Below are 53,127 nucleotides of genomic sequence, written 5' to 3'. Positions count from 1 at the left end.
GACGTCGTGGTATCAGGCGATTCAGTGCTGTTTCTAGATTTTCCAGTGTCATGCACTTCATTTCGTTATATAGTAATTCCATCTACGGAGACGATACTTTTACTGCTGACTATACTTACTATAGTATTATTTCAGCCTATGTTTACGATGTTAATTTATTGATGGTATAGTTGATTGCACAGCATATGTTTGTTATTCATAGGCCTGTATTTATATTTTAAATTAAGAATTGAAGAGGAGCATGGTTGGAATGAAACTTTATTGAATATTCTTTGTTATTGTTAATCAAACAGAAAAATAAATAAACCATTTAGTTGGACACAAGCAACATGGCTTTGTCAGTATACAGAGTAAATGCAATAACAAAGCACAATGTTAATCCATGGAGAAAGCATTTCGAAATTGTTAATGCGATTTAAATAAGTTAATAACAAATTGTAAAATCAAGTGGTGAACGTAATATAGGGGGCGGGGGAGAGTCTCATATTGGATCTACCTACGAGTAATTTCAATTGTGCAGCATTTTATAGTTATGTACCTTATTAACTGTCTACCTCCTAGACGGCGATTCTAAAGATAAACAGTTTGGCACACATGGCGTTTCATACATACAAATAATACTTCCAGCAGCTATGTGAATATTAAAAACTGGAACATTCAATTATCTTCTTTCTTTTCAAATTCATACTAAAGTTAAAACTGTTTAAATCATTAAAAACTTTCAATTTATACCCAACCAACAGGTAAAAAAAGACGTGTTGGCAATGCTCAATTTCCGACGACATAACAACATGCATTTACAGTTCTTGAATTTATGCCGGCAAACAAACGTTTTGAGCTTTGATTCTTATACAATTCGCTACTCTTTTCCGCTTACTTTCTTTATCAACGCACATCTTAAAACTTTGTTTTCTGCAACAAGAAACGTAAGTTAATAACGCCCTCTCTGGTTAAAGCGTGGTTCCCACTAGCGACGCAACACAAGGACGTAACGTAACGCAAATGAATTGACCAATCACAAGCGATGGCTTGTTCGCTTGTGATTGCTAACTGTCTATAACTTCGCTTGTCATTGGTTAAAACGCTTGCGTTGCGTTTACGTCCTTGCGTTACGTTCTAATGGGAACCAAGCTTTATAAATTCTTCTCGGCGTCACGTGAGTTTAAGAGTAATTCAAATTCTAATTTTCAAGACTTTTTTGGTGATAATATTTGAAAAGCTTGTGTTTTTTTAAGACTATCACAAGGTGCAACAAATATAGAATTCTTGGTGATACTATGGTCCAGGCACAAATCATGTTTTGAAGCTGATATCCTCTGACTCGCCTATAAGCAAAAAAGAAAAAAAAAATCATAAACTGTGGGAGCCGGACGCAGTTTTTAACTAGAGCCACACTCGACACAAAACGGAGGTCTATAGCCTTTAAGCCAGCAAAATAGTTCCATATTATTATAAAGGATTTCTTTTTATTTATTTGTTTGAAAAAGAAACGTCTGGGGCATCTAAAGAGGATACCCTCCCTCCTGCAATGACGTCAGACGATCACTAGCATTGGCGTAAAATGCTCTCAAATGTACTTGGTATTCATGTTCAAGTGTATTGTTTCGCACAAAGTGGATAGCTATTATGTGACATTAAAATGGCATATTCAACAAAAAAAGTTTTAAGAATTTTTTTCAGGGGGACAATACATCTTTAAACAAAATAAACTTACTGAATCGTATTTCCACGTCACAACGTATTTCCCGGTTGCACCTTTACACTTCACGGCTCGTATTTGTTTATAATTATCATAATATACACAAACATCATTAAACATTAGTGCTCCGTTTTCGGTAATTCTAAACAATTGATTTCCGCCCATTCCATGACAATGACCAATAGCAAACTGACCACCAGTATCCTGGTGACCCATTGTGTCCAAACATTTATCATAAAGTACCGCTCTAACCTGAAATAACAACCATAAATATTTTTAGAATGTATATTATTATATGCTATTTATGACGAGTATCTAATGTTGCGTATATTTTGGCCGAATTGGCTGCCCATAATCAGAAAAATCAAACAATGTGTGTTGTTCTTACCTCACCCCATGCAACGTTCCGCGGTGGCGGCGGAAATCGCTCCATAACGTCATACGCTATTTCCTCCATGAACCATTTAAAACTATGTGGACAATTGTCTTTGCGATATTTAACTTGAGCGCTGATATTTCCGTGTGGCTTACCAATCAATTCAGGTCTAATTGAGTAGAAATAGTCTTTATATTCATCTAACCATACCTCAGCCACTCTCATATAATTCTGAAGAAAACAAATATTATTATAAGAAATAGAAACTGCGAAGTAACTTTGTAATGTTTTGCCCTACTATGACGTCACTACACTCACGGTACATTTGAGAACATTTTGCGAAGGTATGAACGCCAGGCTATTTGATCTGAGGTCGTGGGATCGAGTCCCACCAAGGCAATTATTTGCGTGTTATAAATATAACAAGCACAATTACGTCAGAGTAGAAGCCTAACCAATGAAATACCAGACTATACTCAGAATATACTCAGTATTTCAAAATTAGTTATCTCTATTACTATGTATTAGAGTTTAGGAAAAGAACGCTGGGAGGAGGACTAAGGAGGTCGATTAGTTGTCGTATTGTTGATTATTATGATAATTATAATTATGACAATAATGATATTAATAACGATCTAGAAGATGTATATGTTGAAGAACGATTATGCTAATGATAACGGCGATGATGTTAAAAGGCTGATGGTTATGATTATGATAATAATGATGATTGCAACTCACGTGATGGACTACCGAGACACCTGTACCAAGGTCTTTGTACTCGTATGGAACACCTTTTCGGTAAACGTGACCAACGCGAGAACATGGTAAAAACAACAAGGTTCCCCCACACATCCATATCTGGAAGAAAAATAAAACAATCAGGAAACTTAAACCAAAATAAGTCACACACACTTTAACGCGCGCGTTTAAACAATGATGATTGGATGGTTTGAAAATTGTCTTTTGTGCCTCCTGAATCATATTATTTAGGCTATAATAAGAGAAATACAATCAACTCTCCCAATACCGGACCGGACTGGGCTGGCCTATATGTCTTTTTTCCAGATATTTCGAATGTATGTTAATGGTAAAAATGTGGGACTTTTGGACCTCAAGAAAAAATCACTGATGTTTTTCAGAAAATCCGATAGGGTTAGTGAGAGAGTTTACTGTACTGATCGTATCTGCAACAAAGAGAAAAGCAGTGCCATCTATAAAAATAGTCTCTACTTCTGAAGAAATGACAGCGTGTTGGCCTGCCATACTTGACGACACCAATGCTTCTATCGCAGCAATGCACTGCCTACCTTGAACGATAGTTCGAAGTTCTCAGCTCCCCAAATTTCTAAGCCAGGATCATAAGCACCAATTTGAAAGAAGTAGGATCGATCTATTGCAAACAGTCCGCCGGCCATTACGGGTGAGCTAAGAAGGCAGTTAAAGAAACAAAATGCACTTACTTCAGTTACTAATATATCATTAAACAATGAAGCACACATAATGTAATTAGAGGACCATGGTAGTAAAGGTGATGGTAAATGGTGATATAATCATTCCAACATAATTCTCACTCCTGAGGACGATCAAAGCATATTGATCGAAACGTCGAGAAACTCAACAGTTCTTTTCAGAACTAATATACGTGGTGTACCGCAAACTTTATATCAACATTCCAACATAAGTTTGATAAAACATCTGGTTGGATTAGAACCTGTGCCCTTTTGCAAATAGGACGAGCGCTTCAACCATTAGACCACAGAGACTTTAAATTATGCCACTTACTAGTATGGTTGTGATTTATATTTTCTGCGAGTATTTTCTTTGCTATACTCAACCGGGATACGTTTGTACCAAAACTCCCAGTCGAACGCTCCTCTACAAAGCCCGTCCCCCTGGGGGCCATATACAAATGTATCTGCGTCAACGGAATCCACTGTAGGGCAGACGACAGTCGTCCTGACAAATAACATAATTTAATTTTTATTGTACAATTAGTGACTGGAGTCATTTATATAATAGAATTAAGTAACTATTTTTAGTAAAAAAAATGTGGCAGCTGTTAAAATGAATAGAGGACATTACCTATCAGTATTAGATCATAATTATCGTATTTGTTTTTCTTTTTCTTCTTGGTTTCCATATATATTAGGCAAAAACGAACGCCAACAAAATTTAAATACAGTTTATATGATTATTATTATCAATCAATACATTTAGCATAGGCCAAGTAGGCTTTGTATTAAACGTTTCGCTAGGCCCTTAAGCCTAAGTTTTTCTGTCACTACTAGTCCCCATGAGATTCTTGTCAAGAGTGTCAAAGGTTCGTTAATCTATTCCCTTCCGTTGGACACTCAGGCCGAAGAATGACTACTTAATATCATTAAATAATAAATATCATTTAATACAACGCTTTTAGGTTCGCATAACAGAACATACCGTACGTGTTGTGACTCACGCACTCACATAGTTCCAGACATGGCATACTCTTTAAAAATGTAATATAGTCACGGGCTCAAACATTATCACAACATAGGCCCTATCAATATGCATCGCTTCTAACTAACGGTACGAATTAACACGGTATTTGACACGCGCGTAAAAATGTAAAACATTTTGTTGCAATGCGAAAATTACTATTACCTGTTAAGTGCAACTTCTGCTAGGAGGGGAGGAAGCCAGTTTTTCCCGCATTCGCAGTGTGCATCTAGAAATACGACAACTTCGGCATCTGAATTTTGAGCGCCAATAATTCGCCCTCTTATTAACCCTTCACGTTCTGTCGTGCGTACCAGTTTTATCTTGTTTTCGAACCGAGGTAGTTTAATATATTCTTCTAACTTCGCTTTCAAATGATCTGTAAAAAAATCGATAATAGGTTGGAATGGAAATGTAAGAATACGAAATACTATTAACAGGTCCGTCCATGCATGGAAATGGCTTATATCTTGCTACTTCGATGTTTTATTTTTAGTACGATTGAGAGATTGATTGTCACAGTTTATCATGGTTTCAACCGGGGGTTTTAAGCATGTTCCAGTCATTAGTGAACGTATTCAAGGGGCTCTGATACAACCCTCAGGGGCTTAACACAAAGCCAAATTTAAATTATGATATAGTCTAGACGAAGGGTGGGTGTATGACGTCATAAACGTTCTTAATACATATAATAGTCTTTCTTGCTACTACTCCCATCTCCATTGGCCTAATCAATATCAAGAGTAAAAGCATTTTATCTTCAGTCTCTCGTCATCATATCGATCGTCGTCGTCGTCATCAGTGTAACCCGACCCGGTACTCGTGTGTCTAAGACTATCCCTGGCAACAATTGCTGATTATTTATCATCACAGCTATTCTTTAAATGTATGGTCATCGTTGTTATTGTCACGCTGTCATCTTATCATCATCATCAACTTCAACATCATCACCATCATCAACAACATCATCATCATCAACAACAACATCATCATAATCATCATCATCAACATCATTATCATTATCATCATCACCACCATCATAAACATTATCATCAACATCAACATCAACATCACCATCATCTTCACTTCACCATCACCATCATCATTCATATCATCAACATCACCATCATCTTCCCTTCACCATCACCATCATCATTCATATCATCAACATCACCATCGTCATCATCATCATCATCATCATCATCATCATCATCACCATCATCTTCACTTCACCATCATCATTCATATCATCATCATCATCATCATCACCATCATCTTCACTTTAACATCATCACCACCATCATCTTCACTTCACCATCACCATCACCATTCATATCATCATCATCAACATCATCATTACCATCATCTTCACATCACCATCATCTGTATTTTACCTTTCGTACTAAAATCGTCCACCATAACGACTTGTTGTAGTAAGTGGGCTGGGGAGGCATTAAAAATGCTATGTATTGTGCGCATGAGGGTTGACCAACCCTCATTGTGGAAGACTACTGCAACACTTGCTCTAGGAAGGTTCTCTGGATAATGCCAATACCGACACCTGCGGATCAGAAGAAGAATAATCAAAACCTAAATCATAAGTAATTCAATATAACATCCACACTTTCATCTCCCGATGTAGGTCTTAACTTAATTGTTATTTGATTGAATTATGGGTAATGGGTAGGCCTATTAATATCTCTCAGTCGCTGCTATAGCTGGTTCTAAAACTAACAAGGACGTATAAAGCGTGGTTTCCACTAGAACGCAACGCAGCGACATATCGACGCAAAGTACTGTATTGCGTAATCACAAGTGGGAACCGACAATGCAATAGTGCTGCAAACATCGTAGGTTTGATTTCACACAGGCGGGGGAAAACACAATTATTGGAAGGGCATTTCCTTACGTTGCGTGGGTTGCGTTGCGTCGCTAGTGGGAACCACGCTCTAGAAGCGCAACGTAAAGCCTGGTTCCCACTAGAGGCGCAACATAAGGACGTAACGTAACATAAGTGATCTGACCAATGACAAGCGATGAACTGTCGATCGCTTATCATTGGTCAACTATTGCGTTGCGTCTACGTCCTTGCGCTGCGTATCTAGTGGGAACCAAGCTTTAGTAATTTGACCAATCGAAATGGTTCCAAACTTTTGCGTTGCGCTTACGTTCCAATGTTTTTATCAATTGATAGTTATTACTTATTAGCAGGGGAATAGTTTAAATTAGTTAAATTGAGCTGTGATAAAGGCCAATTTACACAGATGAGCGGTAACGGTAATACGAATATAGAATCTATATATTCCTTATGCTCATTTGCACAAAGCGCGGAGCGGACGGGCGGTGGCGGCTTCCGTTGAGGATCGATGGGCTCCACGTGATAAGATACGCGGTTTTCCGCTTACCGCTCGTCTTGGTGACTTGGCCTTACAACTTATATAGTCTGATTGCGCAGCGAATTCTTCATAATTGTAGAGTAAGTTACGAGTATATCATCCCAACGAGACAACATTATTCTACAAGTTGTGTATAAGACGAATGAATATCAACGGTTTTATGAGTGTCTATAACCAACATAAAAAAAATAATCTCTTCGATATTTTATATTCAAAATATTTAGTGATGAAAGATGATTAAATATATTACGCGAAAGATAATAAGAACCGGATTATGTGATTGAACACAGACATAAGTATGTTTATGTCATGTTAAGATAGTCAATACTCAGGAGAGAATGACGAAGCAGTGACATCACGATACGTGTGCCTTCAAAAGATGACTCAACTGCGAATTTACGATTTATACCAGGGGGTGATATTCCAACCGTCTGTTACCGTCAGGCGTAGAATTTTGTGTCCTCTTCTGAATTTGTCGCTTATAATACCGCCTGAACCGCCTGAACGAGTGTATGTATTCTCAGGGTGGTGGTGGTAGGCCTACATTTGGAGTCGACCGAGTGTTATTTAAAATGAACTGGACTAGATCGCTTGTCATCTGGATGCAGCGCGCTTCCCGGGGCTTCTGAGGCAATGTATCCTCAATGTGGTGGTACATTTGGAATCGACTGAGCGTTAGACTATTTAATATGAACTGGACTAAATGGCTAGTCAACTGGATGCAGAGCACTCCCCTGGGTAGGGAATTTTAACCAATTATTGGAGGAGAGGGTAAATCTTCTGGAACAATACAAGAAAAGACGAGATTAATAATGATATGTAGGCCTACTGTGATATTTGAAAGCGCCAATTGGGATTTGAATCGTCTGCTTGTACAGGCAATTTGATCGTCTGCCGTTGACTAGCAAACATCATTATGATGACTGCGCACGATAAATCTAATTATGAAGTGAGTCGAACATTAATATTCCACTCATTTCCTCGGCATTTTTGTGAACTTACAATTTCTGAGATTATTTATGCAGTCAATTATGTTTTCATATAGGCAGACTTGTTGTATTTGTGCCAACAAAAAAAAACAGACAATAGAAATAAAATACATAGTACTATGTAAAACCTGTTGCACATTTTATCTCACATATTTACGACGTAATTTTGAAAAATCGTAAAAACTTGACAGCTTACCGTTGCCATTTTACAACCGTCGTCGCGTCCATTGAACATGTTAAATTAGAAGTAAATTGATCATGAGCCAAATATTCAATAACAATTCGGATGTGGGTTTGTTGGCTGTTTGTTGGGTGTTAATTAATGGAAGGATAGCGGTAATGGTTAATGCCAGACACACATTTGTCATGCCATTTCAATAGTATTAATGTACAACAATTAGGTCATGTGATAAGTTGCCCTTACCGACATTCCAGACAAAAGCTTGGTTCCCACTAGAGAAACACAACGCAAGGACGATGTAAGCGCAACGTAAGTGATTTGACCAATCCGCCAAGCGCATTATTGGAACTACAACATAAAATAGTGGCGCTGTATCCTCGCGCTTAACATGCTTTCCTTCAATCCGAAGGTCCAGGGTTCACAGTGAGCTACTCTCAGTGCTGTAACCCAAGACTCATATAAAGCCTGTAGTCTAAAGTTTTGTTTTAAGTAGAATAATTTATAATTTATCCATCCTGTAATTGACGAGTTTTTAGCAGTTAAATGTATATAAAATAATATTTAAAGAAAATATATAAATCCATAAAAAAAAGCCTATACTCTTGTATCACGTGTCTGGTCTCGTGTTATATTCGTGCGATACGCGAGGACTCATCAATTAATTTAGTGACAGTATGCCTATACTGTACGTGATTTTGCGGCAATAACTCTGTGACCTACTTATTAAGCTCTGTCTACACTATCAAACTTGATGTGACAAAAACAGTGATGTGACCATATATATGATGTCATATCACTACCATATTTGGCCATATCTGAGCACATCACACTTGTTTGTCTTTACTTACTCAGAATCTCGAATATCTGGAATGGTTCGATCCAACGATATTCGATCACTTATCACCATGTTAAATCCGTAGTTTTTAAATGCTTTTTTGTATTCACTTTCTTCTTTTGGGTTCAACTTTACAGCGACGCCGTATTCGCCGAGTCCGTGTCTTAAAGGCGCGTCTTTTGGCTCGTAATTCCCTAAGACGCCATCTTGAAATACTACTAGTGAAACATGTCTAACTGGCGCTCCTATTGGTTGTTTGATTGATTGTAAATGTGAAAGTGATGCTTCATCTTTTAACTGAAATGAAGAAAAATATACAATTTTTGAGTTATTAAAAATCTCATCCGGGTTCCAAACCGAAAAGAGTCTACTGAGAGTCTCGTTTTTTTTCTATGATTCACCAAGGGAAACATTCAGCAGCTGGATTTGATTTAAAATGAACATATTATCTAATATTATAAACTTTTGTTTTCGAAATACCTTATTTTAATATGATAATAAACTTAGGCCTATGTGTAGAGTATCTTTATTGTAAAATCGAACTCACGGTAAAAGCTAAATTGCATTGATTTTAACATAGTATATATGCGAAATATTGATTTAATAATTGCAGTCAGTCAGCTGATGGTTCACTCAAAATAATGGTCATGCAAATTACGTTCATTGGATATAGTTTCAATTTTAAAGGATCTTTTGACTTTTTAAAGGCGTTGATTGAGGGTTCCCAGCAGTTTAACCTCGGTATTAACAAATAAGTAGGCCTAAATTGCAGTTTTAGTGCTCTAACTTCCTCAGGATGTATACAGTATTACATCAGTTCACTTACCTGTGATAACGACGCAATAGGTGCTTCATTCCTCTTGATCTCATCCACAACAAACGAATTGAATGATGGCCCTAGGCGATGCGCCGAAAGTAGTCCCAGGGAAAACATAAACGAGCCCGACGCTACCAACAGAATCACGATGAAAGAGTATCGTAAAAAACTCCGTTTGTTGCCGTGACTCCCCATGATTCAAATGGTTTCACATAGAGTTTCATTAATGCTTAAGTCCTAAGTGATAAAACATCATTTATAATGACGTCACGTCAAGTTCAGGCAGTTACCGATGTGCATAAGATCAAGTATGAATGTTTAGTAAGCAGATCGAACCAAGGAAGCACTCAGCCACGATACCATTCCTCATCTGTATCACTGCCTCTGTAATGAGAATCAATGCCCATCAAAATAACAACAAAGAGTGCGGCATAATGACATGATCTTCATCGCTGTATACACACAAAATAAAGACAATTATCTTACGTTTTGTTTTAGCAGACAATGCTTGCTGGTACAGCTTGAAGAAGCGGGTATCTCGACATAATGTACTCTTGTGGTTTCTCAAACCTATTAGTCTTATAAATATCCGGAAAAGACCACTAAACGCAATTAAAGTGTCAAGCAATCGGGTTAAAAGATTCCTTCCCGTCCAATCCTGCCCAACAAGTAGCTGCCTACATACAACGGTGGACGTCTAATAAATTGTATTCTCATATTAACTACATTCATTCTTGGCCTTTGATCATAGTCGAACCAATGACGCACATACGGCGTTCTTCGCTGTAAACCTGGATCAGATCGCTTCTATGTATACTACATTAGGTTTTTATAACACATTATTACACCCACAGAAATACATAAATGTCGTAATCAGAATGACTATACGGAACTATAAATCAAACAATCAAACAACCGGTCGCATAAATACTGTCCAAGGCAATCTAACAACATGATGCTGAACTCCGAAGATCAAAAGTATATCTGTGGCTGCGACACGATCAGTTCCACGCCCGCGCGACGCCGCTGAGGTATGTACATAGTACAGTACTGTTGGCATTTGTTTGTCGCAGCCAGACATAAGATCAAAGGACCGTTACGAGTTCCTATCTCGACAAGGCGAGCTCAGTGTCCTGTTTTTAGATTGTCTTGGTCTGATAAGTTGAACGAAGACAGAACGCACTTTTTTCTAGACGAGGCCCACCTTACCTTATAACCCAAACGCACTCCTACTACAGAGTAATACACCTGTTTAAGACATACACTCGACGTTCTATCGGCTTTAAGGCTTTTAATCACGGAATATAGTGTATTTGCAGAATACATAAATAATTTATTACACCAATCTACGCAATACAAGCAATTGAAATTTGATTTGAGTTTCATAGTCTGCAGGGAATACGGTATTGAATTATAATTGCGAGCGCGCGGCTTGTAATACAGTTTGGTTTATATAGGAAATGATTATTTTATGCAAGGTTTTTGAAACAGCAGTTTCCTGTTATACATAGAGACAAAAATGTTTCCTCGTGTTGGAAGGAGTAGGGCGAGGGGAGGGAGGGGGAGAGACAACTCACAGAACGAAATTGCTGTATAGTTTTGGCGTCGAAAAGGGAGGAATGTGGGTCTTGTCAACCGCCCCCATCCAACATGACCTAACTAGTGCATTCCGTAAAAACAGTGATTGTAGTATGCCTAGGCCCTACTATATATCAAATATTGTTACGTTAAACATACAACAAAACGCATTCAAAGACGACGCCCCCTGCAACAACAAATAGTAGCCTAACTTACGCAACTTATTGAAACGCACATGAGAGAGGAACTTGGTCAAGGAATATCGCCCTATCTATCTATTTAGAGCAATGTATAGCCAAGGGCAACAGGAAACCGACTACCGTACTTTACCAATAATATCAGCGTCATCCATCTGTAATATTGTCTAATAAAAGAAAACAATTATTGACATGACACAATAGTAACACTATAACATAGACAACAACAGACAACAATAAGTCGAAATCCGAAATGACGTAAACACTAAAAAGCCAATACATTATACAAAACACTAAACACGAAGAAAGCCAATATGCAACAATAGGAAAGTGCAATAAGTCGAAATCCGAATGAATTGATTATTATATGTTTATGCAAAGTCTGATCACAATGGCTTAGAAAGAGGTATAGCCGGAAGCTTTGTTCGAAAATAAAAATATGGTATATTATAATGTACTAAATTCAAGCTATTTATAGGCACCAAAATAAAAGTAACTATAGTATTGTTTAAGGCTGAGTAAATAAAATGTCAGAACTTTATATTTTTCTATTTTCGATTTTTCGTAATGTTTACTATCACTCGATACTTGGGCAGTGGGATTAAGGATAGGCAACTCTGATCTAATCTCTTCCTAAACTTTAAATAGTGCGGACTGTTATTCACAGAGCGGATACCAAATAGTAGGCAGGGAATTCCAGAAAGTATAATATTAAACAATTCTTCTAGAAGAATTATTTACACCAGTTCCCCAGCACTTAGTTAGGCCCAAACTTCATAAATTGGTAGGTAGAGTGCAAGCATATTATATGCCTACTACACACAATTAGCAGAAAGTGATAGTCTATTTAACAAAAATAATAATAGCAACACATACATTGCACCAATTTAACGTATTGATAGCAGCAAGATTGGAATATATGTGCCAATGTTCTCAACCTGTTTAGCCTACAAAATAGTAGTGGGGGGGGGGGGGGAGAGAAACGTTGGGGTCAGAAATACACAAATGTATTCTCCCTTTGAAACCTACTTCTACAATGTTTTCATCTATTAAAACTTGGTTCCCCAATAGGACGTAAGAAACATAAGCAATTGACGAATCAAAGGCGAAAGTTCGAATAATCCAACGCTTTTGATTGGTCAGTTCGCTTACGAACTTGAAATTCAGGCAACCACGGGTGGTATTTCTTTACAAACCGGAACTTTTAAGAAGATTGCGCTGCTGGATACAATATTGAGACGATCCCTAAAATATTTCAATTATGTTTTAGCACTGCGCATGGTCCACCAGACAGTGGTCTTGTGACGTGACTGAGGAGATCGTGCAGACAAAGAACTGCTGTATATAGGCACAACTTTATATATTCGTAGGATTATCGTTCCAAATACGGTAACAAATGATACGTAAATTAGTGCGAATCAGCTAAATCGTTGTCAACATTGTATTGTATACTGCAGTAATTGTATAGATTGTATTCAATTACTGTAGTATCACGGCTAGGCTTGACCTCTAGGCCTACTCTAAGGTAGGCTAAAACATCTTGATTTTCAGTGTATATATGACTAGGTTTTAAATGACTACAAGGGACAATTTATTTAACTATGTCATCTCTGAACTACCCTCCTCAAGTTTGGTTGCCATGTCCTGACGTATAACGTGTAACGCAAAATACTCTAAATATCGCACCCGAGAAGTTGATTCATTTGCTGTGTGTGGCGTGATGCTTACGTCATCGGTTCATGCAAATATAGGAATAAAGATTGTTCTTTCGGCACGTTGTGTCGATACGTTGCGTCTCTATTATATGTCTTTACGTTGCGTACTAGTGGGAACCAATTTAATTTTTATTATTATTTCCCTATCATATCCCTTTGTCTCTTGCGTAGTGTATGTACCGTCTGTAACCCCTGTTTGTCTCTGTCTATGAACATTGATCCAAATTTTTTTATATAACTTTTTTCCTGGTGGAACCTGTCGTAAAGCTCTTTGAGCTTATTTGTGTTTTCTCCAGATACAATGCATTTATATTAACTTGATTCATATTTTGTCAACATATTTTGAAATTTGCTTTGTATAAATAAAATGAATGAATGAATGAATGAATGAATATCTATTTTTTTTATTATTAAAATAATTCACAAAAAAATATTATATTGTGAATTATCATAGGCCTATATAATTATCATAAACAAAAATAAGAGATAAACACATGATGCCGCGGCGTGTGTGTGTTATAAAAAAGTGGGAAATTCCGGGATGCGCTGTACCTTGTTTGACGTTTGGCCGTTGAATCAGCGCTATTTTAAACACTCGAAACGAACGGTTAGGGTGCATTGGTGCCCAGAGGTCCATATATATATATACTTTCTCTCACACCCCTTACCACAAAATCCTGCCCTGCCCACGGCCTAAATACAATATGTTAGCGCTCTCAGTTCGAGGGAAAATGGCAAAATCAGCGCTGTGGTCATGTTACAAGAGTAGGAAACATTTTTCCCCTAACTGCTCTCCTCTCCGAAGAAGAACTTGGATCCGGTCGTCACAATCTCTATCACATTCAAAATTTCTAACGAAAGCGCCTCAACATTCATTCTTCATAATATGGGATAATTACGACCTTTCTTAAGCTCTGTCTACACTATCAAACTATTTTGACAAAAAAGTGTGATGTGTTCAAATAATGGTAGTGATATGCTCAAATATGTTAGTGATATGACATCATCATGTCCATATAGGCGCGCCTATGGGCACATCACATTTTTTTGTCACATACAGTTTGATAAGTGTAGACTGAGCTTTCTGGAGATACAAAAACCCCCTTTTTTTAAATGACACTACAGTATACCGCATGTAAAACCAGAAAATTAAACCCAAACTTCACTAGTTAGGAGACAATGTGTGCCTATACAGAAAGCGTTAGCCTAATTAATAGTGACACACATACACATCAGTAGCATCGATATTGTAAGATTGGATTCACATGTGTCGATATTCTCACGGGCCTGTTTAACCCACTAGTGGTAAACCAGGGTTAAAAGTTGGCATCAGAAATACGTAAATGCATGCCCCCTTTGAAACCTACCTTTGAACAAGTTAACTGTTTAATTCTTAATTCCTCTGTTGATAGTTTATCATTAGGCTGAGATTATTAGTTAGTATTAGTACAAAGTTCAGAACAGTCTAACAGATAATCACTGCACGGTTCCGAAAGACACTGCGCACGCGTATAAAACGAAGATCAATATCGTACGGTAGTGTGTACACGTTGAATAGTGTGGTAACTCAAATCGCCATATAAATCGATTTTTTTTAATTGACCATACTGATTAGATGATTAAATAAACATTAAAATATATTTTAGGCCATATTCTCAATTAGAAAGTTAGCATATTGCCTCTTTTACAGCGATAAAATGTATATATTTTCTGCGCATGTAAAATTAAACCGGTAGAGGTTCTTTTCGTGCTTGAAAAGAACATGTAGACGTACCTACGTTTGAAACCAAGGCAATCTAACGGGGTGCTGAGCTCTGGACCGGAGATCAAAGGGTTTATCTGTGGCTGCGACACGTACAGTTCCACCCTAACAGACATCGCGCGCCGCGGATAAGTGTATGGTACATGAGTACAGTACTGTTGGTAAATTTGTCGCAGCCAGACATAGGATAAAAGACTGTTACCGAGTTCCTATCATAACAAGGCGAGATCAGTGTCCTGTTGAAACATGCACACAGAAATAAACCCCTGCAGAAAATAGGGAAATGTCGGATCAATCATGTGATGGCGGTATACCTATATACATATAAATATGGATGAATAATATGTATTACACCGACGATATTTATTCATAAATAAACAGACAACTATATTATAAAAAACTCGTGATATTGTATCCGTATTCGATTCTGTCATGATTGTGAGATTTTAATTTCGATATAGGCGCCCTGCTTTTTAGAAAACGCCTTATGAATTAATCCGATCCTTTGCTTATACATTAGCGAAATCCATCATAAGCATTTTTAAAATAGAAATTTAATAGCACAAATGCATGTAACATGTTGTACAACTAATAATGAGAATGACATCACTTTCAATATACTGTAATCCGTTACCTTATAAAACCAAAGAGAAAATAAACGAACAGAAACTCGTTATTGACACCCACTGCGAATCACATGGTAAATAATAGCAAAAACCATGTGAATATAAATATGATAAAACGGATTTATTTTAACATTCAGTATCAATCAACGTCAAGAGTTGAAGTCATCGGTACGAGAAACCTGTTCACACGACGACAGAAGACGACATACGAAGATAACATACAGTCGTGCAAAATACGAAGAGGAACCAAATTCGGACGATAATCTGGAAACACCAAGGTAAAATTAATTTCCAATAAAATAATAATAAATAATTTCTTTTTAAATTATGTATTTTGAATTATTTGGCATATTAAAAATGACAACGATGTTTTTTTACGATTTCGCTCTGATGTTATACCTTCATGGTTGGTTATGTAACTTTGTATGTAGGTCTAACAAAGGCCCGTATGTAGCATTAACAATAAATAGGGAGAACATGAACAACACACGTGCTCTGATAAATAACCCACAATCTGGCCTTCTGATTGGCTGCTGAAACGTCACAATTATTTGATAATGGGTACAATGAGGTCGGCAAAAAATGGAGATACAAGATTTTGAAGAAGCGACGATATAGTCTGTCTAGTCATATGGGTTATTTTTACCCCTAACAAATACTCTATAAATCTTATCAGTGCAAGCCTAGAGTGAGTATAAACATTCGCAAAAATGCAAACTGATGTCATCTACTAGTTAACTTGGCTAGCCATATATTTTTAACATGCCAACCGATTGGGATCCGGGGATTTCCCTTTTCATGGATCATCTTCTTTCGATCGATGTTTGGCCTCCTTGCCATGACAAACACACGTTATCATCAATCGCTTGCGTATAATTAGATAGAGGTTAGGATGTTTTTATTTTCTAATGATTTATTTTCATACGGTTGTCGCTTGTTTCTTTCTACAAATTAAACAAGTGTATACTGGGATTTACTAGTGGAAAAAAAAACGTAATCAAACTGTATTTTAGTGATGTGCTGCTCATTATATACCCCGCAAGTAAAACATAGTTTTACAGGATACAGTAAAAATAACATGATTGGTCAGATGTTTTGCCCTACTCTGACGTAATTTGTTCATACTTAAGTACATTGAGAATACTTGCGAAAAAATACGCAAGTAATTCTCGGGTGGGACCCGAACCCACGACCTCCAGATCACTAGCCTGGCGTTCATACCTCTAGACCACCGAGCTTGCGCTGATGGCTACACGCGTGCTTGTAAAATGTTGTTTTTCCCCAGTAATTATTTGGTAATTTTTGTATACACGAGGCTGGATTTTTAAGGTTTATTATAAAAAGTTCGACTTTTTGTAGTTTTGGTGTAGAGAAGGCGATGGCGGCAATCGGATACGGGCCTGAATTGTTCATTCAAAAACATATTTATTAGATAAATAAATTGTTTTATTGGTATTACATTACAATTATTTTCTCTCTTTCTATTTTTATTTTATTTATTTTTATTATTATTTTCTCTCTTAATAGATACCAACAACCAAGGAATGATGGATGTACAAAATGTCAAAATCATTGCGTTGTTTGTGCTTCTCTTTGTGTGCTTAGTATGTGGTCTACTACCGTTGCTATGTCTTAAAAGACGCACTCACAGACAAACTACAATACTCAACTTCTGTAACTGCTTCGCCGCAGGAGTATTTTTGGGGACATTCTTACTTCATCTTTTCCCCGAATCGCAGGAAGAAATCAAAGAAGCATTTGATAGCGATTTTAAGATATGCGAGGTGATTGTCGCGGCTGGTTTTTTCTTGATATTACTCATCGAGTGTATAGCTATTCAGTGTCATGGAGAAACGAATGCGCAACGTAACGACGAAAGGCGTCCAATACTTAGCGAACAAGCCTCTAATCACGAAACGAGTTATGATGACGCGGAAGTCCATGATCATGGCAACATCTTCGAGAGCTCATCTACTCTACGATCGTTAATATTTCTTCTCGCGCTTAGTGTACATTCACTTTTTGAAGGTTTCGCTGTTGGTATACAGGAAACGGTATCGGAAACTCTGCAACTATTACTGGCAATCGGAATTCATAAATGTGTGTTAGCGTTCAGTTTTTCTACTAACCTAGCACAACAATACAACATGAGTATGCTAATGAAGGTATTGTTTTTAGTGATATTTAGCATATCCTCCCCGATTGGTGTCGCGATCGCTATTGCAATATCTGCGAACGACTCGAATCATGCTCTTAACGGCATTTTACAGAGTCTGGCATCTGGAACCTTTCTCTACATTATATTTATAGAAATAGTTCCGACGTTGCAATTACATAAGCATCGCGGGACATTAAAAGCATTGGTTATGATGGTTGGGTTTTGTGTTATGATAGGACTGCAGTTTGTTGGTGAGGAGGGCCATCATCATTAGTCATCTAATATGCTATCCAACCAATCTTCCAAATTACCTTCATCTTCATTTTTCTTTGAATTCACAATTTCTACAAAATGAAAGTTAAGGTTTTATAAATATGACGAAACAACAGAATGATGAATAGTTCCATCAACCACCATAACGCATCAAATGTACTATCAATTTGGCTTTAATTTGTATTCTCATTCAAAGATATTTCAAAAATATTATACAGCAAGTAAAAACAAATACGCAATTTCATTAATAATGATTATAATACTTAATTTTTTTTAAATGTATGTAAATAACAAATATTTTTATCAACTGTTATGATTTTGTATAAGATGAAATAAAACATTTTATTTGAAAATATGTATATCTTTACCAGTTTTCTTTGGTTTTGATAATATACTTTCTTCCTCTTTTTCTTTATTTACTGTAAAAACAGAAGTATTATTAAAGCATCAACTGTAGATAGCCAAAAAAACAGTACAAATAAGATTTGTTTAGTGTTTTGGCACACATGGCGTGTCATATCTATACTTACTGGATCTGGCTACCAAAAAAATTGAAACGTGTGTGGCATTCATAACTTATTTAAAGAGTTGAGGCAAGTCTAAAATCAAGTATGTTAATTTATTATTACAATAATGGATGACATAAAAAACTACTTAATTTGTCAACATTAAGAAGCGATACTTACATTCAGTTTCAGGTTCCTGGTTATTTTCATTCTGATGACGTGTTGTATTTATTGGGTTGTCTAGGCCTAATAGAAAATCAAGTTCATCGTCATTATCTTCTTCCTCTTTCTTTTGTTGTACTTTAGGCTTTGATATTGCCTTATTTGTACATTTAACTGGATTTTTCCAATTTATTCCAGTTTTATCCGGTTCAGCAATCATACTGACTACATTTTTCTCACTTATTCCAGTTCTATCTGGTTCTGACTGGTTTATTGTAGATTTGATAACTGATTGTTTTTTATTATATATTTCAGATTTATGTAAAGAAAAATCAAATGTCTCTTTTGATGCATCAACATTAAATATAACATCTGGTTTTCTTTTTTTCTCAACTTGATTGGGAACATTTGTTTCAAGACAGGGATCTGTTTTAATTTCTTTTTCCCTTGAATTTTGAATACCCAAATCCTTTTCATAAATCTACAATTAAAGAAAGATATAGATAATGTAAAAGTATAGATAATGTAAAACATAATAGGGAGAATAAATGATGATTGGGCAAATAAATACATGCAGTAGATCAACATTCAAATCGAAATGTATTTCCCACTACAATGTTGCATACATTTGTTGTCTATAATAATATCCTGGATTTATATAGCGCCTAATGTTGTGAAACCTCTAAGCGCTGAACATTATTACCCCAGTCATTTTTTTTTATCAAACACCTATGAAAACATACTCCCATAATAAAGCTAGTAATCAGCGCAAAGTTGTGTTTTGATCTAACCGGTTTCCCATTTATATATTGTCTAAGTAAATTTAAACACTTACAGTGAATACCTCTTCATCAATATTCAGTCTTTGTGAGATTGGAAGACACTGAAGCTGAGTGACCAATGACTGGACATTTAGACAAAGAAAGTCTGAATTATCCTGTAAAAAATGAGATAAATGTTATTATCATATGCATACTTGCCCTCCAATGAAATTTACTATATATAAAAGTAATAACACAATGTTCAATTCTGATCATGTATAGTGTGTTATAGATCTATGACAATCCTGATGCAAAACATTATATTAATTATTATACTTTAGTACCATATTTATTGATATGATTATAATAAGAAACTGGTATAAAGCGCTATTTACTGATGTCGTTAGAAGACCAATAAAAAGGTGAGATTTTAGAAGTGACTTGAATTACTTAAGGAAGTTACATTGATGGAGATGAAGTGGAAGCTGGTTCCAAACCGATGGTGCTTGTGCCAAAAACTCTGAAGATTTAAGGTATATTTTTGGAGTACAGTAGATAAATCAAGAGGGTCCATTTCAGAGCGAAATGTTACTTGCCATAAAATAACAAATAATAAATGCCCTTACTTCCTGATAAACATCATCTTGCCAGTATTGTTCATCTTTGAAACGAAACTGTGATGATGAATCTTCTACAGAAAATGAAACAAAAAAAGTATTTAAGTAGCTGCTTTTAAATTTAAAGTTTAAAATCATATCAAGCCATATTAGCCTAAAGCTCTGTTTACACTATCAAACTTTATGTGACAAAAAAAATGTGATGTGCCCATATATGGTAATGTCATCACTACCATATTATCTGGTTATATCACTACCATATTTGGGCACATAAAACTTTTTTTACAGTGGAGAACTTCGGACCTCTGCAATAGATCTTTCTTATTTACTTTAAAGCTCTGTCTACACTATCAAACTTTATGTGACAAAAAATGTGATGTGCCCATATATGGTGATGTCATCACTACAGTTACCATATTATTTGGGTATATCACTACCATACAGTATATGGGCACATCACACTTTTTTTGTCGAACTAGTTTGTAGACTTTTACAGTGGAGAACTTGGGACCTCTGCAATAGATCTTTCTTATTTACTTTTAAGCTCTGTCTACACTATCAAACTTTATGTGACAAAACAAATGTGATGTGCCCATATATGGACATGATGATGCTCTTACTAGCACCTGATTAACACCATCTTGTTATTGTTGTTCACTCACCTTCTTTAGCAAGTAGGACATTAAAATCAGCACCTCTCATTTCTACTTGGTCATCATCTTCTTCTATGTCACCATATCGGTTCCAGTTGCTCTCAATTTTACGCCTTGAAAAAGACTTTCTTTCCTGTAATATATTTAGGAAATACTGTAATTACCCTAGCTAGAGGCAAGTAGTACCCCTTGCTTGTAGTATAGTAGTATTAATAGTACATAATCTAATAACATTCTTCATTCATTCATTTATGAGGCCTAGATAGCAGTATTTGATTTAGATAGTAGTAAAAAAAAAGCAAAAAGATTCGAATCAAATCCCTTTCCTACAAAACATTTATTTTTGCCAAGTTTATTAATACTGTATTAAACATTAAATAATATAATTTTATAAAGATAATAGCAATTGATATTTGTGCATTATTCTCCGAGGCTAGGCCTGGCAGACATACCCCTGACTCAGATTTCAATCCTTCGCTACTGCTGCTGCTCGTGGAAGCGGACTGGTGGTGAGGCGAGTGACTATCATCACCGTAAGGCCTACGAATATTATTACTGTTATCAGGTTTCTGGTTGCTACTTTTGCTACCACTTTTTCCATCATCGTTTACAGACTTTTTCTTCGAACCACTAGACTGCCCCTGTCCACCTTTTCCGTGCTTATTTTTCTGGTGCTTCCTAATTTTTTGGTGTTTTTCAGGTCTCATGTTTTCGTATCGATCGAGTGTAAATATGAATTCCGCCCTCTAACGGTTACAAAATTATCCAACTAATTTAAATATGTATGAGCCGAATGTACAAAATATGATTATGAAATATAATAAATTATACATAATTAAATTATCTAGCCCTATAAACTACCATTATTTACTAATATATCTTATATATATTTGATTATACTTATATATTAATACGACTTCTGCGAATATGACATTATTATTGAATATGACACACATTTACAACGAAAAATAGTTAGTATATCACCATACAAATTGGCACTGAAAATTTAAGATCATACTTTTAGGGATCATTTCTATAGTTTGTTTCACGGAGAAACGAATAAAGTTGATCAAATCGCAAACCCACGAGGACGAGTGTAAGTATTCTCTTCTGAGCGCGAAGCGGGGCTTGAGAATTCCATCTGGAATGACCTTGCTCATTGATGACCGTTCCTCCAAGACTTCGGTCTTGGATGGAGGGAGAGAATACAATCTGAGTGGTTGCGACACCCCTTTTTAAAAAAAAAATATTAGAACAGTTAGCAGATACCTATTACATTGTTTGGAATTACTTATGAGTAAACCTACGAAGTTAAAAACATTCACACATTCAGCAAATGTCAATTTGTTTTACCTGAGGTGTTTTTCTTATATATTATTTTCAATTGATATAAAACATGAACCAATAAAACAACGTGATGAATAAAAATCACAAAACGAGGACGAAATTTGATTTATTCAATTCCAAACTTTCGCCCTCTATTTTGTATACAGCTGTTAATCTCATCGTATACAGTACGTCCTAAACTGGCGACTGATTTAATTATTCATACATTTATGAAATCTAAAGTTGTTTTAAAAACACTAAAGTTAAAAAGACTAAACTGTGATTCAGTCACACCATTATTTTATTCTTTTAATTTTACAACTTTTTATGAACTAATAAAGAAACCAAACGCGTGTGTCATGTCCTCGTATTTATGACACCATTAAGATTATTTGATAATGTATGCTAAAAACACTGGATAGTTCAGGTTTAACTTAAGATCATACTTTTAGGGATCATTTCTATAGTTTGTTTCACGGAGAAACGAATAAAGTTGATCAAATCGCAAACCCACGAGGACGAGTGTAAGTATTCTCTTCTGAGCGCGAAGCGGGGCTTGAGAATTCCATCTGGAATGACCTTGCTCATTGATGACCGTTCCTCCAAGACTTCGGTCTTGGATGGAGAGGGAGAGAATGCAATCTGAGTGGTCGATTGTTGAAAGCAAAGAAAAGAAAATTACTTCACAACAACATAGCGCGTAAATACGCAACGTTTACATACATACGCGTAGGCCATTTTCGTGCGTGACGCGTTCTAAAACATAGCAACTGTATTACTCTAGAAACGAAACAAACCAATTCATTTGCTTCTCTCACACACACATGAGAACAGAACTGTATGTAGTGGACCAAACTTAAGGTAAATGTAACAAGAAACTGAAATGTTATGAGACTAACATTTTAAATAGGAACGGTAATTAAACGGTTGTGCGATCCAGTCGCATCACATTACTTGCACCCATGTCCTCTCTCATTTTGCAAAGACCTCTGAGCTGCTGGCATTTACAAAGTTAAAACAATACCGCCGAGCCAGCGGTTTATCAATATGTTCATCTCTCCTTAATTAATTTACAAAAAAGTTACATTCGCACTTGTTCCGTTTCACGGAACGGAAGACGGCATCGTGTGCTTTGTTAAACAATGAAAAATCATACAATACAATTGACCGGCGCCGTTCCGTTCCCTGAAACGGAACAAGTCTGAATATAGCTTTACGATGGGACTTACGGTCATTTAGATTTAACAAGGTTTAGGCAAATATTATTTTAGGTTTAGCCTAAAATGTGACTTACGAACATTCATAACAAACAAAAGTTTTATCGTTTTGGTTATTTCAAATAGGCCTAAATATAAATCAAACAAACTGTCAAAAACAATTCACTTCGGAATTTCTAACAATCAGTAAATATTATTATGAGTTTAAAGATCAAATTTAAAGGTTAACGATCAAACGAAAATCATCGTCTATCTGTTTTGATACGAACGAAGCACAACACAGTATATCCGTATGTCTCGCCACGTTCTCATGAGACAACAGTAACATCAAAGAAATCATTTATTTTAATTTCAAATAATTTCTTTTCCATCCCTTAAGATTATCCTCTCTGTCAATCTAGCAGTTAACAATACATACAAATAGACATAATGTAAAAATAACGTTCATCTATGCACACTTAAACAAAGTCTTTACGTAAAGTAGGTCTCTTGGTCAAATAACTGACATAACTGTTAATAGCAACATGCAACAAAGCATAATATTTTTTTACAAAAAACGCCGCTCATCTGACAATAACTATACCCTCTCTACACGTATCTTAATATTTATCAGCAAATGTTTTCAAAGTCTCTCTTTTTCCAGGCGTGCTTTGGGGTGTGCGCATGCCCAGTCCGAGTTTCCAAATACTCATTTTTTTAGCCGTATAAACTATAAGGTACTGCATGGTATAGTTTCCTAATGATTCCGCTCTTGAATATATAAATTAACTGCCTAAAGGGAGCGGCGCGAAAAACGGTTATCTAAGTTTAGAAGTAAAGCGGGTCTCTTGGTCAATTTTTATAAACTTTTGAAAAATACTTATAATTTTAAGAGAATGGAAACTTCAGTAACATAACTGTTAATGTGACAGAGGTCACGACAAATAATTTAATACGTTTCGTAGTTCGTTTGTGCCCGCATCTATCGAACTGTTGCATACTTGGAAGTCAACAAATGAATTGTTTATATAACCACACCCCTCCTCTCCCTTCCCCCAATCAACTGAATCTTGTTGTTTTATTGATATGATACATACAGAATGTTGAACAATTAAAGAAAAACACATTTACCGTTTCTCAATTTTATTGCACTCAATCTGCTGAGGTGAACTTTTCTAAAAAATGATCTATAAAACTATTTCAACTCTCTGAAATTATATTAAAGATTTCGATGATTTGCGACACGACATGACGTGACGTCATACGCATAATAGAACGCAAGGCTAACAAGATTTCTAAAATGAATTGAGTATAAAACCATAATAAACTGCTCGGGGCGCTAATTTCCATTGCTTATACCATGGAGGAATGATCCCGTGCTTAGTGCCTTCTCAACGTTTATGTTGTAAAGCTAATTCCTGGCAGACTGTGTCGAGGAATCGAGTGAGGAAAACACGTCCCCATGTCCCCGCATGCGCACAATGAATTAACGTAATAATGACGTAACTAGGAGGGCGTGGACGTCGCAAATATAAAGCTGTCTATCGATAATAATATAGAAAATTACTTTATGAAATTTAAGACATTGATTAGACCATGGAATAATTTTAATTCCTCTGTATTAGACGGTACTGATTCTATAGAATGCTTTTTTTTGTATAGGCCTAAGGGTAAAAATGATGTGGTATCTTGTAGTATTTCTGAATAGTAATATGTACAGTAAAATACTATTCTATATTTTTGAATGCAATTTCCCATCTTATAGTGCAGTAGTAGTGTACCTATCCATTTTCGCTGAAAACAGAGGTATTAATTTAATTTGGCCCGTTTTCCTACTACATTTTTTATGATATCATATGTGTTTTGTCCATCTTCAGTTACTTACAACTTAAACGTCACACGCATATATTTTTCATTGGAGTAATTCTCAATATAAAAGTACTTTTGAGTAAAAACCAGTGTGTATGCTACTTCTACTTAAAATTAGTCAAAGCATGCATTCTTCATTCTATTTTCTGGTCCTAAACAATAATTTAGTAGATTAATCTAAAAATGGTCTTAGTCTCTTACTTACTTTTTTATTGAAAAAAAAATAAATATTAAAAGTAAATTCATTTATTGTCAATATTTTTATACTAAACTTATAAAAATATGCGCCTTGAGCACTTTGTGGATATGCGCGCTTTACAAATCTTATTGTCTTATCTTATAATTATTTGATATCACACACTGAGAACTGTAATAATTCTATATTACTGATTCTATGAAGTACTTAAAGCACTACAACAAACTCTATTCAAGAACATCTCTATAAGGGTAGGCTTTTTGTTGGGTCCTGAAGGTGGCCTTAAGCTTGGTTCTCACTAGGACGCAACACAAGGATTAAGTTAAATACAAGCTGAGTTGACCAATGAAAAGCAACAGTTTGGATAATCAATCATTTGTGTTGGTCAAATTATTCAAACTTATTTATAGAGGGTGACAAAGCGCCCTTACCATGATGACTGTCTGTGTGTGGCAGTGGCTGTGTGTATACTATTAACCCCCTACTCGTCTCGAAAGATGTACTAGGTTCTTTAAAGTGCACATGAGCCAGATGTGAAAACTGGACCTACGGTTTATAGATTATAGATACTTGCGTCCTGCATCCTAGTGGAAACCAAGCATTAATAGGGCTCCTTTTATATTATCTGACAATAATAGATGTAGCTGTATAAAGTGAAAGTGTTGTAGTTGACAGCATAACAACAATCAGGCTTCATTTTCTCTACTATAACAAATTTACAAATTAAGGCACTATTATCTATAAGTTGTTAATGATAAAGGGTGCTGGTTGACGTTGTCGGGGGTTGGGTTTGCCATCGAAAAGTTAGAGGACTCTAAAAGATCGATGTTGTTGGGAGGTGGGGGCAATGTCCAGTCATAGGAAGCTGCTTCTACCTTATACAGATGTATAGGGGGTTGGGTTAACAAGTTTGGGGGCCCTAAAAGAAATGTACCATCTCCCCCAGGATCTGCACACCGTAGTTCATGATCCAAAGCCGATTATCAAGATGGCTCTGTTGTCATCATTTTGTTTGGTCCTGACTTTGATGAATGCGCCGTATTTGCATCATCTTCATCATCATCATGCCTTCGTTTTACACCTGTATACAAATATAACCAGAATAGCTGTATCTTAATTTGCATAATAAAAAAAGAAGACTTTAACACCTGTAATTATATGCAAATAAAACCATAATAGATGTATCTTATTTGCATAATCAAAAGAAGAAGAATTTGACACCTGTAAATATATACAAATAAAGCCAGAATAGTGTTCTCTAAATTTGCATGAAGAAAACTTTGAGAACATGAAACATTATTAACTATACTTCCCTCTATTATCTACCTATTTATTTCCAATTCAACTTCTGCTATATGGAGTACTCATCAAACGCTTTTACTTAAGCTCTGTCCACACTATTAAACTTTGTGTGACAACAAAATGTGATGTGCCCATATATGGACATGATGATGTCATATCACACTACCATATTGGGCACATCACACATTTTTTTTGTCAAACTAGTTTGATAGTTTAGACAGATTGGTGGTAGTATATTATGATACTATTTTAAAAAACCACTACTCCTTATAACTTGGTCATTACAGTTGCAAATAAAAGACAAAATAAAACACAAAATTGAAGACTTCAACCTGTGATTTTACAGCCTTTAGTCGGTATTTTCCTGAAGAGATAATATTTGCCATTTTGAACCTTTGCCTCAAATCAGTAAAACTTTAATATGATAATTTTAATTCACCTAAGGCTCATACAATTGTCGGAATTATTGAAATAAAGTGAAAGGTGAAAGCAACAAATTAATTGATCAGGAATTGAGAGTTACAGTTCACATAGATAGCAATAAAGTTGTCACAAAATATTCCTATAATGACAATTTGATTGTCACGACATCAAGTCAACACCTCCATTGACACTTTTAAAATGGATTATTGCACTTTAAATTTATGTGAATGTCAACAAAGAGTAGAACTTAAAAGAGATCACCTCAGAACCCATTCATTTATCTACAATATACATTTATTCAAATGTCTGTTTCTGGTCTGTTTCTGCTGCATAGCACTGAATAAACCAATTATTTCAAAAATGTAATTTTTATATTGACTGCATTTCTGCTCAATGTTTGCTCCAACATAACCGTTTAAATCATTGGGTGGTTATTGGTAAAAATGACCTCTGAATAGTGGTTGGCCATAGTTTTAAAACATATTTTTCCCCTTTGTTCATTTCATGGGAAGGTGTCTATTTAGTAGGGGTGTCCCCTGGAAAGGGGTGTCCCCTGGAAAGGGGTGTTCCCTGGTTAGGGGTTCCTAAAGGAGTGGTTTTACCGTATGTTTCTGATATGACCGACTTTTTTACTCTACAACTGAACAAATGTGCTGACTTTTAAACTTTTTCACTGGTTTTATAAAATGTAACATTGGAAAAAAATAAAAATCAGTCATTCAATCATATTACTACAAGGTAAACTTTATTTGTGAAATGTCAGAGACTATCAATCAATCACAAGTCAAATCAATCGCTGAGTCAACACTGTTTATCGTCAGCTACAGTACAAAGAATAAGGGCCACTTGTGTCTGCGACTGTAATTTGGTTGTTTTCGAATTTTGAAATTTGACCCACACTGGAAAGGTAGATTAAAATGACAAACTTTTGCTTTGAGCTATCAGTCTACTTGTCACTCTGACAGTCTGCAAGTCACATTCATGATTTCGACGAGTGGACACACAGAAATGCAAGTCACATGGGTAATTCATAAATTGTTTCGGCACTTTTATCTCAAACGGATCACACACTTACCCCAGGGAGTGTTGACTTATGGCCAACACTTGAGCCTTATTTTAGGGGGAGAGAAAAACAGACAAAGATCACATTAAGAGATCAGAACATCTGCACTCTTTGGGACTAAATTGCTTTAAATTTGTTGAATTGATTCGTTTTTAAAAAGAACAGCACAAATCCCACGAGTAATACATTTGTCCTCAGGGGAGTTTGGATTAAACTTGAAAGAAATGAGCTCATTCTTACACGACAAAGATCCACCAATTCCTACTTAATCATACCAGACAGGAAAAATAAACCGGTTTCTGGTACATTTTTATAAAAGTACTAAGTAATTGTATTTCAGGTTCATTGCGCTATGAACTACAGGTTTTCAATTAATTACTGTAGCATATCAAAGGAACAATTTTAATATTTTTGACAAGCCATCACCAGTTACAATGTTTGTGAGGTTCTTCAACCCATCATGGTAGTTTTTAAATTACAAAGTTTAAAATTTAAATTTGCCTATGACTAAAAAGTCTTTTTTTCTGTTGGAGAGACGGTACAAAGATAGTGTAACAGGATATAAATTAGACTAAGTAAAAAAAAAGCATAGACACAATTTATATATCCGACAAACTGATGCAATGAAAATAGTTGGTGGGTTGAATGAAGGTGGGTTGAATGAATGAATGCTTATATTAGAATGTTTTGCTTGTATTCAAACACAGCACAAGCTCAAATCAATTTAACCTTAATGTAAGACACTGGAAAAATTGTATTGCTGTTGACTGTACACTACCTGCTGAACAGCAGGCTCTATAAATCATGTGTGTGACCAAGTTTAATCCCACTCTAGAATTTCGGCTACATCTAGACACAAAACTTAGGTAAACCCATTGTTAATGTAATCAAAGTACAATCATCACACCAAGTTGGAATGTAGGCCCCTGGGCTTATACTCAGTCACATTGATTGTGTAATTTTCTTACCTGTATCATGTGGTTGCTGGTTTGCTATGTCAGTTATTGCTTGCTGTGCTCTTGCTTTACATATTGGTTCATATTCCTGTAAGAAAAAAAATGAATGTATTTTTCTTATCTTTAGTAACTTTCAAATAAATATAAAAATATTAAACTGATGTATCTTTTAATCAAATAGTTTGATAAACCTGTTAATAACAGTTTGACTTTCTGTGACCTCTACAAATCCAGACTACCGATCACACGCAAAACGAGTTGTGTGCACTCATGCATGACACCTATACAGTAACAGCGTATCCATGTTCCAGTGAGTAGCATGTTACGTTCAAGTTTGAATTGATGTCGAAATAAATTAAGATTGGTATCCTGTGAGTCAAACGTTTCATTGTGACAGTCGTCTCTGGCTGTTTAATTAAAACAAGGTTTATGTGGCATTCTGCAGTCTCATTACCATATTAAATATCGATAAATTGTGAAACTGACTGACTGTACTATTTCTTTTTGTAGACTTACCATTTTTGATATAAAAGTTTACCTTATTTTGCCAGCAGTACCTACTTAGGGCCAATGTCAAAATGACTCTACTGCAGGTACTGCAGTAACCACATATTGTTTACAATTTAACCTGCTTATGCAATTATAAAGAGTCTCTCTCTCTGACATTCACAGGGTTTTACAGATTGAAAGATGGTTCAATTATGAAATCTGTTATTAATTAATAATTTCTTAAGATTATTATTTAGTTTGTTCAATTCTGGGGCATATTGTCAGGTGACAAGAACTCAACGTAATGAAAGCCGTCAACTAAGGACATGAATTGACACAATTAGTTAACAATACTGAAACATAATTAATCTGAATAGAAGTAAACACAGTAAAAGCGAAAGACACCAGTCTGGATGTCTCTCGTTTTGACCACCGTAAGGCGACACAAACGGTATTGACCCTGTTAAAAGCTCAATTGAAATTGGCATGGAATTGCTGGTAGAAATTGTATTTTGAACAATAAGGAGTGAAAATGGGTCCCTATTTTCACATCAACCACATTGCAGTTTCTTGAGTATTAATCTACATAATTTAAAATTGGTCAATAAATATTGCCTATTTAAGCATTTTTTATGAATATTTATTTTTTCATGTTTTTTTTACTTCAAATTATTGAAATTTCTTCAGAGTGGAAAACAACAACTTTTAAAACAATACTTTTTATATACAAATATTAAGAACCTATTTTTAGACATAACTTGTTCATTTAAAAACTTTATCGTTATATTCCATGTATGCTGGCAACATTAACTACAAATGTGAATACTATATTTCATTATATTTTGTTCACTTTGGCACTTCATACTTTTGGGAATTACAAAACAAACATTTACTCAAACAACTCCTTCACAACTTGGGAAAAACTGTTCAAAGCAATTATAACAAATAATCACCCAATTTGTTCCCTCCCATCCCATGCGCGGATGATCCCTTAGGAATTTATCCTTCCAAAAGGAATCCCGCTGACCTAGAGGATATATCCATCTGTCAAACAATCTAATTTGAAACTATAGTATGTCATCAACGAGTGCAGATGTCTAGACTAGTACGGGGAATAATAATGCGGGGGAGGGAATTTGTTATAAAAAAATAATAATAATTCAAGAGAAAAAATTATGCTTTCTTTGGAAAGCCAATTGGGGAATATACATAGTTAAAAATTATATTTCATGTTTAATTGTTATGTTTTTCATATCAGGTTTAAAATAAAGTATGTATTTATTGTCTTTTCTATGTTATTCCACCGGTCGGCGTTTTGATTTTTGTCTGAAAATATGAAATTGCGAGCTCAAGTATTATAGGTATGAAATGCCATATGTGTCAAAATATCTTAATTTCGGTCTAGAACCTAGACAAGGTTAAATGTACTCTATGTAATTTTTCAATTGCCAAAATGTTTTGTCAAATTTATTTATTTTGTATACCTTTTCCATAGTAGTATTACTGTCTTTTTTGCTCTTCTTGCTTTTAGGTGTCTATGCCTACTTAATTCTGGGCCATAATAAATTAATTTCAAAATGCTGCTAAGTCTGCTGAATTAATTCACAATTTCATACTTTTCTTTAAAAATTGTTTATTATCTCTATCCACATACTGTATGTTACAATGTATCTTATCTACATGATGCAGTCACTTGCTGGACATGACTTAAGTACACCACAACAGATTAAGTCATTATACACTTTCAACTTAAATTCTTTCATGTGTGGTATGCTCTACAACTTTCCTTATTGGTCAATAATAAAGAATTATAATCCAATTACAGAATATTCCAGATGATTAGGATCATAAACCAATAGACATCTGCATCTGATTCAAAGATGTCATTGTACAAAATTTAAACTTTCAGAGATCTTTATATTAGTTGTTTCCTGGTGTCTATAATCGGTAAAATGTAATGGTGGAAATAAGCCACACGTAGTTACCAGATACACATTTTGAAATTACAAAACCCGATAACATAGTTCAAAGAAAGCTGTGGTGGAGAAGTTTTTGGAATGCTTCATATCATTTTGGGAGAAATTAGGCAAGGATGAAAAGTGCTCTAAGTTCATGGCTTTTGTTCTAACCACACGGCCTCAGGGGTTATTTGGCACAGGAGACCCCCCTTAATACCAACCATGAAAAAATGAGTAATTACTCAATCGTCACCATTCTCAGAGTGTATATCCCACTAATATGCAAATTCATTCATATGCGAAAATTTAGTTGTGCTAATAATAGATGAAACCGATTAATAATAAACCCCAAAGGAAGAAGGGCCAAATAAAAGCAATGTGTGGATTTTAGTTTGTCAAGAATTTACTCTGTAGAGAGGATGTTTGTGTGAATCCAGAGTACAGTGGCTACAATGTGATTCTACAACAAGGTGCCCCAATAGAAGGAGGATTGAAGATCACCTAGCAAGCTCTGGAGTACACACAAACCTGCGTTTTGTATAAAGGTGTGTATAGCATCCCTGTTTGTGTAAACTCTTAGACGTTAGCTGATGTGAAAGGGGTATATTATCACATTCTATCAAATCGATGTTATCACATTAGATATCCCATTAAAATAAAACATTATGACCAATGCCACATTCTATGTAACTTAATGAAATAAAGACTAAACAAAGGATAGTTTGTTTTTTTTAAACACCAATAAATGTGTTTATTGTAACATTTTCCCAGCTTGCATTGGTGGACCTTCAGAAAAGATTAACACAACCAAAGGCAATTATCTGTTTCTCAGTTTCAATTCAAACTGGAATTTAGATTGGACTCACTAACTTTAGGTGACTGTATAACAAAAAGACAATATTTTGCACTATAGGGTTTAGGGAAAAATAGCCAAATATTAGCAGTATTGGATAACATCATACTATCAGTTTGTTGATGGCATTGGGAAACATCAATGTATGCTGTATTAGGGAAGTAATAATACATTACTATGGCGTATATTACAAGAATGACTTGTCACATTAAAGCCATCCCGACCGCGATCAAACGATTAACACAGATCTATTTATAAGCATGTTGTAAAAAACCCAAAACCTGTTATTTTTCTCTCTCGTTTCGCCAATCTACCGGCTATCCCTCGAGGCTATGTTTTACTTGTCTTCTCTGACTGATACCTAATTTACAGGTCAAACTATTTTCTTGTGATTGGGGTTACTATGGTGACCTTTTGATGTAATTCACCTGTCTTTAACATGTGCTTATTTTTAACCTAGGTTCTATCACCACATCCAGATGATATACATGTCAATTAAATAACTGTGTCAATATAGTATTCATACAAGTATGACAGATCTGGTGATCATGCATAACTATTTCAATAACGCTGATTACGCTTACACAATATCAGCAGCAATGAGTCGCATTAGATACGAAATTGCCAATCACCAAACACTGAATATACAGTATACATTTTGAGCTGAAATGAGGAATACTGTATAGAACTAGTGTAAAGCTCTGTCTACACTATCAAACTAGTTTTACAAAAAAGTGTGAGGTGCCCAAATTTGGTAGTGATATTCCCAAATATGATAATGATATGACATCACATATTTGGGCATCACAGTATTTTTGTCAAACTAGTTAGATAGTGTAGACAGAGCTTCAATGAAGCTATATTAACTTTATGACAAAAATTCTCTTCATTTAGAAAATATTATTATTTAAAAAAATGTTTAATAATAAAATTATCACAGTTTTCACGTCAGGTAAGGTAGGCAACCTTAAAATTGAATTCAATTGGGTCCATCACGCGAAAACTACTTTTGTTATCATTTGTTGTCCTCACAGGCTAAGTGGACTGTTTATAGTGTAAGATGATAATATTAATATCATTATAGGCAGCAGTTACATACAAAGGGATCTTTATCAGGACGAGAATCAAAATTTACAGATTAAATCTTGCGATTTGGGAATATATTATTTAAACGGCAGCTGTTTAAGCACAAGTTAACTAGCTATTACTCAGGTTTGTGTTGTTTTAATAAAATTATTTTAGATGTTCTCAGTGGAGTTGGCATATTAGTTTACATGTATCAGATTATCTCATGGCAGAGAAGATAAAACATCTTCTAATAGCCGATTCTGTAGAGATACATACTGTGTTATTATGTTGTAAATAAAATGTAACAGGCAAAAAGTTATTTCCAGGTTGCTATTTATGTGAAGTGTAATTAATTACAGGTAAAATGTAAATATAGTAAAATCATTGTAGAGAAAGATATTATAATATTTCTCTACAATGATACAGAATCCACATTCTTTGAGCACCTTTGGTGGCGAAGTGGGCTATAGAAATCTTTATTATTATTGTTATTATTTCTTAACATAAATGTAAACATTCTTTTTCATCTTCTTCATGTTTCAACAATATGTGATGCCTATTGTGTTTTAAACATTCCCCAAGGTCACGCATGAGTAACATCACAAACCACATGAATTCTCACACGAGAGAGCATTCTATGTTCGAGACAGAAATCATGGCTGACTCGTAAGGGCAATTCCCACAGCTGCTACGAGGCTTTAAGTGTGACTAACAAAAAAATAACCAATCTCTTGTGATGCTTGGCGTCAGAGTATGCACACATTTATCACAATGGAAAATATGACTGTGTATTTACACTAACAGTATGACAGAAAACATAAATAATAAAATGTAAGCATTACTGTGAGTCTATTGTTTAAAAGATTGACTAAATAATTAACTCATCATTTCATTTCCATAATAATAATAGTTCATTCTTATATAGCGCATATAAGCAAGCTCTCAATGCGCTGAACATTATTACCCCAGTCATTTCCTGATCAATCACCTATGGAAACATACTCCCATATATGCAGCTAGTAATCAGCGCAAAGTTGTGTCTTGATCTAACCGGGTTCCCAATTATACACCTGGGTGGAGAGAGGCAAACGTAAGTAAAGTATCTTGCCTAAGGATACAAGCAATGCGGCGAGAGTTGGATTCGAACCTCGGTCTAACGATCAGTAGTCGAACGTCCAACACACAGCGCCTATAGTCTTCGAAGAGGAGGTCGAAGTTTACATTTTCCTCTAGTATTGTTCTTATGATCATTACCCTCAGAAAAAGGTTAAAAAATCGTAAATCAGGATTATTCAACATTCGGTACTCAACATAGATAGATGGGTGCAAAACAAAAGTATATAAATATGTGATTGTACATTTAAATTAATATTTCAAACATTCTAGTTTTCTGATCGTCAATTTTAGATGACGGGAAAGTTCAATTCCCACATTAGTCACATTACTCGAGGCTTTCGGACAGTTGTTGCTTCTTCACCCAGGAGGATAAATTGGTACTTGTTAGGATGTGGTCAATTTATTAGATATTTAATGTACAATGAAAATACTATTGGGATTCGTGTTTGTTCAATATCATTTGGTCATTTTGCTGTAAAAATGTCATTTGGAATTACCTCAAAGAAAAATTGAACAGTGTTAAAAAATATTTCACGTTTATAACGTTTCAGATCATATAAAATATACCTGTATTTGTACATTCTACTGTAAACAACAAAATTTGACTTGATTTCTTTGATTACTGTCGTCTTGTGAGATTGTGGCGAGACGTACGGATATGCTGCGATTTGCTTCATTCGTATCAAATCAGATAGACGATGATTAACCTTTACTTATGATCTTTAAACTCAATAATATTTACTGATTGTTTGACTTAATTTCAGACTCATAGCCCTAATAATTGTGAAGGAGGAGCTGTCCTTTCCAATAACTTTTTTTTCCTTTATCTAACAGTTTGCCATTTCTAGCTCACTTAAATTTGTCTGCATTGAGAGACTGCTTACTATTTGCATCAGAAGAATCATTATATTATTATTAAGAAGGTATGTAGTGGATTAATGCTGGGATATGACTCTGTGGTCTAATGATATGGTCCTCACTCTGTCAGCAATTGAACACAGGTTCAAATAAGTAGCTATTAAAAATACTGAATAAAAACTACTGTAACATTTTATCATGATTCAATGGCTTTATCAAACCAAGACATATGAACATTAATGACAATATCTGGGTTGCCGATAAAAAAAAGCCCTTTACGACATTTTACAGTTGGCTCAAAATCAAGTAAATTGAACTATATAAAAGCAATGGACACATCAGATTAAATTATCTGCTAATTAGCATAACATTCATAATCACATTATTACAATATTCATATTTCAATTGATCATCAAACACATGTAGAATGCTTGAACAAGTTCCTCAATTGATGTACCTCCTGACAGCTCCGACACAGCTGTTAAAATTCAGCTACTTTTCATAGAATCAAATGTCACAAATTAACAACTTCATAAACTAGAAAAAATGCCTAGAGATGAATTGATACTGGATAACCTATTGATAATTTAATGAAATATTAAAGTTAAATCTGAAGATTTAGACAATGAATTATTAAACCTAAGATAAGAAATTACAAACGCTTGTATACTCAGCAAACACCTACAAATACAGCAGTTGACTTATGCTTCAGGAACACTAACATGACCAAATTCACAGGAACACCAGTGTGCACTTTACTAATAATAAGCACTAATATTATCAAATACAACTACCATACTACCGACAAAATTCAAAACTGCAACGGACCTAAAGAAATTAAAGAACATAGCATCTGACAGAATACTTTGGAGAAACTTTACATCAGAAATAAGCAGAGCGGGCTAGGTGGTAAATTCAGTGGACTAAATTCGACGGAATGGAGTTAAGTAGTATACCCAACCATATCTATATTATAAGAGGGAGAGGGAGTATGTGTTAGCATCCACCATAGTGAATTCTAACCAATGTATGCATACACATTGGATAAAAATGACAATGACAAAATGACCGCAATTGTACTGGGAAGGTTTTAAGCTACATTTGAAAGTTACTCGTGTTTTTGGGATCTAGTATGTTACCCACTTAGGCGGTGTTTTGGGGTGAGTTAGGGGGTACCCACTCTAGGGCATCAAATATTTACTAGTTGTGAATACAATTAAGACAAGTTTGGCCAATGTCTACATTCAACAGAGTATAGTACAGTAGCTTAAAACTTAATTCCAGTCCTACTTTACATGCTGTTTGTGGAAAGTAGTCTGCTAACAGTAAACGATTCAGATTTTGATTCAGACTACATAGCAGATGTTCCTGGCCACCTGATATACAATATCCCAGAAGAATATTTAAATAAAATCATTTCTATAAATACTCTGAGTCATGTTAACAATTATGATAAAACAAAATTAAATTAGTAAAATGTTTTCCTAATTATATATACAGATTTTAAACTGCAGCTGTACAACGGGGTTACATTGTACATTTGCAACTTGGATTCTTAAGAATACAAAATAATGAATATAGTTTTAATGTACTGTAGATACAGTGTACAGTGATGAAATACGCAAAAATTGCAGATTGTTCTAGGTTTGAGACTTGAACAGATGCTCTGGAGATTCCTAGTCTGGAATCGTACTTCTAAACCACTACGCTTGTGACCGATGACTAGGGTTAAAACTAGAGCTTAAAGTTCTTCAACAAAAAGAACATGGCTAAAAACTTATCCTGTAAAAAAACTGCCTTTTATATTTTACATAAAATATTGATGAAAATATAAATTACTTACGACTAATTGCTGTTGAAATCCTTCATTTGGATTGATGCAAAACCTCTTCTGTTGGACAATTTTAAAAGCTTTTCTGCATAATAAAAAAAAAATCAGTAATACAATTAAAAATAAAAGTACATTAATTAAAATTACCACAAAAAAAATGCAGCTTCATTTAATAATATAAAGTAATCAATAATTGCAATCAATAAATTATCAATAATATAAGTGATTAATAAATTGCAATTGATTAATAAATTATCAATAATACAAGTAATCAATAACAATTGTAATTGATCGATATTAATAATAATGCAAGAAATTACAATTGTTTTTTTTAAAATACAATTAATCCATAAATTGTAATTTATTGATAAATTATCAATAATAAAGTAATCACTCAATTCAAATCAATCAATAAAGTTGGTTTTAAATGTATAAATACCTGTAAGCAAGTCCATAAGTCTCCATTATGTATGCTATTACCAAAGCTGCACTGAAAACAAGAAGAGCACTTTCAATAATATAAACAATAAATAACGTCCATGAGACTAAAAAATCTGGCAAAACTATCGCCAGTTTTTGCAGCATCTGTGACTGGTAACACCCTCTGAACCAGGTGCATTTAGCATTCAGACAGTTAGTTCTGTTCACCTATTTATACTGTACACATGGCTGATAAATTTACTTTACTTGACCCGATGAGAAAGGGACATACACTAATACGGCCTGCTCAAAGCGGTCACTGAGATAAAACATCCTACACGGTGAAGAAAATGGACATACCAACACTTCCATTTTTAACCTATACTGTTCCATATTTAGCTACAAAAATATATATTGTCAACATTATTTTTTATACATTAATACTAATTTTTAATGATTTGTGTTTAAAGGAACATTTCCTATTACTATTTAATGTATTGAGCTTCCTATTCAATAAATCAATTAAACGTACATAATGCAATAACTTAATCAGTAATAATATATATCCTTTTAGATTGCTCTCGAGAAAGGCTAACATTTATCTTTTTCTTTCACAGTTTGTTATTCATTTAATGAAAATTCTAACAGAAAAAGTCAGTTTTGTTTCAATTGTATTTGGTTAACCCATCATACAAATGCTAATGAATTGATTTCCAGTGGGGTAAGAAGATAGGTTCAATAATTTAGACGACTCCTTCTGTTTAAGTAAATAACTACACTCTACAATATTTATTCATTTCAGTATACTGTATAAAAACATACAAATATCAGTATTAAGTCTGAAAATGCTTGTTATATATACACTACAATATCTGCTTGATTTGACTACAACAAGTAAAGTAATAGTTAGTTAGTTTAGTTTAGTTTGGGTTAGTTAGTTAGTTTAGTTTAGTTTAGTTTAGTTTAGTTTAGTTTAGTTTAGTTTAGTTTAGTTTAGTTTAGTTTAGTTATTTAGTTTAGTTAGTTAATTTAGTTTAGTTTGGTTTAGTTAGTTTATTGTAGTTTGGTTTAGTTAGTTAGTTAGTTAGTTAGTTAGTTTAGTTAGTTAATTTAGTTTAGTTTGGTTTAGTTAGTTAGTTAGAGACAAGTCTTGGCTCCACTACTGCAATGGCAGAAGCCTCTTACAATTATTTAGATTATTAACAGCATTAGTTATTTATTAGAAACTTTTATTTTTGAAATAAATGAGAAAGTATATTACAATACTGATACCTTCTTGAAATACCAGCATTACCATGAACTAAGCACTTGCCATTGCCACTCAAACAAACATCAATGAATTCTTTTACCTGAAAAATAAATCATTTTTAAATAACATAGTATAATCAGTATGGTGTGTAAAGCTCTGTCTTTGACAAGTGTGATGTGTGATGCTCAAATACGTACGTACGCTATCTATAGGCCTAACCTGATGTTGTCTAGTTGCTGCATTAATCGTTAATTGGGGAAAACATAGTATTTTCGCTGAAAAGTTTAGGAGTCTTCCACTTTTTTTGGCCTCATGATCGATCGAAAAATGGGTGAATTACATAAGAAAAACGTACGGGATGGGACTTTAAATATCATTTGGTAAATTAACTTTAAAAAACAGACTATACTGTGAAATATCATAGTAATATTTTTTGGAAAGTTATTGACTTTGTTACTTGTGCCCTAAACATACAGGATCACGAGAGACAGGAAGTGCATCATGTGAAGAAAGGTAAACATACAGACAAAACTCAAGTTACCTCAAGGAGCAAGTTTACATAAAGTAAAAATAGATGACATACTGTACATCATACTTCTAACAGGGCAATTATGTTGAGAATGTGATGAAATGAATGTCATATTTATTATCTCACACTTAAGGATACTTGTTACATTTCTAAATGTGGATTCTACTTCAAACGTATCAAGCACCTGAGTGCCATACTTGGAGGACTTTGATGAATTTTCAATCTACTTGATTCTATTTCAAATAAAATTCTTCTACCTAACGTTAGCTATTCTAATAATATTAACACCCCACGCTATTAAGGTCTTTAACAACTATTTATTAAATCTGAAATTATATGTCAGAAAAGTGACAATAATAAGTATACATATTTCACGAGGGACAATAAATAGCTTTACATAATAATCTACTCAATGAAAGAAAATATTTTATCTAAAGCGTTTTGTTATTTGCCAAGTTTGAGATATTTTGAACATACAGAATTCATCTGTCAGATACAATTTTACATTATGTTTTTTTAATGTGAATCAAATATTAAAGAAAATGATTCACTATCTTTTTTTTCTTTTGTATTCCTGTACTTTTCATTTGATGATTAATAGAGAACTATCTGACAAGTGGACCCTTAACAAAGACAGACGAAATGTCTACATATTATCTCCGATTTCATTTATGACGTAGCGAACATACTTCTTTTTTCCTAAGCATGCCCATAGCCTTCTTTTGTTTGTCCTTTATTGTTTTTGTTTCTAAAGCCTTGTTCACACTGGCCATCTGTAATTTTGAACATTGTTTGCAGTTGGACAATTTTTATGATGATATCACAAAAATGCAACAAATGATTGGAGCACATGAACTCCTACTGTAGAGTTTACCCAAATCGCACATCTTACCGATACCAGAATACGGTGTTCTACTGGGCAGAGAGTGTTCGGTAAAATTAACTGTAGGTCTTAGAATTAGGCAACATTCGGATAGAATTGGTCAATATAGCCGGCGACCAAGTCCAGTACGATCAAGGTGTGATTCTGCTGTGAGCTTAAAAATACATTACCAATACATGTTACAGTACTTAAACAACTTAATTAATGATACACTGATTACATTTCTTTTGTGTGTAAAACCTTTGTAGACATTCTTAATCTTCTTTTGTTCCTTTTTTTTATATAGATTTAATATACATACTTTGGAGTATTCATAGATTCTATGTTTTTGTTGATATGGATGTTATTGTTTGAAATAAAGATTAAATAAACAGAAAGGTAAAGTATCAAAAGAATGTAAACTTGTGAACATTAAACTGTTATTTCATCGAGTTAACCTTATAAATTGATACAATAGTGACTAACAACTTCACTGTCGACAACAACAGTTTAAACTGTATAATAAGAGTGGCTGTCCACAATCGATCCCGAGGGACGGTGAAAGGAACTATCCCGAGGGCGAGTGGAGTGTTGGCCGGCAGCCACGATGATTGGCACGGTTCAATGTTTTATCATGTGATTGTAAACTGCGTCTAAAACCATATGGGATTAATTAATTAAGCTGTCAAAGATTTATGGGATTAGTAACAGTTCATACCTTATCCCGTACTTCTGTGTAAAACTTTACAATTACCTGTGGCGAACTATGACTAGATTAATACACAAAAAGATAACTTTATAAATCTACATTTTACATTTTCAAAAGCGTTTTAAATTAATTATGCCACACCCTTAGAAGATTTAACACTTGGCAAATGTTACTATCCCAGCAATTCTAAATTTAGAATGTTAAATTTTCACTTTTCAAATTGAAATTGTGAGAATGAGAAATGTTGTAGATAATAATAGTTGTTAAAGAAGGATGATTAGTTGGAAACACATTATAAAAAAAAAACGCCGCTCATCTCATAGTACCTACCGTCTACATGAATTTCAATATTTATCAGCATGTCTTCATAGTTTTCTCAGATGTGCTTTAGGGTATGCGCATGCCCAATCCTAGTTTCCAAATACCCATTTTTTCAGCTGTAGTAAACTATAAGCTACCGCATGGTAACTGTTTCCTAATGCTTCTGTTCTCTTGAATATAACTGCCTAAAGGAGCGGCACGAAATTGATATTTTAAGAATCATGATCATTAGTAAGTCTTACCTCTGGAAAGAATCGAATGATATTTTCTGTTTGAACATCATTAATGTTTAAAACCATGTATCTAAAATAAAACAAATGATTTCAATGTTTTAAAAATACTAGAAATCATGAACAGTCATCTTTTCAACATGGTGTCAATCCATCACCAAGATGAGAAGGTATGGCAAATACGAGGAAAAAGGTGCCTTCTATTATGATAAGGAAAGAGCATGATTCCTCTATGAAAGAATTCGTAAATCACTTGTTTTAAAACACAAAAGTGCTTAAGTAGGATTTTACTGCATGGGAATTAGTTCTAGAAAAAAAAATCAAGGAAAAAAAAAAGGAAAATCATGATATGTATTGGTTATAGTTATATACCTGCTCAAAACGATTCATTCATTTTATATTGCAGATGTAAATATGTCTGCTACAAAATGGACACAAGACCTAATTTTGACTTGACAGAATTTTTAACATTTTGTTTTAGCATTTTATAGAAGATACGTTTCTGCTGCTTTAAAACAATTGTTTTGTAATATTTATGTATCTTTTGTAGCAGTATGGATTGCATCCTTCTAGACACAACTGTGTCCCTTTTTGCAAACATTTTATTTTATTAAAAAAATTAAAGGATCCATGTGAAAATAATGACTTTTCAAGTTCATCTTTTGTTATTTTAAGTGATAAACATAATTAATGACGATTTTCTGGGACACTTTCTCATTTCCGTAGTGACCTTACACACAAATTGAAAACATGAGATTCAAATTATGTCATCTTGTATGATAATCAAGGCAATGTCAAGGTTTTCATTTGTAACATTTATTACTAAACATTATTACATTAAGATCAAAGATACTCATGTCACTACAATAAGAAAATTAATGATGAAGAAAATGTACTAGTGGTAAAAACAGCTTGATAAAATTATGGATGAAATTAAAGAGATATTAAACTGAGATACCGGTTTTATAAAATGGGAACATTCTTGAAACTGAATGACAGTGTACTGTATTGACAAATGAGTCATTTAATAGGCTATTATCATGACCTAATTACTCTTGGATTATAAATTATACTAGATGGTTTTAAATGTAGTTTTTATAAAACCTCCCCAATGCAACTCCAGTCATTGCAATACCCAATAGCCTCTAAACCTGGTCGTGTCTGACCTAAATTGAACGGTCCCAGGATCTATTCATGTTTCCAACTCAACATTTCAAAGATAGTTGTTTTTTATTCCTTCTGTAAATATAACTTGTTTACTATTATAGTTTTAATGTATTGTATTGATATTTTTAATGTTTTATATATTGTATGTGTTTTTAAGCATCAAGGAAAACCAATTTCATGTTTGCCTTGTTGTGTTCATGACAATAAAGATTTATCTTATCTTATCTTATCTTACACAGGCATACCACCAAGTTACACTTTTATAACTTACTTCTTACTTATTTTTACGTTTCTTGTAATTTCTATTTTATGCACCAGTTTTATTAGTATTAATGTGGTCCCTAGTTTTCCTGTGAAGGAACCATTGCAATCATATTCAAATGTGTACATATGAATATATATATTCATCAGCATATAAAAATGGACTGTTTTGTATAAGATGACAAAATCTTTCTTTAATTAATACTTGACCCAATTCAACCCAGATATATAGGAAACCAAATAATAGTGAGTCCTAGCCAACGCCCATTTGCGTGCCATACAATAAAAGACATGTGCTGTACATTTTACCAATTGACATTTATTTTCAAAACCTTTGACCAAACAGAATATCGTCTGGTGTTGCTTTTCCTTTTAATTAAGATCTTGTCATAATATATAATATTTTGTTTTTAGATTGCATGTTATTTGGTATATAGTTTTAAAAATCAGCCAATCTTTATGTAGAAGGTCACTCACCTCAAATATAGGAAATTCATTTGTTATAGTCAGTGACAAAATATTGATTAATTTACCATTTATAATATAGAAAATTATTTAAAATATTCTTTTTTTGTTTTATGCAGACAATATTCAGATGTTAGAGAAAATATTGTGTTATGGCATTAAAACAATGAATAAAAAATGTGTTGGGTTGTTTCCAATTGGAGGTGGGGCTGCAAGATTATGTGAATAGGGGTGTCCAATGTTAAACGCATAATAATATAAGTCAATTTCAGTTTATCCATGTAAGACTTTAATTCATCATACTGACTAGGCTAGGATGTGTTGATCTGTGACAACGCGGTGTCAATAGTGATGGCGTGGGGGTAAAAAACAAACAAATTACAGGATAAAGTTAGGAAATTAAACAAATTGTTGCAAAACAAGTAAAGTCTCAGGGGTAGGTGACAGACATTGTACTAGATCCTTCAATTATGTCATCAATGTAGCCTAGATTTGAAAAAAAATGTCTCTCAGACTTAATTCTATTTTTGATTGACTTTTCAAACATTTGTTCAGCCTTATTAATTTTCTTTTAAAGTTTATCTTATCAAATCCCGAACACCCTAAGGGTATGATGCAGCAATAATGTAATGCTATCAACATATATTTAATACATGATTATCTCAATTTAATTCATAAATGTATTATTTTAATCATGATATTACCATTTATATGTTAATTTAATTTCCATAATCCACATATGTATGCAAATTTATTTGAACACCTGCCTTACCAGATGTGTGCGATTAGTTTTTACCCAGGTGGATAGTTGCACTTTTTCATATTAGACTTTTTAGCCAGTGTGGTTTAGTAAAAGATACTATAAGTTTAATGGGCAGGCAGTGGTTGGAAAGTAAGAGCAAAAATGTCAAATTTTAATTTCATATTTTGAAAATTGAAACCCATTTATAAAACAGAACCAATCACTTTAACATATATGTATTCAGGCACTATAATCCAAACCTAAAATTGTTACACACCCATCACCACGAAAATATTAATTTGTATATAATAATTGTTTGATGCTTCTTTACGACTAACCCAAGGCTGACATTTCCGTCATATTTCATCAACAAATTCTGTGAAGGTTCTTCACAGTATAATATTACATAGTACTGTAACTGAATCATGTATAGACTGACCAAAAAACTCTACAATTCCCAAGTGGTAGTCAGAGTTGTACAGTCAGTTCACCAAAATTTACACAGGCCTCAATTAAAACAAGATATAGATCTTAAATGAAATTATTCACCAAGGGCAAATTTAATGATATAAACAATTGCAGCCGTTTGTTAAGAGTAACGGACACTATACTCATCAAAATGTCCTATCTACATCAAGACTACACTACAATATGTAGTTCATAATTGATTAAAATCACATTTTTAGACCTATTAATTTTTAACCAAATAAATAAAGGCAAAGAGTAATCAAACATTTACTGGAGGCAAAACAGGGTGCGTGCGACTTCCCAATGAACCTGATCATTTGAGTGTGTATGCTAGTTAAGTTGAACTGAGATGAACTATGCGGCCAGTCTGCCAGTTATCAACACTAATTAAAAATTATGCCATCCAATTATTACCAGACAATATATTTTGTTTACTCTTTAAAACCTTTCAATATTAAATTCATAACCAATTTTTCTAAAATGTTTCTATACAGTACAAGCTAATATTAAAAAATGATGATAGTCCAATGTGATTACTCTTCAATCCCTGTAGCATTGGTTTACAGATGAATTACACGTACACACCTTTTTGGGAGTTAAGCGTGGTTCCCACTAGCAATTCAACGCAAGGACGTAATGCAACGTAACGAATTTGACCAATCACACGCAATGGATTATTTTCTTGTCATTGTTTAACTCGCCTGCGTTGCGCTTACGTCCTTGCGTTGCGTCTCTAGTGGGAACCACGCTTAGTTATTACTAAGTTATTTGTACTGGCAACACAAAAAATTGTTATGGCCAATTTTGAGATTATCTACAAAATAAACATAATAAAAAAAACAACTGGGAATTTTCCTTAAAATAATTTCATTATCTAAATTAAAGAGAGAAAGATATGTTTGTATGGTTGTCCATTATACATATGTTTGCTATTACACGTATCCATACACATATCAAAATGACCAGAAATGTACTGGAAAGGTTTTAAACTACAGAACCGTTCACAACCACCTTGGGACGGGTGTTTACCCTTGTACAGCATGTAACACAATGTAGTTTTTTCTTCTTTTTCAAAAGTACATACCAACATTTTGAAATATTTATAATTTTTATCATCTTGCCAATAATTTGAAACACAATGCTGGTGAGTCACACAATATCATTTCCTTAAGATTGCGATCAAAATTATTTTAAATTACTACAAGAAAAAGACACAGAAAATGTACAAGTACAGTAATGCAATTGATGACAGAGAGGTAGCAGCATTGACATTTGACAAAATATAAACAGAAAAAGTTTTTAGATTGAGCAGAATACAAAAACAACAGGGCGCACATTTTATTTGATGATAGAATGCTTGATTCCACGAAGAACGTCCTTGCACAATGCATGATGGGAAGGGTTTGGAAGCAATAGTGCCACCATATAATAACAAATTTATATAATGGTGGTTGCACTATTGCTCCCAATTCCCATTTGCGATAAACCTTATGAAAGTGTCTTAAATAATGCATTAGAAAAATCATAGGCCTACAATGAAATTAGGACTGTGGAGTTGGAATAGGCAAGATAACCATAGCTTATAATTTTGTAACACTTTTTGTGGTCAAAACTCTCATACAACGAGGACCAATAAGTCAATAAAACAATATTTCTTTCTCAAACAAAACTGTATGGTAATTCTGGAGTAATTTACTAGAGCTTAAAAGTCTAAGTCCTCTTGTACCACATGGTACACACAGCTACTATTACATGGATGGATAGACATTATCCCAAGGACACAGCCTGACCAGTATACAACATACTTAATTGGTTCGTCGCTTGCTCAAAACTGAAGTACGTCAGATTGATAAAATAGGGTAATTGGATTGTTTTTGGTATGTACGATGATTATTTAATCAGCCCGATGATGAGGTAATCGAAAAAACAGATGCGACACTGATGTCCAATGTTGACAGATATAAAGCAGTTTCAATAAAATTAATAATTTCCTTTTAAATTGAAAATAATGGACACAAAAAATAGACTTTACAAAGAAAGAAGAAAAAGTAGAAGGATTAAAATTGGCTATTGACAGAAGGGTAACAGGGCTAAAATTGACCATTTCCTTAAAGTGAATTTTTTCACTAATTTGATGGACTTTGATAAGGCATTATATATAAAAGGTAGGGTAAACAATCTAAGATATATCTAATAATAGACTGAGTCTATCAAAATTGTTATCATTTATTAAAAAATAATCTATTAATAGATTTAGTTTGTTTTATTTTAAAACTAATCTCTATTTTCGAATAAATGACAACTTGTCTTGCTATACTTTACCGAAATTGATCTGGAAAATTTGGCTTGACATAGTTAGCTTCTGTCTGGTGTCGGATGCATATGATATGAGAAATACCAAACTGACATAACTGCATATGCTGATAAAAAATACAAAAATTGATTCTAATGAAGATAATCTACTGTAGGCTCATAAGCTATTATTTAGCACAGTACTGTTTTAACATTCACTTGTACTTAAAAGTATATATAGATTACAAATGCCTCGTAACACCCCCAGGATAATACCGTATATCCTCTGGTATAATCTCACCCTAGAAATTGTGCCGACTTTGCGGGGTGGGACTATATCTGGGGAAACCCTGATTTATGAAAAAAAAGATTGTTGAGCATTTCTTATAAAAACTCATTTGAACTAGCTAGAGAGATACATCAAGACCAAAAGTCAATATTGGGACACAACTTTGTGCTGATTACTAGCTGCATTATATGGAAGATGATCCAAAAATGACTGGGGTAATAATGTGCAGCGCAATGAGAATTTGCTTATATGCGTTATATAAGAATGAACTATTAGTTTTATACCCGGGGATATGCCTGTGAAATCAGACATAAAGTAGGGGGTGGGATTATACCTGAGGATATATGGTAGTGACAAAGGAATGTTATCTTTTTATACATGATATCTAGTGTATCAGTTAAATATCTGTTTATATGTATCAAAGGTGAATGAATGATAAAATGAAACAGTTGTCAACAACGACACACTGTATCACATTAAATTATTATTAAATTATGTCGGTTATGTAGTACTATTGAGGGTCTTGACAAAACGCTGAATCATTCTGTCAATTCCATAAATGAAGTTAAACATTATTATTAACATACTTTGATATTATACTTAGGAAATATTAATACTTTCATGACATTATTAAAGGAATAATTAAATTTTGTTCCTGATTTTGTTCCACTGATTGTAAAGTGTGCAGTTAAGTTTATTCCTTGCGTGCATCACATATTATTACAACTAATCTTATTATTAAATTATCTTAATATCACCTTGCTCTTAGTGGCAGCTGCATAGGGCCCAAGAAAAACATTCGGTAAGATCTCCTGAAAAAAAAAGAAGCAAAATCTAAAGAATTCAACAAGGACTAAAGTGTTGACAGGTCTCATAAAAAATTCAGATTGAGATGTTTGCTTGGTGTCAGGATTTCACATAAGATTTATAGTATTTTATAATACCAGTCACAGAATCCATTAAATAACAAAGCGCTAACTGCCGTCACTTCAGAAATTCCCCATTGGTAAGTGGAACAGTCCACTACTATGGTGGAGTTCATTGATTTACTCATATTTCTCATTTTGAGAGGCAATGACCAATTTATGTTTATCCAGGTAGGTAGAAACAAAGCAGCATGTATTTATAGTTTAACCATTCTGATACTGGCCAGTAATTCAATTATTAAACATAATATTCTAATTTGAATGAAGTAGAAACTCTATTCAGGGGACACTACCCTGTTAGGGAACAAGGGGAAATACATGTTTTAAATTAACACCCCTATTTCAGGAACACTCCTATTAAGGGAACACTTTTTTTTGGTCCCAAGGTGTCCCTTAATAGAGGTTCTACTGTAAGTAAATCTTAACCAATGAAATACCGTAATGTGTGTATGGTGTGACAAACATGACAAAAAATGCTAACAAGAGAACAAATTTACAGATTTTTTAAATCCATTTAATATGTTGGGCAGAAAGATAAACTAACTTAAAACTAACTTTTAAATTCAATATATTCATACTAGAATTAAATTTTTTTATTTTCATGACATATTTATGCTCAATAAGGAGGGATGATTCATAATTGTTGACAACATTGTAGGGGATGTTATTATTAGACATTAGTATTAACTGATTGTAAATACCTGCATTTCTCGTCTCATACAATATTCCCATTCCTGAAAACATAAAATAAATGCTGATAAATTGCCAAGTTTAGAAAAAAATTATGTACATTTAAATCCAATCATATTAATACAGAGATTTATACACATTATTGTAGACTGTTATATTTAACATTATAGTATGACTCTACAAGGTAATGAAATTGTAACAATCACACAGTTTGATCAAAGAGTTCATGGTCCCAACCACTGTAACTACTTTATTATGTACAGACACAAAATAAAAAAAATATAATTTAAATTAAAATCATTAATCCTTTATAGTTTACTAAGACTGAGGGAAAATCTAAAACATTACGATAGGGAAGGTAAATTTCAAAGCATATCAATGAAAATATTAGGATATTTGAAAGGGGGACGCAGTGTCTGTGTCGGATATGAAATAGCTACGAGCGCAGACGGCCTATGAGTATCAAGAGTACACTTCACACGTATATATGTGTTGACGTTTTAATCTGACACGTACTGTACTCTCCTTCGCCCAATGGGAAATAACAGGAATACCTACAAACCTGTTGATAATTGCCATTACAAATAAACATTTTATTTCCAGAAACAATATCATAATCTATGAATGTAGACGTAAATAAATCGTCTTGGACATTTTGAACACTTCAGATTTTAAGTTTATTTTGTAATTTGTAAACATAATAAATAATTAAAAAATGTCCAAAGGGACAAAGGCCTTGTTCTTATATAGCTTGCAATATTCCCGGCAAATTATTTAGTTGCAAAAAACTATTGCTGGACTATTAAAAATGTTGAACCTTAGCCTTGGGGGACTATCATAGGGTGTCAGGTGTCAGGGTGAGGGGTTCTACTGTACCTGGTATTGTGTTTCTGCTGGAATGGCAGGATATTCTGGTGATGCTGATATAGACAGATTTGCTGTATAAAAGTAGTCCATTTCAGTGATTATCTGAGATCATTTTCTAAATATATCATTTCACATTCAGCCTAGAGAGACATAAAAAAATGTGGTGTCTTATTTGTGCCCAAGCTTTTGAATCTGCGTGCTGTTCTTTTTCTAAAATATTCAATTTAAGCTAAATTACTGTAACCAGGGAGTTGTCAACAATAACTCCCTGCTGTAACTACTATATAGCCTATGTTACTATGTACAGTATAGACTATACTATACTATAGACTAGTAGTAGTATAGTATATACTGGCCTAGGCCTAACAAGATTTTTAAAATTATAAAATAAAAAATTAATATTCATGTTGCCCAGTGTAAATGATTGCATTTCATTGTTTTAATGTTAGAAGTCAATCAATTGTATGGGTTAAATTGTTTGTACAATACAAATAAGCCTAGGCCTAGCCTATGAGGCCCGTTCGCATCTAAACGATCAGAGACTGTACACCACCACGCGTGTGGAAAGAAAACAAAGATCAAACGATTGTCTGACATCCCGGGCCTAGCCTACATGACGTTATCTGAAACAAGTTTTGAACAAATAGGTCTGTTTAGGACCCATGAATTAAAACGGTTGCTTAATTACTTAGCTGACACTAGAACACTTAAAAAATACCTTTAAATATAAGACATTATATTAAAATATGGCTAGGCCTAATAATACTTTCATCGTCTGCTGTATTTCTATTTTTGTCAGGGTTGCCAGGATTTCCAAACATCTTTAATCCAATTTGATCTGGCAAAATGTTGTATGAAATCGTCCCATCCGATCCTTCCTGTAGCTAGTCTGTACTGTATTATTTTCATTAATATTAATGCTGTAATCATGGCTGTTATGTAACTGTATTAAAGAATTTTTTTTAAACACAAATGTATGTGAATTAATTAAAACGCTAATTTGACGAAAGGAATATTATTGGGAGATTAGCTCAGTCTCTCAGACGTCGTGTAGGCCTACTTCTATTTTTGTCATTAGTATTTTTCTGTGATCCGATCCGCGTATGTGCGTACTATTTGGCGTGTGTAGGAAGTGCGTGCGCGTAACGGAAGAGCATATCGGAAATGCGTATAATAATCGCGTAACATCATCATAGCAACTTGTTGCTAAGTTAACAAATAAACAGTTCAAAGAAAAATAATTTATTATATATGTAATGATTTTTTCTAAAATAGCGCACGTTTTAATTCGAACTAATCACAAAAGTTATTCTGCATAATTATAATTAAATATAATAATATAATAAAAATTAATAACCACTTGCAATAGTATAATATTTTTGTATATAAATACCCTAGGCCTATACACACACTTATAGAAAACAAATAGTTTAGTAACTAAGTTGAGTTTATAGAATGTACCTTTTATTGGCGTATGTTCGATAACTCATATACAGTAACATTGAAGTTCTAAAACAGCGCCCTCGTGTCCGAACTTAAGTTAAACTTAATTTTTGACTGCACAAGTCGAAGCAACAGAACCAAATAAATCACTAATAGACATTGCGATAGCTTTGCTGACTACCTCAGTTTCATAATTAGGTGTAGTCGCAAAGTAAAAAGGAAGACAGGCAACCGATTGGTTAAGAATGGTTCCCACTAGGAATCAACGTAATAACGTACGCGCAACGCAAGTATTGACCAATCACAAGCGATGGATCCGTCCTGATTGGTAAATTTCTTGTGTTGCGCTTACGTCCCTTGCATTGCGTCCTAATACGTAATAGTAGCGTTATAGTGTGTGCAGATACGCTCTACTTCGTAAACCAATGTGATGTATAATGAGTCTAAATCTCTGTCTACACTATCAAACTAGTTTGACAAAAAAAGTGTGATGTACCCAAATATGGTAGTGATATTCTCAAATATGGTAGTGAAATGACATTATCATGTCCATATGGGCACATCATATTTTTTTGTCACATCAAGTTTGATAGTGAGACAGAGATTATAAGAAAACTATTTCCATGAAACGAGTTCATGATTGTTCATGTCATGGTCCAATTTTGACGCAACATGAACGTCGTTGACACATATGCTGAAGGCCTAACAATTTATAGTAATTGAATAATAATATCGTTACATTGAACAAATTAGGTTCAAGCTAAAAGATCTCGATTATTTGTTTTGCGCTCTATTTGATATTACGGAAGTAAAAACCATTACAAGCTGGATTATAATGTTAACTGCAATGGTATGAACACAATCATTTCATCAATCACTCGTTTACACAAAAACAACTATAGGTTAGATCGTGTGAAAGCGATTCCTGATTATGTGCTCTATTTAATCAACTTCGAGTCACCTACTGAAAGTAGTATAGAGGCTCTATTTGTATTCCATTTATAGTCTACCAGGAAAAAACGAATCAATTTTATTTATATTTTATTTTTATTTCAATAAATTAAATATACCACGGTACACTTTTTTAAAACTCCCTTGTCATGTACCTATCAACATGTTACTTGTTACTTGTATACTTTTGCTTATTTTATTTTTAATTTTATGAACGTGTTATTATAGGTTCAGATATTTTAGTTTGCCGAATCTAGAATAAGATTGATTCAGTCCCTTCCCTCTAGACAGCTACTTTCTGTATTTATTTTGACGTGAGAAGGGACAAGGTATTTTACGGTTAAATGACACATTAATCGAATTATCGTTCTTCACTTAAATGTAATCACCTTAATTTCCTTTATTAAGATGTCACCTTTCGTAGTTTAGCTACTTACTGTACGTTAAGGTGCGTTATTGCATGTTCACACAGCAAAATAAGCCCGATTTATACACGCAATATACAACCAGTTAACCGTCTGTTTACACATGGGCCATGAGAAGTATTTCTACATGCTGAACCAAACAGTAGCCTACATTAGTTACGTATAGGTTCGCTTCACATAGCAAAAATAAGCACACGTATTTAGTCAACAGAAGGCAATATGTGAACCAGGCTGGAACGTTTCTAAATTCCAATTCTAGAACGATCAATTTACCTAGAGGTCTTGAACCTGACTAGGATTATACGTGACATGTTATAAACCTGTATCCATAATCGGAAACAAATTTGATTAACGCATCCGGCTGCCTAAGAATCGTAAAACGCGTTACATTTCTTGGCTGTAGAAGGAAATATTAGAAGTTTTTTTTTTCAATTTCAAGGCCATGAAGGGGTTGAGTTCTGGAAAACGCTTGGTTTCATACAGTAGTAGTAGTAGTATTAGTAGTAGTAGTAGTAGTAGTAGTAGTAGTAGTAGTAGGCCT

The 53,127-nt window shown here is 34.1% G+C and overlaps 3 protein-coding genes and 2 non-coding genes across 7 annotated transcripts; 2 read left to right on the top strand and 3 right to left on the bottom strand.

Moving 5' to 3' along the window:
- Nucleotides 1–240: 240 nt before the first annotated feature.
- On the bottom strand, nt 241–11,674 carry LOC144851875 (N-acetylgalactosaminyltransferase 7-like). 3 transcript variants are annotated; one of them, XM_078709526.1, is made up of 12 exons: nt 11,563–11,674; nt 10,255–10,584; nt 9,778–10,152; nt 8,965–9,248; nt 5,945–6,111; nt 4,716–4,929; nt 3,858–4,031; nt 3,383–3,500; nt 2,814–2,933; nt 2,088–2,306; nt 1,715–1,951; nt 241–1,325 (listed from the first exon to the last, which is right to left on the bottom strand). In XM_078709526.1, the coding sequence occupies exons 3-12, from the start codon at nt 9,961–9,963 to the stop codon at nt 1,188–1,190; spliced, it is 1,857 nt and encodes a 618-aa protein (XP_078565652.1). In that variant the 5' UTR covers nt 9,964–10,152; nt 10,255–10,584; nt 11,563–11,674; the 3' UTR covers nt 241–1,187. The 3 variants fall into 3 exon arrangements, with proteins under 3 accessions (XP_078565652.1, XP_078565653.1, XP_078565651.1); XM_078709527.1 differs by lacking the exon at nt 10,255–10,584 and having other exon boundaries at nt 9,778–10,150; nt 11,559–11,590; XM_078709525.1 differs by lacking the exon at nt 11,563–11,674 and having other exon boundaries at nt 10,255–10,796.
- Nucleotides 11,675–16,054: 4,380 nt separating this feature from the next.
- Nucleotides 16,055–21,495, bottom strand: LOC144851632 (uncharacterized). The gene is made up of 7 exons (XM_078709195.1): nt 21,229–21,495; nt 20,786–20,909; nt 20,133–20,197; nt 19,581–19,682; nt 18,764–19,226; nt 18,446–18,496; nt 16,055–18,148 (listed from the first exon to the last, which is right to left on the bottom strand). The coding sequence occupies exons 1-7, from the start codon at nt 21,481–21,483 to the stop codon at nt 18,075–18,077; spliced, it is 1,134 nt and encodes a 377-aa protein (XP_078565321.1). The 5' UTR covers nt 21,484–21,495; the 3' UTR covers nt 16,055–18,074.
- A 289-nt stretch (nt 21,496–21,784) lies between these two features.
- On the top strand, nt 21,785–21,997 carry LOC144853040 (small nucleolar RNA U3). Its single transcript, XR_013614360.1, has one exon. It is a non-coding gene; the product is annotated as a small nucleolar RNA U3 (small nucleolar RNA).
- A 541-nt stretch (nt 21,998–22,538) lies between these two features.
- Nucleotides 22,539–22,753, top strand: LOC144853047 (small nucleolar RNA U3). Its single transcript, XR_013614365.1, has one exon. It is a non-coding gene; the product is annotated as a small nucleolar RNA U3 (small nucleolar RNA).
- A 1,678-nt stretch (nt 22,754–24,431) lies between these two features.
- On the bottom strand, nt 24,432–50,556 carry LOC144851634 (serine/threonine/tyrosine-interacting protein-like). The gene is made up of 11 exons (XM_078709196.1): nt 50,486–50,556; nt 49,777–49,907; nt 48,912–48,944; nt 48,043–48,096; nt 47,026–47,123; nt 41,613–41,673; nt 38,973–39,049; nt 37,720–37,770; nt 37,293–37,365; nt 29,120–29,195; nt 24,432–26,444 (listed from the first exon to the last, which is right to left on the bottom strand). Exons 2-11 carry the CDS (start codon nt 49,855–49,857, stop codon nt 26,347–26,349), a joined length of 702 nt encoding a protein of 233 aa, XP_078565322.1. The 5' UTR covers nt 49,858–49,907; nt 50,486–50,556; the 3' UTR covers nt 24,432–26,346.
- Nucleotides 50,557–53,127: the final 2,571 nt, after the last annotated feature.

The sequence above is a fragment of the Antedon bifida genome, chromosome 9 (genome assembly GCF_963402885.1).
Source record: "Antedon bifida chromosome 9, ecAntBifi1.1, whole genome shotgun sequence".
Lineage (NCBI taxonomy): Eukaryota > Metazoa > Echinodermata > Crinoidea > Comatulida > Antedonidae > Antedon > Antedon bifida.
The sequence above is the reverse complement of the archived record's forward strand: the minus strand, read 5'-3'. Positions and strand labels throughout refer to the sequence as shown.

What these genes read in the sequence shown, in the direction of transcription:
- LOC144851632 (XM_078709195.1), bottom strand. Translation starts at nt 21,483, where the DNA reads ATGAGACCTGAAAAACACCAAAAAATTAGGAAGCACCAGAAAAATAAG. An exon ending in AAGATGATGTTTATCAGGAA is followed by an intron (nt 19,683 to 20,132) that starts GTAAGGGCATTT and finishes CATTTTTTACAG; the next exon opens with GATAATTCAGACTTTCTTTG. An exon ending in CCAGGAACCTGAAACTGAAT is followed by an intron (nt 18,497 to 18,763) that starts GTAAGTATCGCT and finishes CTGTTTTTACAG; the next exon opens with TAAATAAAGAAAAAGAGGAA.
- LOC144851875 (XM_078709526.1), bottom strand. Translation starts at nt 9,963, where the DNA reads ATGGGGAGTCACGGCAACAAACGGAGTTTTTTACGATACTCTTTCATC. An exon ending in GGAACGTTGCATGGGGTGAG is followed by an intron (nt 1,952 to 2,087) that starts GTAAGAACAACA and finishes TTGTTATTTCAG; the next exon opens with GTTAGAGCGGTACTTTATGA. An exon ending in TGACGTGGAAATACGATTCA is followed by an intron (nt 1,326 to 1,714) that starts GTAAGTTTATTT and finishes TTTTGCTTATAG; the next exon opens with GCGAGTCAGAGGATATCAGC.
- LOC144851634 (XM_078709196.1), bottom strand. Translation starts at nt 49,857, where the DNA reads ATGGACTACTTTTATACAGCAAATCTGTCTATATCAGCATCACCAGAA. An exon ending in TCATTCGATTCTTTCCAGAG is followed by an intron (nt 39,050 to 41,612) that starts GTAAGACTTACT and finishes TTTATTTTTCAG; the next exon opens with GTAAAAGAATTCATTGATGT. An exon ending in ACTTATGGACTTGCTTACAG is followed by an intron (nt 37,366 to 37,719) that starts GTATTTATACAT and finishes TTTATTATGCAG; the next exon opens with AAAAGCTTTTAAAATTGTCC.